This window comes from Hippopotamus amphibius, chromosome 17 (assembly GCF_030028045.1).
Source record: "Hippopotamus amphibius kiboko isolate mHipAmp2 chromosome 17, mHipAmp2.hap2, whole genome shotgun sequence".
In the NCBI taxonomy this organism is placed as follows: Eukaryota; Metazoa; Chordata; class Mammalia; order Artiodactyla; family Hippopotamidae; genus Hippopotamus; species Hippopotamus amphibius.
In genome coordinates, this window is record NC_080202.1 from 30908289 (window position 1) to 30980377 (window position 72089).

A 72089-nucleotide genomic window follows, 5' to 3' on the forward strand; every position below is an offset into this window, starting at 1 on the left:
CCAGCCTAACCCAGATTGGGAAGCATTCTGAAAAAGGCCTGGTGAGTATTCTTCAAAATTTTTAAAAACTGGGGAAACAACAACAACAACAAGAAAATACTGAGAAAACCTCACTGATTCAGGAAGACTAAGGAAACAGTGACCAAATGTGATTATCCTACATTAGATCCTGGAACAGAAAAATAATGTTAGTGGGAAAACTGGTGAATTTTGAATCAAGTTTGTAGTTCAGTTAATAGTACTGTAATATTATTAACTTCTTCACAATGTCAAATTAGGAGAGGCTGGGTGTGAAGAGTTCACAGAAACTCTCTACACTATCTTGGCAAACTTTCTGTAAATTTGAAATTATTTCAAACTAAAAAGTTTAAAAAATGTTAGTACATTTCTAGCCATTTTTTTTTCCTGCAAAAACTTTTTCAAACAAAAGAAATATTTATAATTTCTGTGATTTAATATCTATTTTACAACTTACAGTTTCATCACGTGTTTAAATGTCATTAAGAGTTCATAAAAATCTTTAATAGGAGCATAATTTTTATTTTATATATAATTTACTTAACTATTTGAATATCATTGAAAATATAGATTTTAGTAATTTTTAAATTATTACAAATAATTCTGTGATTAAAATATCTTTGTGGAGAAATCTTTATGTGCGATTTGGTTTATTTGTTTAGAAAAATATTTTAATAAATGAGAATGATAAACCAAAAAGAATATAAACTAAAATAAAGTTTTATGATATATATTGTCAAAGTCCTTTGCAGAGAGTTTAGTGACTCATTTTAAAGGAAGTAAGTGATATTTGAAAAATATTAGAAAATAGGAAACAAAATTACATCAAGAACAAAATAAATGAGACAGTTAAACCTTAAGAAGAAAGAAAGAGGAAGCTGTATTCCTATAGTAGGTAGTGAAGTATTCTAGCCCTGGCTGTTATTACACACATTTGGATGAAGATCAAATGCAGGGACTTCCTAGGCAGCACAGTGGTTAAAAATCTGCCTGCCAATGCAGGGGACACGGGTTCCATCCCTGCTCCTGGAAGATTCCACATGCTGCAGAGCAACTAAGCCCCTGCACCACAACTATTGATCCTGCACTTTAGAGCCCATGAGCTACAACTATTGAGCCCATGTGCTGCAACTACTGAAGCCCATGTGCCTAGAGCCTGTGCTCCACAACAAGAGAAGCCACAGCAATGAGGAGCCCATGCACCACAACGAAGAGTAGCCCCCACTCACTGCAACTAAAAGAAAGCCCGTGCACAGCAAAAAAGACCCAACACAGCCAATAAAATAAATAAATAAATAAATAAATAAATAAATAAATAATAAATTTATAAAAAGAAAGATCAAATGCAGGGGCCAAGATAAGCAAGAAATTAAAACAAGGAAAGACCAAAATTAAAAAAAAAATTGGAAAAAAATACTTTTCTTTCTTCTTTCTTCCTTTCTTGTCTTTTTTTTTCTTTCTTTCTTTCTTTTTCTTGCAAAGAGATTTACCAACAAGCACTCATTTAGTTTCATGTATATTGAAAACAGAAGGACTAGCATCTAACCCTGGTTCTACCAATTATGAGTTGTAACTCAGGTTGAGTCATTGCATCTCTCTCAGCCTCAGTTTCCTCACATAAAAGGAGATGATATTAAACTACATATTTTTGAAAATCATTCCTTTACATTTCCTGGCTAGTAATACTAGGGATTTATTCATGTTTTTAAAACTGTAGAGAAATATTTGATTACTTCCACTTATCTAATGGAGGGGTAGGTATATGGGATTTCTAATAACTATTTTTCTCATCTGTTTCCCTTTCAACTATGGAGTTTGAGGAGCTACATGCATTGCAGGCTTCTAGTTAATATAAGGGATTGTGGTCATCCTACCCATTTTTCCTGAGTATGTTTACCTGAAACATGCTATTCACTCATATACTCCAACTGTGGCTTCTCTACTGGATTAACTACCCATTCCCTAACTTAACAATCATTATGTTTTTTTCTTTTTTTTCTGATAGCTTTATGAGGGCCTGGGTCAAGCAATTATTTTTGAAAGTGAGCAAAGTTGAATTTGGTCATTGTGCTAAGACCTTTAAATTAAACATTTTATTGGCTCTTAAAGTTTAGAAAAATAAAAGCTCCATTTCTCTTATGGTGTACATGAAGTAACATTATTACCTACTATTTGACTTCTAGGGACTATTGTCACCATGTACACGTGCCCTTCTTTTCTCTGCATTTCCAACCCCAATCCTCTTTTTAATGCCCTGTTCAAATCTTTCTCTTGCCTTGAGTTTTCCTTAAATATTTTTCTTACCTCTTCTCCAAATTCACACAAATCTTGACCTGCTTCAATGTTTAATGGTTTTTAAAGTAAAGCTTAACTAGATATTTGCCACATACTGGTTTGTGTGTTCATTGGATAGAGGGATGGTTAATTAATAGAGCAGATTTAACATTTACTAGCTATGGGACTTTGGGCAAGTTACAGAGCCTCGAAGAGTTGCATTGTTCCTTCTGTAAAAGAGTGGAAAAAATTCCTTTGCAGGCTTCTTGTGTGGCTTAAGTAGGATATTCATCATGTAAAACACCTTGCTCTAAGTGTTCAGTTTTATTTCTAACTCTTCTTCTCCTGGTTGTTGTTTATTTTCTTGTAAAATAAAGTTTAGGTTAAATAAGGAATATTAGCAACATTGAAAGCATTTTGGAAAATTAAATGTCATAAATTTAGCAAATATCAAACACCTGGTCCAGAGAAAGTTGAGGCCCAGCTTTCAAAATACTGCTAAATAAATTTTGCCATGTTAAATGTGGTTTGTTCTCTTGTCTTAATTATTTTAGTAACTCTTTCCCCATTCTTACATATTTTAGTTAGTTTTTTTGTGGTCAATATTCAAATTTCATCTCAATAACTTTGGTTCTGTTAATAACTAAACTGGTTGTGAATAGATCATCACTGAATGGTCTAGGAAATCTGTAGAATGTAGAGTGCTCTGTATGTATTAGCCTAGGTCTGAATTTGCTGACCTTACAAGAAATGTGGCACATGTGAAGTAGAGTTGTAATCTTATTTTGATAGCTTCCAATGGTGAGTGATTAAATATTGCTCATCTAGTGTTCTGATGTTAATTACATTCCCATTTGCCAGAGGCTACAGGTTCCCACAAATGCCCAAAGACAGTACTGGGGGAAAAGCAGATAGATTAGAAGCAAGTAGTAGATATCTACATTTATCTACTTTAGGCAATTAATTTTGACATTATTCATAGGGGTTAATCAATACTGAAGTTTAACTATTGAAGAGCAATAACCTCCAAGCTGTCAAGTATGTGATAACCATGCTTTCATCTTTCATGCACACTCTATTTGTTCTAATTTTAGCTGCAATTATTATGTATTACATTGTTGAAGAAGACATTTCCTTGCTTACAGGAGCAGAGAGTGCTCTTTGGAAACTGTGTAACAGTGGCAAATGGCTAATTGTTGTTACCTGGCCAGAAAGTTTAGTCATTAAATCTTTTACTCCCTCAATCACAAAAGGCCATCACCCTTGTTAAGAGATTAGAAAACCACAAAAGATTCTGCTTTAGCAAATTATTGTATTTTCTCATGTTTGAGACAGATAGTTGAGTTGCTGATGAAGGCATGCATTCCTTAGCTTTATCATATTATCTTATCAAATTTGGTGTTGCTGCCTGTTCTTTATAACAACACAACATTAATTGAAAAACAATATTAATGGGGAAAATTGCAATAGAAATGACAGGTAAGGAAATATATTTTCTAAGAAAAGATTCTTAGAAAATGTCACCCCCCCAAAATGAGCAAAGAATGGAAATAGACAATTGACAGGAAAAGAAAGCTAAATGAATAGCATACAAATAAGATAGTCAAAATTAGTATTGATCAGGGACTTACCAATTAAAGTAACAATGAGATATCACTTTTATCCACCAGAGTGGCAGTTAAAAAAAATAAAGATAAGAATGGTTGCTGCAAGGGATATGAAGAAAAATTTCTTTTAGAAATATAAATATTAAGCCATTTTTACAAAAGTATGAAGCAACACTTACTAAATTTAAAAATAACTGTAACTCTAATAATCCTTCTCCTGGAAATCTGTCTTGAGATAAATGTCCTAGTTGAATACTTTAGCATATGCATGTTTATTACACAGTGTCCACAGTGAAAATAAACAACCATGAATAAATGAATAAACTATGCATACACATAATATTGAATATTATATAGTCATTCAAAAAATAGTTATATCAGTTGATATGGATAAATTTCTATTAGTTATTGAATAAGTAATACAAAAATAAATCATTTAAATTAAATTTAAAAATAAATATGCATATTTACACAGAAAATTGTGTATTTCCATTTTCATACACAAGTATAAATATTTGTAAAATGTACAACTTTTAACCATAATTGTAAATGAACTGACAACAAATTTTGGAAAAATACAAGAATGGACACCAGATTTTTAAAGGTTACCTGTGGAATGAGGTGGGGGAATAGTTGGAAGTAGGTAGAAAAGAGGAAAAGAGGGAAGTGTGAAGTAAGTAAAGAATAAAACACTGCAGTAAGATAAAAAGAATGTGCAATATGATACTCTATGTAAACAATGCATATGAGTACACATATGTTTATAAAAATTAGAAGAAAGTTATCTACCAACATGAGATGTATTATCATCAAGGTAATAAAAACAAGTTGTTCAAAATTAAAGACAGTGGTTCTCTATTGTAAGCAGTATGGCTTTGGGTGGGAATAAGAGATAGTAGATGCAATTGAAGAATGGTGCCTAAGATCTCCAAAGCAATTAACACTTGTTACAACATTATTAATTTTATATCTTATAGATACATGCTATATATTGGCTTGTAACATAATATTAAAATGCAATTTTACATGCACTATAAGAGCAAGTAGGCAAGTAATGTGGGAAGCATGAATATTTAAATACAAGTAATCAAAAACCTAAAACTTCTTAAAACACACATATAGTTTCAGAAGCTACATGCATCTAATGTTTCTATTTAATATGGATTCATGCACACAGAAAAGTTGTGGAAGAAACTTTGAAAGAAAAATCAAAATGGAGTTGCTAAAGAGAGCTCTCTAAAATGGAGCTGGGTGGCTGGCCAATAAGGAAGTGGGACTTAGCACATCTCAACCCTGATGGAATTTGAATTTTTGTGCACTTATTGTCTTAATGCAGGCATCCAGACATCTTCACAATGTTTCAGAAATTCAAGCTAATTATCACACCCTTACCCTAAATAACTGATGACTGCCTATCACTTAAGGGTAAATATTTATTTCTTGCATAAAAGCCAACCATAATCCTTGAAAGACAACTTTAACAACCTTGTGACATTTTCCTTTATAAACCCCTGACTCCTTCTCTTCCCTAGAACACTCTTTCAGTTTTATCCAAATCTGTAATCTCCAAAACTGTAATTTCCAAGACCCCAAGTAAAGCTGTTTGTTTTTTTGCAGCTTCCATCAACAGAGTCTAGCAAGGATTTTAACACTGAATGGAGTTTGGGGATGGAGTGGAGTGGGATTTAGTGATGGGAAAGAAATTTTATTGTTGTTTTGCCTTTGTTTACCTTTCTACTGTATTATCTCTTTTGTGTAACAAGCATTTTTCATACTACTGCTGCAATTTGGAAAAGGAAAAAAAAATCTTTGAGAGAACATTATCAAAAAAACTTATGTAACTGGGAAAATGAGATTGTTACACACTGCTAAAAATCTTTTTTCACCCTTTAAATTTAGCTCAGAATTTCCCTCTTTCCAGCAGTCTTTCTTGTATTTTTCCTCTTTGATCTCTTATGAGTATAGATTCTCCCTTATTGCTCATTGCCTTTGACAAGGATAATCAATGTAATTACTGGATTATAACAGTTTATTTAATTGTCCATTTCCTTCACTAGCATTGGGATTCCAGTGTTTTAAATCTCATTATTTCTGGTTTCTATCATAGTCCCATAGTCCCATAGTCCCATAGTCCCCTACAGGAATGCAATACATTACTGAGGGATTTCTTATCACTTTCACTATTTTATTGTAATGAGGTACCAAAATAAGTAGTATGGGCTTAATACATTTTATAAAATATCTAAAAACTTGAATAATCTCAAACCCAAGGGTAATATATATGAAAATGTGCCATTGTGAACAAGGAAATATGAACTAGGTGCTTAGTTCAGAGATAGTACTTCAATATTTATGGGAAGAAAGGCATCTTAGAAAAATAATTTAATACACGTGTGTTTTCAAAAGCTGTGGCTAAGGTATGGTAGGTTGTATTATTGTTTCAAGTATTTGCTGTGTGCCTTGTGAAAAGAATATACATCTCCATTCCATTGACATTAAGCTTGGATTCACATGTATTGCTGGTGGGCGTGTTAATTGGTACAACCATTTTGGAAGATTGTTTGGCAGTAATTACTAAAGCTGAATATGTGTGTTGTTAGAATAGTCAATAACCAATATAAAATAAGAATAGAAAATAATTCTATTTCAGCCAAACTGAGGACTATAGCCCAGGAGACACAAATTCAAGCTCTTAAATTGTGTTCTGCTGGACTACCAAATGCAGAAGGCTTATAAAGGCAAAACGTGAAAAACTACAGAAGTTGTTTAAGAATTATAATTGGAGCTGGCAAGAAGTAAGGGTGTTTGTTAAGCAAAAATTGGTTGGGGTCCAAAATGATTGCAGTTATAAAGGGAGAACCTGAGGCCATAAGTTTGCACCTGGCAAATGCTAACAAATATTGTTTCTGAGAATGGCTGGTGGTGCCCTTGAGTCTGATTCAATTCAGAAAATTCAGGTTCTCAGTGACATAGGAACCTGTCTGAAACCACATCCACGATGGCCACCTAGCTCCATTTTGGATGCTTAAACCACAATTACTCCATTTTTATTTTTTAAATTCATTCTTTTCTTTAATGGTTAAAGCCAATGTAGAATGTATGGTTGATAGGCTGCAAACAGGCTGTTTTAATTAGAATAAAGTTTAAGTTAAATTATGCATAAGCCAGAATGTTTTCCCTATGCCTCAATATGTGAAAATTTCTTCTATCTTATGTATATGCTATAACTGAGAATTTTTATTACTAGGAATATTGTCAACAGAAAATATATTAATAATCATGTATAAAAATAATTAAAGCAGGATTATTAAAAATAGCCCAAACTGAAAATAATCTAAATTTCCTTCAACATTGGAATGAATGTAGCAAAGTCATGCAATGGAATACCTACAGATATTTGAATCAATGAAGTACATAGGATGCAATGATATTGATGAATATAACAAACATAATCTTCAGTGAAAGCAGCTATTCACAAAATAGTTCATACAGAATTGTTTCATCTTTATATCTATAAACGTCAGAAACAGCCAGAATTAATCTATTGTGATATAAGTCAAAATAGTTGCTACTTTTGGAGAGGTAGTGATTGGGAAAGGTCATGGACAGGATTTATGGGGTATGTTGTAAAATGTAGGAGAAAATACTTTGGGGATATGTGTATATATTTGGAACTGTAATGATAGCCCTGACTAAAAAATTATAAATAAATCAGTGAATTTGCTATTTTCTGGACCATTCAATTAACTCTATTCTACCCATAAATAACATCCCTAAATCTGACCAGTAATGAATGGAATAATCTGGAAGATAAAAAGTCAGAGTGGTGAATCAGTCTTAAAACTAAAATCCTAGTTTTACAAAAAACATGAAAATTAAAAAGAAAAAAAATCTGCTGAATATTATAGTAAGTTATATATAGAGAGAGAATATATGAATGTACATCACAATATACATACATCAACTATATCAAATATACTTCTCAGATATGTAGGTATTTTATTTAAAATGAAAATTTCATCAAACCTTTATGTGCTTACCATATGACAGATTTTTTTTTCTAAATTTCTATGATCTCATTCAATTCAGTGTACAATTATTATCTTATTTGTCAGTCAAGGAAACTGAGGCAGAAACTAACTTGTTAAAGATCACATAGCTAGAAAATACTGTAACTCAGAATTTAATTCAGGTAGTCTCAGAGCCTGTGCTAGGTTTTTTCCAAATACAAGAAATGATTTTTAAAGTTAAAAAAAACTCTTTTGTTTTCCTCCACATATAAATAATTAACATGAGTATTCAAAATTGTTTTACTTAAACATTAATGTAATGCCATATTTCAAAAGGTTTCTGAGTATAGTTGTGATTTATATTAACCAGAAAAAAACTCTGTCATTTTTGTAAGTTGAGTAAAGGCAGAGAGTTTTTGAATTAGAAATGATCCTAGGAATTCCTTTTATACAAACATTCACTCACACTAGGACTTTCTTCTATGACCTCCTTACATTATTTGTTCCTACTCAAAATTCCAGTGCAAGAAACTGGACCGAGTTCCCCTTACCACCCCCTGCCCCTCCACTTTCAAAGACTTCTTTGTATTCCAATCATTTCTGGAAATTATTAGGTATTTTATAAAAGGTTTACTGGAAAAATAAATGCTTCTTTAGATATGCTTATGAGCACTTTAGCTTCTCTCTCCTACTTCTATGTATGTATTTGTCCTTACCCTATAAATGTGGTACATACCAATCTTTAAAGCACAGAAAAGTGGTAAAAACAATCCTCTGGCAATAATCCATGAGTCAGGTTATCCATTCATTTGCCTTTGATCCTTGTTCTTCTCTCTTCTCCTCTTTGAGTCACTAATTTGCTGACTCATATCTGCCTCATGCCTGGTCTGGAAAGAGGGTTGAACACCAGAACTTCAATCCATCAGATCTTGAGTTAATTACACTGTGCTGGTGTTATTTCTAGACTACATTTCCTCAGGCTGTATATTATAAAGTGTATGTTGTGGTTTTCATACACTTCACAATGAAGGTCATGCTTTTCTGAAAGTGCCCTGCTCTTCCAGTGACCTTCAAATTCAGAGCAGCTGAGAAGGGTCTTTGATGCAGAGCCTGACCAGCGGAGTGCAGTGGGGATGACTGCCTCCCTTCCTCACAGACAGAATTGACATTATAAGGAGTCCTGTTACACTGTTGCCTTACTAAGTGTGCTGTCAGTGTCATCTCCACATTTCATTTGTTTATTTACCTCATTCTATTGCCTGCTTTCAAGCCAGATCTGTTCCAGCCCCTTGCTAGACAGTTGACTATTTGTTAAGAACCATAAGAAAATATTTTATAATAAATTCTTTCAAATCTGTTCTTGAGTTATGTGAGATGATAAACATTTAGATTTCTGATTGTCATTATGTCTTAGGTATTCCTTGCACCTACACAACATTTGTGAATTTGATAAACTTGCCTTCTGTGTTCCTTCATGTCACTGATAATCAAGTTGTCTGGGATGCAAATAAAACTCATGCTAAGCATGATTGCTCAGCCTACTGACTTGTAATGTTATTTTTTTTCCTATTGTTAAAAAATAGACAACAGATCCAAATGGAATCATTTGTGCCAAGCTCATATCACCAAATCAAGACAATACCTAACTTAACTACAGTTTCAACCTCTCCCAGGAATGGAATCTTAACCAGTCAATCTGGAATTACCTGGTCAGCACTAATGAGGTAATCTGCTTGATAGATTAATTTAATTTTGTACAGCATTTTTGGAGATCCTTTCTAGTTGTTAGGTTGGACACTGCCTGATTCATGAATTGTTAATACAGCCAATAAGATTTTTAAAATTTACTCAGTTGTTTTGCTTTTTTAACATTTTTTATTTACTTACCCAACTCTTTTATTGCCAATATACATTTCTTGAAAGCCAATTATGTACCAGAGATTGTCTTATGTGCTAGGAACATAAAGAAGCCCCACATCCTTGAGAAATTCACAAATGAATGGGATATAAACAAATGACTGAAATATTGTGACATAATGAAGGATAACTAGGAGAGTATCAAGGAGACATTCCTAGAGAGCAGAGATTGCTCATGTTTTTCTCTTTCCAGCAACATAATGCCTGACACAGAGAAAACACTAAATGCATATCCTATGAATGAACATCTACTGTTCTTAATGGTAAAAGTGTTGTGTGACTAGGGTATTTTCTTCTTCAGTATCAACTTTATTTTTTTTTCAATTTTTTTTCCAAATTTTATGAAGACTATAAAACTTCCAATTGAAGTTCAATGAACCCCAAATAGAATAAACACAAAATTCAAAACCACATAAAACCAATCATTACATGCTTAAGAATAGATACATGTATGGTAAAAATAACAAAGAAAAGCAAAGACAAGATTAACCAAAATTCAATATAGTGATTACCTCTGCTGAGAGGAATGTGATCAGAGAGGGGAACTCAAAGTCCTCAAATGTATTTGTATGTTCTTCTCAAGTGTCATAAAAGGAAAATAACCATTTTTATTATTCTCTAAATTGTACATATACAAAATATTTTTTGCACACATTAGATATCACAATAAAAATAAATAAGTTAATGAATTTCATCTGGTTCTCCTTACTTATAACAAGCCAGAAACCTGGATGTCATTCTTGACCACTCCTTCACCAACCTAATCCAATTAATTACCACCAGGGTTAATCTTTTCTCCTAAATCTACTATCCTCCACCTCTACTTCCACAACCTGGTCCAAGCCACCTTCCACTCTTACCTGGAGTACCAAAACCCCTCCCTCTCCTGTAAACAAATCAAAGAAACTATCTTTGAATGTCATTAATCCTAATTTACCGAAGGCCACACAGTCAGGATATTGCAAAGGCAGGATTAAAATCTTCTAGTCTTACTTGAGAACCCACAATGTCTTACCCACCTATTATCCTGCATTGTGTTAAAACCAAGAGAACACTGGGGAGTGCTTAGCCATGCCTGCCATAGGATAATCACTGGATAAAGGATAGACTGGTTTTCTTTACCTCCTTTGTTTGCCTAACTCCTAGTTAATCCCTAACTGAACTCAAACTACACTTCCTAAGAAATGCCATCCTAACTCCTTTGGCCTAGTATCATAAACTCCAGAGACTTGTCCTCACAGCATGCTGTACATTTCCTATGTCCCCCTTCCACTAGTTTGTGACCTCCAAGTGTTGGGGGCCCATTTTGCCTGCCGTTGCAGCATACATGGTTCATCCTTGTCCACTCTGGTTCCTAGCCACTTCCAGTCCTTAGAATAAAATGATGGATCACCAACAGATCTCTCTTACATCCTAGGAAGCAACCTGGCCTGCTGACCCTACCAGCAGGGCTGCGTGTGAGCCAGATGGGTGGTGGACAGAGACCGGCCCTGGCCTATTGAGCCTTAGATGCCCCACTCCCTGGAAGGGATCTAGTGCTCAGGTGGGAACAAAAGAGACTTTGGGTACTTCAGTTCAGTATCAACTTTAAATCCCTCACATATTTTGAGCAATGGCATGCAAACATTCCTACCGGCTCTGGTGAGGAGTGTAGCATTTCTTTGCCAAATACTGCTGCTAAAATATCATAAACTATGGTCCAGTAAACCAAATTCAGTTTTTCAGCACCATCTGTGTGTTCAGGGTATCTGCATTCAATTCCCTCTGATCTTTTCCAAAGACACAACTTTTAATTGGAAAAAAACATAAAATACCACCTGTGCTCTGAGATCTTTACATTTCTATATCAAACTTCAAAATGACAAAGGATACACTCCAGGAAGTTCTTTTACTCATTTTTCCCTAGAATGATTTCTTCACACTTTGTATTAGTCAAGACTTTTTAAGTACAAGCGACACAAATCAACTTTGGCTGATTTAATAATAAAATGAATTTATTAAAATGATAGTGGGTACATTACCAAATTGAGAGGAAAGCTTCAGAACTAAGGTTTGAAAATGGACAGAGCAATGAAGGCCTGTTATAACCACAGCCAAAATCATGCCACAAAAGCGGTAGAATGATGGCAGGGCTGTCATCCCTGTCAAGTGGTAGATCATAATGCTTGCACCAACCACTTCCACTGGACAATTGACTCTGTTGTCATGTTCTGCCACTGCTGCCCCTCCAAGCTCAAAATGTTGCTGCTTCTACCTACCACCAAAATCTCTACTAGGATGGACACTTCTGACTGTCCAAACCTGGGTCACATGCCTATATCCTAGAGGCAGGAGGTTGGAATTAATACAAACTCTTCTACCCACAAAGTTTTATAAATAGGATTCCTCAAACATGGAGAGAAATTCAGCTGCTGGATGTTCCAAGGTGGGGGAGGCAAAAGAAAAATGTCTACCACCCATTTGTACTAAGTAAACTATATAATAGATAAAAAGGATATTATAATTCTTGGCAAGTAATCCCAGAACAAAACATGAAACAGAATACTCCAGAATGAAAGTGTACTCCCTGGTTAACCTAGGTATCAATATAACCAATATTATATGTAACTCTTGCTACCAAGGGCATTCCTACACATCATTAAAGGTATTTTCATACACAAAATACATTTCCATAAACCTCATAATCCTTACAGATTTTCCATAGAAAATCTATGGGATGAAGTACATGTTTATGTTACAAGTAAGTATTCCATTTTCATTGTAGAAAATAGAGAAAGCACACTTTTGCTAGTGAGGAGGGAAATGTCACACCCAAACAGTCATAGATAACAGTTAGTGGCTCTCCTTCTAAATATAAATGTCCATGTGTGTATTGTGTCTCTATATTCACAATACAATGTGTGTGTGCATCTGTGTTTATGCATATGGCTTATACCATCACACAATATATACTTTAATCCTGATTTTCTAAATTAGCAATTTATTGACTCAGAAAACATAGTTAATGTTAAAACTTCTGTATTACTTCTATAGGAATAGATTATTTCTACTTTTCTTTTTGTTCTTCTCTGTCATTTTTAAAAAATTGTCCACTCTTAAAATATTTTAATGTCCCTCTGCCTCCTCAAGAAAACTAAATTCTTTCCATATTTTCATCTTGTATGATTTTTGCATATTGACATTAGACATTTTTATTTTCTTGAAAAGTATTACTCAAAATCAGGTAAGGAGACCAATTGACATTTTCACATAATTGGTAAGTTCCTCAGGCAAGAAGAGAAATATAACACATCCCCTGTATGTTGCTGAAACATTTCCCTCAGAGTTCATACCTCCAAGGTATCAGGATGGTATTTCCACCTTCTTGTTAACCAGCAGCAATCCTTTCTATCACTGATGCAGGGAGTAGCTGGGTTTTGACACCTCCAACACATTTGAGTTACCAGTAGGCTGATCGCTCTAGAAAAATTCTGCTTTTTCTTCTCCAATCCACTCCTCTCTCACTAGCTTCTGTTAATAAGGGCCAGTTAATTTCCCTACATGAAAAGAGAATAAGTGCATTAAAGAACAACTGTTTATATTATAGTAGGATGAGATTTTTGAGATGGAATGGACAGAGTAGAATGAGAACAAGGGTCAGTGTCAGGCAGATCTAAGCTTTAATCTCAGTGCTTTTACACCACAGTTGTGTTGCAGTAAGCACTCAAATTAGCTGAGCTTCCTTTTTCTCAAACACAAAATGGGAATAGTAATACATACCTCATTGGGTTGTTGTATGTACCTGTGACTTCGTATCACTGATTCCTATGCCATAGTAATTAGTCCAAACGATGTTAACGTATACAGAATACACAGAATATCATCCTTGGATGTTTCTAAAATTCTCTTAGCTGTTGCTCAGTTTTTAGCTTATCATACTCACTGTGGATTCTCCTTAGATGGCTGATTTCAAAAATAAGGCAAACAGTAATTATTTCATCTTTGCCCTGTGTTAAGGATACATGAAATATCCTGAACTGAATGGTATTTGAACTAACAACCTCTCACCAAAATTTGCCTACACAAAAATCTTTCAAAATGTTAGCTATATCTATCCACATATAAGACATTGAGGATTTGGATTTTTCTTTATTTTTCAGTTTTTTAGCTTAAGCAGTATACTGTTTCATAACCACTCTAACTTAAGAATACGTATTGTTTGTATAATGATTTAAGTTTGAAGTTACTTCACAAGGCCTCTTTTGATCACCAAAATAATTCACTATTTATGCTTATTTACATAAATATGAATATTCCAAATATTTATATTTGAAAGATGATTTTACCACTATTATCTTGTTAAACATCATCATCCACATCTTATAAATAAATAGAATAAAACTCTGTCATTTAAAAGAATTATTTAAGATCACACAGAAGAGACTGAGGCCAAAAAGTATGTGCCTGTTAATACCAGTAGTCATGCTTTTCTCATGAGACTAAATGCCTCCAAAGAGGAGGATGAGATTAAACTAATATTAAATTTCTATGTTTGTGTTTTCCTTTTACTTTTGGAAAAATTGCTATAGATATAGATATATGGATAGATAACAAATAAATAGATGAGAGACACTTATGAATATGTGCTTGTTTTATGTATTCATGATTTTTTGTTCATTGTTTAAAATAACTTTAAAAAAATAGCATGAATTTGCATACCACAAGTGCTCATCTGTTATCTTCATTCACCTCATTTATTTTCAGAATCTACTGTCTTAAAATAACTCAAGCAAAGCCAACAGGAGTCATTATTGTTTTAGTAAGCGATTTTTAACTTACTATTCTGTGCTAAACTCTGTGCTAGGAACTTGAAATTCAAAGATAAATAAGACAAAATCCCTGACTCTGAGAACTCACAGCCCTGTGAACTACTAAGTCTGATTATGTTCTTATCTAGCACAATATGCATGTGCTTATTAAGTCAGGAGAGTGAATTTGGCCTGTGGTGGTTGGTTAAGTTTTCATTGTAAGCATGGCACTAGAGCTAAATCTGGATAAGTAGGCACACACTGGGGAAGAGGTCCATAAGATTTATCAGATTCTCAAAAGTGTCCATAAGCTAAAGGAATTTTAAGAAGTGCTTATTTAAAATGAAGAGAAATGATAGGACTGGGCTTAACTAGATAGAACAAGACTAGACAATAACTGGTTTATATCCCCCATGACAAAGTATAGACTTTATCCTGGAAGCAGTGGGAAGCAGTCAGTGTGTTTTTAAGCAAATGACATCATCATGTGTTTTAGAAATCTCACTTCTATTAGTAATATGTTTGAAAAAAATCTATTCTTTGAATTTGTATATATTTTGGACCATACTAATTTAGTTATCCCCCTTTCACCCAACAACATTTTGTATAGAGATGAATTTCTCTGTCATGGCACTGCACATCCACAATTAGATACTAATCAAGATGTAATGTTTGAATCATTACCTTAATTTCAAATCACTAATTGATTACATTTTGTTTCTCTCCTCTACAAAATTGAAAAGAACACAGGTAGACCTGAAAGATTGAATAAGTTCGTAGGAAAGTCTTCTTTGTCTCATTTAATACCAATAGGATATCTCTGCTTTCTGTGCTTGTATCAATAGATTTATTCTTGTTTACACAAGTTTAGTTAGTGAAAAATGACCTACTTATTCTTTTGTTAGTTCCATTTATTTTTTTTATTATTTTTAAAGTGTACAATTTGACATTTGTTTCTTATTAGAAATATATATATGGCAAAGCCAATCTCCCAATTCAATCCAACCCAACCCCCACCTCCCACACTTTCCCCACTTGGTCTATTTGTTTTTTCTCCACATCTGTGTCTCTGCTTCTGCCTTCCAAACTGGTTCATTTGTACCATTTTTCTATATTCCACATATGTGTGTTAGTATACAATATTTATTTTTCACTTTCTGACTCAGTTCACTCTGTATGAAAGTCTCTAGGTCCATCCATGTCTCTACAAATGTCCCAATTTCATACCTTTTCTATGGCTAACTAATATTCCATTGTATATATGGACCACATTTTCTTTATCCACTAATCTGCTGGGGGCATTTAGGGTGCTTCCATGTCCTGGCTATTGTAAATAGTGCAATGAAAATTGGGGTGCAAGTGTCTTTTTGAATTATGGTTTTCTCTGGGTGTATACCCAGTAGTGGGATTGCTGGGTCATATGGTAACTATTTTTTTATTTATCAAGGAATCTCCACAATGTTCTGCATAGAGGCTGTATCAATTTACATTCCCACCAACAGTGCAAGAGAATTTTTTCTCCATACACTCTCCAGCATTTACTGTTTGTAGATTTTCTGATGATGCCCATTCTAACTGGTATGCAGTGGTACCTCATTGTAGCTTTGATTCACATTTCTCCAATAATCAGTGATGTTGAGCAGCTCTTCATGTGCCTCTTGGGCATCTGTATGGCTTCTTTGGAGCAATGCCTATTTAGATCTTCTGCCTATTTTTTTAATTGGATTTTTTTTTTGACATTGAGCTGCATGAACTCTTTATATACTTTGGAGATTAATCCCTTGTCTGTTGATTCATTTGCAAATATCTTCTCCCATTCTGAGGGTTGTCTTTTCATCTCGCTTATAGTTTCCTTTGCTGTGCAGAAGCTTTTAAATTTCACTAGGTCCTGTTTATTTTTGTTTTTATTTCCATTACTCTAGGAGGTGGGTCAAAATGATCTTGCTGTCATTTATGTCATAGAGTGTTCTGCCTATGTTTTCCTCTAGGAGTTTTATAGTTGTCTGGCCTTACATTTAGGTCTTCAATCCATTTTGAGTTTCTTTTTGTGTATGGAGTTAGGGAGTGTTCTAATTTCATTCTTTAACATGTAGCTGTCCAGTTTTTCCAGTACCACTTACTGAAAGAGGCTGCCTTTTCTCCATTGTGTATCCTTGCCTCCTTTGTCATAGGTTAGTTGACCATAGTTTATCTCTGGGGTTTCTATCCTGTTCCATTGATCTATATTTCTGTTTTTGCGCCAGTACTGTATTGTCTTGGTTACTGTAGCTTTGTAACATGGTCTGAAGTCAGGGAGTCTGATTCCTCCAGCTCCATTTTTTCACCTCAAGATTGCTCTGGCTATTTGGGATCTTTTGTTTCTCCATACAAATTTTAGGATTTTTTTTCTAATTCTGTGAAAAAAGCCATTGGTAATTTGGTAGGGATTACATTGAATCTGTAGATTATTTTGGGTAGCATATTCATTTTTACAATGTTGATTCTTCCAATCCAAGAACATGGTATATCTCTCCATCTGTTTGTGTCATTTTTGATTTCTTTCACTAGTGTCTTATAGTAGTCTGAGTACAGGTCTTTTACCTCCTTACTTAGCTTTTTTCCTAGATATTTTACTCCTTTTGCTACAATGGGGAATGGGATTTTTTCCTTAATTACTCTTTCTGGTCTTTCATTGTTAGTGTCAAAATGCAAGAGATTTCTGTGTGTTAATTTTGTATCCTGCAACTTTACCAAATTCACTGATTAGCTCAAGTAGTTTTCTGGTGGCATTTTTAAGATTTTCTAGGTATAGTATCATGTCATCTGCGAACAGTGTCAGTTTTAATTCTTTTTCAATTTGGATTCTTTTTATTTGTTTTTCTTCTCTGATTGCTGTGACAAGGACTTCCAAAGCTACATTGAATAGTAGTGGAGAGAGTAGACTTCCTTATCTTGTTCCTGATCTTAGAGGTAATGCTTTCAATTTTTTCTGCTGACAATGATGTTTGCTTTATTATTGAGATAGTTGCCTCTATGCCCACCTTCCAGAGAGCTTTTATCATAAATGGGTGCTGATTTTGTCAAAAGATTTTTCTGCATCTATTGAGATGATCATATGGTCTTTATCCTTCAGTTGGTTAATATGGTGTATCACATTGATTGATTTGCATATATTGAAGAATCGTTGCATTCCAGGGATAAACCCCACTTGATCATGGTGTATGACCCCTTTAATGTGTGTTGGATTCTTTTTTTTTTTTAGAACTTTTATTAAGATACAGTTAACATACAATAAACTGCATATATTTAGAGCATACAATTTGGTATCCCAATCTCCCATTTCATTCCCCCCCAACCCTCCCCGCTTTCCCCACTTGGTGTCCATTTGTTTGTTCTCTACATCTGTGTCTCTTTTTCTGCCTTGCTTGTTGGATTCTCTTTGCTAGTATTTGGTTCAGGATTTTTGAATCCAAATTTATCAGTGATATTGGTCTGTAATTTTCTTTTTTTGTAGTATCTTTGTCTGGTTTTGGTATCAGGGTAATGGTGGCCTCATAGAAAGTGTTTGGGATTGTTCCTTCCTCTGCAATTTTTTTGAAGAGTTTGAAAAGAATGGGTATTAACTGTTCTCTAAATGTTTGATAGAATTCACCTGTGAAGCCATCTGGTCCTGGAAATTTGTTTGTTGGGAGAGTTTTTAATCACAGTTTCCATTTCAATACTTGTGATTGGTCTGTTAATATTTTCTATTTCTTCCTGATTCAGTCTTGGAAGATTATGTCTTCCTAAGAATCTGTCCATTTCATCCAAGTTGTCCATTTTATTGGCATAATGTTGCTTGTAGTAGTCTCTTATGGTGCTTTTTATTTCTGTGGTGTCCATTATAACTGCTCCTGTTTAATTTCTAATTTTATTGATTTGCGTCTTTTCCCTTTTTTTCATGATGAGTCTTTCTAAAGGATTATCAATTTTGTTTATCTTCTCAAAGAACCAGTTTTTAGTTTTATTGAACTATGCTATTGTTTTCTTTGTTTCTATTTCATTTATTTCTGCTCTGATCTTTATGCTTTCCCTCCTTCTACTAACTGTGAGTTTTGTTTGCTCTTCTCTCTAATTTCTTTAGGTGTAAGGTTAGATTGTTTATTTGGGATTTTTTTTGTTTCTTGAGGTAGAATTGTATTGCTATAAACTTCCCTCTTAGAACAGCTTTTGCTGCATCCCATAGATTTTGGATCATTGTGTTTTCATTGTCATTTGTCTCTAGGTATTTTTTGATTTCCTCTTTGATTTCTTCAGTGATCTCTTGGTTATTTAGAGGTGTACTGTTTAGCCTCTATGTGTTTGTGTTTTTTATACTTTTTTCCTGAAATTGATTTCTAATCTCATAGCATTTGTGGTCAGAAGATATGCTTGATATGATTTCAATTTTCTTAAATTTACCAAAGCTTGATTTGTGACCCAAAATGTGATCTAACCTGGAGAATGTTCCATGTGCACTTGAGAAGAACATGTAATCTGCTGTTTTTGGATGTAATGTCCTATAGATATTGATTAAATGTAGCTGATTTATTGTGTCATTTAAAGCTTGTGTTTCTTTATTCATTTTCTGTCAGGATGATCTGTCCATTGGTGTAAGTGAGGCTTTTAAGTCCCCTATTCTTATTGTGTTACTGTTGATTTCCTCTTTTGTAGTTGTTACAATTTACCCTATGTATTGAGGTGCTCCTATTTTGTCTGCATATATATATTTATAATTGTTGTCTCCTCTTCTTGGATTGATGCCTTGAGCATTATGTAGTGTCCTTTCTTGTCTCTTGTAATATTTTTTATTTTAAAGTCTATTTTATCTGACATGATTATCACTATTCCAGCTTTCTTTTTATTTCCAGTTGCATGGAATATCTTTTTCTATCCCCTCACTTTCAGCCTGGATGTGTCCCTAGATCTGAAGTGGATCTCTTGGAGACAGCATATATATGGGTCTTGTTTTTGTATCCATTCAGCCAGACTGTGTCTTTTGGTTGGAGCATTTTGTCCATTTACATTCAAGGTAATTATTGATATGTATGTTCCTATTACCATTTTCTTAATTGTTTTGGGTTTGTTTTTGTAAGTCCTTTTCTTCTCTTGTGTTTCCTGCTTAGAGAAGTTCCTTTAGCATTTGTTGTAGGACTGGCTTGGTGGTGCTAAATTCTCTCAGGTTTCACTTGGCTGTAAAGGTTTTGGTTTCTTTGTTGAATCTGAATGAGATCCTTTCTGGGTAGAGTATTCTTGGTTGTAGCTTCTTCCCTTTCATCACTTTAAATATATTGTGCCACTGCCTTCTGGCTTGCAGAGTGTCTGCTGAGAAGTCAGCTGTTAACCTTATAGGAGCTCCCTTGTATATTATTTGCCATTTTTCTCTTGTTGCTTTTAATAACTTTTCTCTGTCTTTAATTTTTGACAATTTGACTACTATGCATCTTGGCATAATTCTTCTTGAGTTTATCCTGCCTTGGACTCTCTGTGCTTCCTGGACTTGGGTGGCAATTTCCTTTCCCATGTTAGGGAATATTTCAACTATAATCTCTTCCAATATCTTCTTGGGTCCTTTCTCTCTCTCTTCTCCTTCTGGGACCCCTATAATGTGAATGTTGGTGTATTTAATGTGGTCCCAGGAGTCTAGACTGTCTTCATTTCTTTTCTTTTCTTTTCTTCTTTATTCTTTTCCATGTAAGTGATTTTCACCTTTCTGTCTTCCAGGTCAATTATTCACACTTCTTCCTCAGTTAATCTGCTATTTGTTCCTCCTAGTGTATTTTTCTTATCAGTTATTGTATTGCTTGTCTCTGTTTGTTTATACTTTAATTATTCTAGGTCTTTATTAAAATTTTCTTGCATCTTTATGATCTTTGCATCCAGTCTTTTTTCACCGTCCTGGATCATCTTCATTATCATTTTTCTGAATTTTTTTTTTTTTTTTGGAATGTTGCCTATCACCACTTCACTTAGTTGTTTTTCTGGGTTTTATCTTGTCCCTTCATCTGGTGCAATGTCCTCTGCCTTTTTATCTTCTCTATCTTTCTGTGGCTGTGGTTTTCATTTCCACAAAACAAAATACTGCTTATACTGCTTGATACTGCTATCTGCCCTCTTGTGGAGGAAGCTATCTAAGAGGCTTGTGCATGCTTTCTGATGGGAGGAACTAGTGGTAGGTAGGCCTAGGTGTTGCTTTGGTTGGCAGAGCTCAGTAAAACTTTAATCCTCTTGTCTGCCAATGTGTGTGGCTGTCTTCCCACCCTGTTGATTGTTTGGCCTGAGGTGACCCAGGGCTTGAGCTTACAGGCTCTTTGCTGGGACTAATGGCTGACTCTGGGAGGGCTCATGCCATTGAGCACTTCCCAGAACCCTTCTGCCAGTGTTCCCATTCCAGTGGTGAGCCACAGCTGCCCCCTCCTCTGCAGGCAACCCTCCAACACCAGCAGGTAGGTCTGATTCAGTCTCCTATGGGGTCACTGCTCCTTCCCCCATGTCCTGGTGCATATGTTACTTTTTATGTGCCCTATAAGAGTGGAGACTCTGTTTCCCCCAGTCCTGTGGAGGTCCTGCAATCAAACCCTGCTGGGCTTCAGTCTGATTCTCTGGGGATTCCTCCTCCAATTGCCAGACCCCCAGGTTGTGAAGCCTGACATGGGGCTCAGAACCCTCACTCTAGTAGGTCAACTTCTGTGGTATAATCATTCTTCAGTGAGGGAGTTGCCCACCCAGCCATTATGGGATTTGATTTTATCATGATTGTGCCCCTCCTACCATCTCATTGCTGCTTCTCCTCTGTCTTTGGATGTGGGGTGTCTTTTTTTGTGAGTTACAGTGTCTTTCTGTTGATGATTGTTCACTTAGTTCCATTCAGATGTCTTCATTGAACATAATCATATATGTAAAAGTAAGTGCAACTAAAATGTTTTCATCAAAGTTAATATTAAGAATATAAAATACTTCCAGGGGAAATGAACTAACACATTTATTAAATACTTACCATATGTATCAAGTGTGTTATATTATTGTAAGGGAAAATCAGAGGCAATAGATAGGATCTTTAGAATAATGATCAATGTATAAAATTAGAAAGTTAAGACACATAAGTCATAATCCTTGTATTCCCCCTTTGCATTATAAAAAATTCTGAAATCTGGTTTAGAAGAATATATATATTTAAAAATATGTCTTTTTATTTTTCATTTGGCACCTAACAGATGGTAAGTCAAGAGGATGAAAATAATATCAGAATGTACCTCTGAAGGACAGCAGGTATAATACTGAATTAACTCTTAGCCCTCAAATTCCACTGTTTCCCTGGAACACTCCTTATTGGGTCACAGTGGTAACTGACATAGTCATTCTTCATCTAGTTCACCATCTTTGGACCTCTATATGGTTTCCTTCATGTCATTTCCAAAGCTCAGGACTGAACATGATACATGTGTGATTGCATTCCTAGCTTAAAAATACTCTTCCCTGGTGATGCAGTGATTAAGAATCCACCTGCCAATGCAGGGAACATGGGTTCAATCCCTGGGCTGGGAAGATCCCACATGCCTTGGAGCTACTAAGCCTGTGCACCAAAACTTCTGAGCTTGTGCTCTAGAGCCTGTGAGCCACAGCTATTAAGCCAATGCACCACAAATACTGAAGGCCACATGCCTAGAGCCAGTGCTTCACAACAAGAGAAGCCACCACAATGAGAAGCCTGCACACTGCAATAAAGAGTAGCCCCCACTCGCGACAACTAGAGAAAGCCCATACGCAGCAATGAAGATCCTACACAGCCAAAAATAAATAAATAAATAAATAAATAAATAAATAAATAAATAAACAATAAAATAAATCTTTAAAAAACACTCTGAAATCATCGTTATTCTTGACATGGTCACTGTAATGGTACATCTATACTGATGACTCTGTTATTTCTCTTACTGATTCATAAGAGGTTCAAAATCACAAGTGGCAGGCTTCTAAGAGATAAACCTTTTCTTCTTAATTTCTGGTGGTACCATAATATTTATTTTATGGGACTTGCTATTTAATTTTCTCAGAACTTCTTTTCTTCTGGTGTTACCAGAATGAAAATCAAATACTCCAACAAGAAATGTACTAGTGTATTTGGACTGAGTCAAAGTATTTCTGATTCCTACTAAAATAGAATTGTCTCCAAAAGTGTCACCCAGGGGAGCAACCCAAGGGTCCCTAACCCATGCCTAAACTAACTCTATAAAACACAAGTACACCTGCCTTAGGCAAAGAAGCACACAAGCATCCCCCAACCCCCACACCTTTTTAATGAAAACCTCCCTCTGGGCAAACTTACAGAAAACAGAAACTGACTGTGTGTTCTAACTTGTTTACGGGACAAGAATCAGAGGGTTAAACCACAGGAAACTGGTGTAAACTGGCTGAGCATCAAAACCGGGACAAAGGTCTCTCTACAGCTCATTATCATCTAATTTTAATGTTAAAATCCCCATCTGACAGCACCATATTTCTTCCACTTGCTTTTGACCTAAAGCCCAAAGGAGCATAAAAGGGCATAAAAGAGGCATGGACACCATTTTAGGAAATCTCCACCTGTTTCTATGAATCAGGATGACAAAAGACCCCCATCTCCTATAATCTCCTCCAACCTTTGCTATAGAAAAAGCTTGCCCTACTTGTAATCAGAAAGAAGGCATTTTCAGTGCATGAGTTCCCCTTCTCCATTCCTTGACCAATGAATAAAATTTCTGTCTGCTGCAACAGAAATAATTTCACTTTATGTTACAGTAAATACCTAAGTAGGGAAGCAACCAAAGGAGGGATCAGTAACAAAAAGGAGAGTAGAATATTAATTCCCCAACCCTCATCCCTTCCCCCAAATGCCACCTCCAATTCAGGAAACTTATAACTAGGATTTCAGTTCTAATATGTGTGTGTTTTTTTTAAATTTTATTATTTTTTTAAATGAAAATCCCAATACCTGAATACAAAATAGGAACTGATTTTCAATTTTTTAAGTAAACACTAGACCAAAGCATATGCATGCTGCAATTAGAGTTTGTCTTTTTCATTAGTAATTATAATAGCTACAATTTAATGATATCTACTTTATGATGTACAGTGCACTGGCCATTTTACATTAACTCTCTTTTTAAAATCTTTTGAATATTGTTGGTTTGAACAAAGGGTTCACTTAGGGCACATTAAAAGTATTACATGTTAAATAAATAAATTAAAAAAGTATTAAGGTTTATGTTGGCTCTAGGTATTTAAAAGTTGTTTGTTTGATATGATTTGACTCACAAATGGCTCAGTCATTCATCTGCTCATTCATTGGTTTAACACATATTGACTGATTACCTATTGTTGCCTATGTACAAGGGGTAGAAAAATAAAAATGTATGTTTAACAACACATCATACTTTAAACCTGAAAGTTGATTTTAAATATTATATTGGAGGGTGAATAGAGTTTATTAGTGCTGTTACAAAGTACAAATTTACCCTTAAACTCCAGCTTTCTCCATTGATTCAAAAGCAAATCTTCAGTGATGCAGAATGCAGATGTATAGCATAGTGATATATCTGTTATTTTCCTTGGTAGTTAAGTTTGACAACTTTGTGAGTGATTATGGAATGGCTGTGTCTTTATATGTATGAGTTTTTTCTTTTGTTTTTCAAATAAAGTGAGTAATGTCAGCATTATTCCTGTTCTCTATCCACCCTACCCCTAGATGTTTAGATCATCTGGCAGTTTTATCTGGACAGTTTTCCACCCTTACATATGAATATATATTTTTAAAATCACTGAAGAATATCTATTGGTGAACATAAGATTAACTTAATAATGTTCTTATTATATGGTAGAAACTCAAATATAATTCACTGACTGCTTCCCATAGTCCAACCAACTGGACAGTAGAGGGAGAGGGAATAATTCTGTTATAATGAAGATTGAGCACAGATAGGCTAAATAATTCCTGCAATCATTAGAGTAAAAGCTTGCAGAATCAAAATTCAAACCCAAGATACTGTAATTTGAAAATCCATCCTTTCTCTAATAGATCATTTTAGTTGTTAATGAACACTAAATATCAACACAAACTGCCCTTCATAAACTAAAATAAGGCAAAACATCCTTATGTAATTCTCATACCAATTTAACATCAAAAATAACCACCTTAGAATTTGATATGTATTAAATGTCTTTCAAACATATATTCTCTTTGACCCGGCTACTGTCCCACTAAAAAAAAATAATTAAATATAACCACAAATATTTATCCACAGCAATCTCAGAGTTGTTCCTAATGCTCTCCTCAAACAGTTGTTTCACCCCTGGAACTCAGCAGTTTTATACTTCCCATTTCAGCACCTCAACATGCTTACCCTTTTTAAGTGGATCTTTATGTTCACATATTTAGTGTCTTTTACCTGACTTTTTGTGGGGGCTTGAGCTCCTCAATTAGTGCACCTGGAGCAAGAAGAGATGTGTACTAGAAGTGACATTGGAAAGGTTCCTGTGACTAAAATATAACCTGATGCTACTTTTCTGCCTAAAACTTTTCAGCAAATTCTAATCAATCAAGTATGGATCAATATCCTAGCTTATTATTTTGAGTTGCCTATCTTTTTTCCCTATAAAATACCATCTGTCTCTTGCTCTTTGAACTCCAGCTATACTGTACTGTCAGTTCTTAAAATGCACCAATGCTCTCCTTCCCTTAGGATCTCTTCTGCCTTAGAAAGGCTTTGTCATTCTGAAACCCTTTTATCTTGTCAATACTTATTGTTCAGTTTTCAACTCAATAGTTAATTCCTTCTGGAGAAATCTCTCCTAAACCTCAGATTAGGGTCACCAGATTTAGCAAATAAAATACAGGATTTGAATTAGAATTTCAAAGAAACAACTATTTCAGATAAACAAATGTTTCAGATTTTTTTTTAATATATGTCCCAAATATTGCATGAGATGTCCTGTATTTGAGGCTGTATCTGAGATTAGAATAGATCTTCCTCTTAAATACTCTCTTAGCACATGCATCAATTTTATGGCAATTAACACAATTTATAGTCATGTATTTACATAATTATTGTGTCATTCTCCTCACTTTGCAAGTTTAGTAGGGAAAGGACTGTATCTGTTTTGACAATCATTGTATGCCTAGTGCTACCACAATGCAGGAAAACTAGAAGGGCTCAATAAATCTTCTAAGAACAAATGAAAAAATAATAAAATAAAAACACACATCTAAAGGTGAAATTTCAAGCTGATAGTTGAATTATTTTCATGAGGTAAGAGAGTGTATTTTAATACCTTAGTTATATTTATTCATTTATATTTATTATGTTGAATATTTATTGAGCATTTATTCAATTTCAGATACTAATTACTTTGCATTGCACTAAGTACTTCACAAACATTATTTCTTTTAATCTTCATGACAGCTCTATCATGTTAGTACATTATTAGCCCTGTTTTACACATTAGAATACTAAGAATTAGAGAAAAAAATCATTTTTTGTAGTAACAAAGGTGCTATGCTGCAAGCTGAATTGAAACCTTTGAGTCTAACTCCAAAGCTGATATATTTTATAACTGTGCTATACATATGTCATACCCAAACATATTTTTGCAAGGGGTGATGCTTGCCTAAGCTTTTCTACTTAGGGCAGCAGAAATTTCATTCTTTAATACATATACAAATACTACCCAACCAAGCAAGAGTGTGTATGAGTGTATGTGTGTGCGTGCACACTCATGTGCACATACTTATGTGCACATATGTCTGCATGTAAAGAAAGTTTTGTTTTGATTACTTTAGAATGTTAGGGATGATATCCAAAGCACTTGTTGAGCATAATTGTAGTCATAATCTACAAAAAGTATTCTGTGCATGTATAAATACATAGATATATGTGTGTACATATACACACACACACACACTGGAATATGTGCAGCAGCAAAGGATAACTTTGTAAACTCAACATGTACCAATGAAGTTATGATGTTTGATTCTATGTAAGGAAAAGACATTCAAAACTAAAAAGTCTTTGGGTTTCACATATTTCTCTCTCATTTAGGTCAAGCCTGTGGCTTCTCATAAAACTTTTCTTAGTGCAAGATTACTTAAGGTTACCAACAACTCAAAATTATCATAGTTGTTTCTTCCTGATGTGTACCTTGGTTGGAAAAACATTATTCTAGATTATTTGCACTTTGGCTATTAAAATGAAGAGTTAACTCCAGTTACTCAGTGAGGAAGATCTAGAAGTGGCTGTCAGAGCTTACTGCATATACTTTACAGTTTGTTTCATGTCAGTTCAAGTTACGTGAATCAAAAGGTGTTTCTTAAGATGAATCATTAGTAATAGATTTGCACTTCCTGAGATATGAGACTTAGTCAAGTTTATAATCTGGAAATAAAGCATCCCATGACATGAAATCTTACAAATCCCCTTTAAGGCTATATTATATCTTGGAATTGATGTTGAATGTTATTTTCCTAAGTGTGCATATGGCATTTATTTAATGCAATAATGAATAATAGATTCAGAGTTCATCTGTGGAGAAAATGTCAATTTTTTTCTGTATTTAGTGCATTCTCATACTAAAAGTATTTAAACATGTTATTTTATTAAGATTTGATCTCTTTCCAAAAGAAAGTAATTACAGTTCAGTTTGAATGTCTTACCTCATCATTATTTAATTATGAAGAAGACACTAAAAAAAAAGAGATTATAAACCTCTTACTGAGTTGACAGAACTGAGCTAGCTAAAACTATATATCTAATAAAAAGAGAAGGTCTTGCAGGATTTCACAGAGAATAGCAATTCACAGGGAGCTCTATGCTATGTGCACTTCCTGTATTCAGGTGCCTTGTGGTTTTCATTATATGGAACAATGTGTTATGAATGCTTATGAGTGAGCACTGTGTGAGATACAGAATTAAAGATGTCCAATAAATATGAATTCTGCTATCTCAAGGTCTATAATAAAATGATTATTATTTATGTGAGCATCCACACAAGAATAAATTATTACAGCTTGTTACAGAGATGCTTGATTCTCAGAAGGGCCAAATGCACAAAGGTAAGTGTTATTCTATCCTCTCCCACTCTTTTCCCATCTCTGAAGGTATAGAGAAAACCTTTGATTTTGAAATACATCTTAAAAACAAGAATAGTTTGAATGCCTTTTGAACTTCCCTCAAAACTGATTAAAGTTAAGGAAGGAAATCCTACAATTTGGGAAGAAAAATGAAATGTAAACATCTTACTCTAGGAAGCAATAGTTTAGTTAAAAATAGTTGTCTGGTACCATTTATTTTGCAAAGTTTTATCCCCACAGCAAGCTAGAAACCTGATCCTTCCAGAGGAAAAGAGCCCTTAAAATTCCCATCAGCTGTGAACCAGGTTATAGGGGCAAAAATCTGAATAAATAGTAAGAAAGATTTTTGGTTAACATTAGCATTTCAACACACCAGCATTCCCCAGTTTGTCTGGGAAAGATCATTAGGTTCAGTGTAACCCAAAAGCTACCTTCAAATTAGGAAACCATAAAGCAGTTAAGAATTGAGCTTACATTGAGAAATGTTATCACTGGAAAGCATGCTAGAAGTGACATCAAATGCCCAAGTCAATATATTGGCAATTTTAGGCCCATGCAGCTAAATATTTACTGCACAACCAGCCAAATTACCTTTTTAGATATCTAGGTGAAAACACCTCTTAACTGGAGGATTTAATGAGTCAAGTCTGATATTGGTAGAGTAATGATCCATGAATGATATGTTTTAGGCAATATCTTGTTTTAAAGCTGAGAGCTAAATTTCTGTCCTGGTGGTTTATTAGCAAATCTGCCAGACTGAGAATTAGATAACATGATATGGCTTGGATTTTGTTGTTTAGAGAGCATTGCATTTTATTTATATATTTAATTTAGTTCATGCCTTTTAAGATGTGCATGAAATATAAAGAGGAAAAATGTATGAAGAGGATGAAGGATGTAAAACCTCCCACAAGAAATATTTTGCTTTGTTTTCATAATAGTTAACATTTTTAAAGTTAAACTTTTATTTAGGGCAACCTATCTTTGCTTATATAAACCAAAGGACCTCTGAAATATGTTCCACTGAGTTTTGGTGGGACACCATGATTAGCCTGTGCACTTATACTGAGCACTTACTGTTTAATTCATTTGTGTTTTGTCTTTCTTCTATTCTTTCTTCCTTCTTCATCTATTTATTTGAGAAGCCCTTAATATGTAGTAGGATCAAGGTGAATCCTGCCCTGATGGTAGCCATAGATAATTACTCATAGACAATTATATCTGTAGACAATTTGGAGAGGCAGGCAAATAAACTATCAACTGAAAATCAGTATGATTGGTGTCATCGAGTTTCTGAAGAGAATTCAGTGTGAGTTCATAGAAAGGAAATTAGAAAGAAATCTAATTCAAGATGATGACTCAAAATTGTATCAAGAGAAGTACATTTAATCATGGATTGATTTTTTTTTTAATATAGCTTTTAAGCAGGGTTTAACATGTTTCCAGGAAGAAAAACAGTACAGGCAAAGGCATAAAAATGCAAATATATGTAATGGAATGGTAATTGGTAGAGTATAGCTGACCCCAAACCCAATAACACCCATGCTATGGGCTAAATGTTTGTGTCCCCCCCCCCCAAATTCACATGTTGGAATCCTTCCCCCAATGCAATAGTATCAGGAGGTCAGGCCTTTAGAAGGTGATTAGAATTAGCTGAGGTCAAGAGAGTGGTAACCCTCATGAACATGATTATTGCCTTTACAAGAGTCCCAAGAGAGATTTTGCTTTTCTTTACTGTCATTTGAAGATACAATGAAACAGCCACCTGCAACCCAAAAGAAGGTTCTGACTAGAACTGAATTATGCTGGCACCCTGATCTTGAACCTCTAACCTCCAGAACTACGAGAAATATATTTCCATTGTTTTAAGACTCCCAGTCTATGATATTCTTTTATAGCCACCAGAACAGAGAAATACAGTCTATGAGTTCTTGATATTTATGAATAGTATTTTGTATATAGTAACTTTTTACATATTCTTTTGCTTCACTTTGTGGATTTTAGCATTTTGGCTAAATGATTATACTGACAAATTTTAAAAAGAAAAATAAAGCACTTATTGTGTAGCCAGTTCATTTGTCCATGAACTCCTGTTTTCTCCATTGATTCAAAAGCAAAACTTCATTAGTGATACTCATTGTAGTGTATAGCATAAGGATATGCTGTTCATAATTTTCTTTGAGATAGATAAGTTTGACCTTGTATGCTTATAATAGAATATACCTTTTTCTTTGGTCTTTCAACTAAAGTCAGATATGTATAACTATTTTCAGCATTACTCCTTTATCTTTCACACCGCAATATGTCTAGGTTTATCAGGACAGTTTTCTGCCCCTGTGTTCTGAATATATTTTTTAAAATACAAATGATTATCTATTGGAGCATATAAAAATAACTAACATAGTGTTTTTATTATACAGTAGAAACTCAAAATATTGTTCTCTAGCTGACTCAAATAATGCAGTAAGCTATACTTAGGGCAATAAGTTCTTTCTTAAAGGAAGTCACATCACAGTATCTTGTGCACGCGTGCATGTGTGTGTGTATGAATTCATATATGTTTTTTTCCTAGAAATCAATGTGGATAATATGCTCTTTGAATATTTACATTTATATATTCATTTTAGTCATGAAAGTACTTGGCAGATATTCGCTAGTATTAGTTTCACTACACATGAGGCACTGTATTAGGGTTAGAAATAAAAAGATGAATAAGCAAAAGTTGTTACCCTGAAGGAGCTACATGGAATTATTTGGCAGTTGACCTGATTCCAAGTTTTGAAACATTCTTGCACATTTCAAATGTTAGGATCTCAAGTAGTCCTGCTTTGTTAAAATAATTTCAGAGCACATTTTTCATAATTTCAGCATGTGTCAGTTTCCAACCCTATTGAAAACAGAAAGCTAAACACCTTACTCTGGGAAGAAAAAGAGTGATGATGTGGTAGATAGGGGAATAACAAAGAGCTAGAAGAAGATTTATATTGCTTTTTACTAAATTTGGATAAAGTTCAATAGGAATTAAACTCTTCCTGTAAGCACACCATGGGGAATTATGAAAGACAAGGCTAAGGTATGCCAAGTTTGGCAGCATATTTATTGTTTTATAGATTTCTATTCAGAGAAGGACAAAACCAGAAACACACTTGCCACTGTTTCTCAACTATTTTGTCTTATTTCTGAAATTGCAGATCCCACTTCATGTATCCTATTGAATTTAAGTTTTATGATCCACCAGATTTAGTGGGAGTTTGGAAAGCAAATTAAATTGTATGTTACAGCTTCAACCAACAAAGAAGGAAAATACTATGAGTTTAATGTAAGTGGCATACTCTATTCAAAATTACCTTTTACTATAGGTCAATAGTTCTCAACTAAAGTTGATTTTACCCCCAGGAGACAGTTGGAATTATCTGAAGACACAGTTGTTTGTTAACCCTGGAGGATATTGCTGGCATCTACTATGTAGAGGCCTGGGATGCTGCTAAATATCCTCCAGTGCACAGGCTTGCTGTTTCTCTGTCAAGAAATTATCTACTGACTCTCAATAATGCCCAGTGAAGAAACTGTTGTACATGAAGGACAAGACAGGCAAGGAAGTGAACAACCTGTTTTTGTTTGTTTTATTTTTGTTTTTGTTTTTTGACTCACTTTAAAAATTAAGGTTTTTTTTTTTCTTTTAAAATATTTTTATTAACTATGCCTTTTAAAGTGTGGACTATTTATTATAGACTACTTGAAAATGTAGTATAAATGTAGAGCAACTGGCAACACTAAATTATGGTGATAAAAGTTACAATAATAAGAGCTATACTTTTATTTTATTAATTTTTTATGTAGCACAATTAGTATATACTTTATTTATTTTTGTTTATTTTTTAAAGCTCCTTATTGGGATATAACTGCTTTACACTCTTGTACCAGGCTATGAGGTACATCAAAGTCAATCAGCTGTATTTATACACATTTCTCCATATCCCCTCCCTCCCGCAACTCCCCCCCACCCTCCCCGGCCCGGCCCTCCAAGGCATCACCCATCATCGAGTTGATCTCCATTCGTTATATAGCAACTTCCCACTGGCTAACTATTTTACAGTTGGTAGTATATATATATGTCTATGCTACCCTCTCACTTTGTCCCAGCTTCCCCTTCGCCACCACGGCCCCCAACGTCTTGTCCTCCAGCCCATTCTCTACATCTGCATCCTTATTCTTGTCTTGTCACTGGGTTCATCAGTACCATTTCTTTTTTTTTTTTTTTTTTTCTTTGAGCTTCTGTATATATGAGTTAGCATGCGGTATTTGTTTTTCTCTTTCTGGCTTACTTCACTCTGTATGACAGACTCAAGGTGTATACACAGCTTACTACATATAGGTCCATTTCATTCCTTTTATGGCTGAGTAATATTCCATTGCATATATGTGCCACACCTTCTTTATCCATTCATTTGTTGATGGGCATTATGTTGCTTCCATGTCCTGGCTATTGTAAATAGTGCTGCAATAAACATTATGGTACATGTTTCTTTGGGGATTATGGTTTTCTTTGGGTATATGCCCAGTAGTGGGATTACTGGGTCATATGGTAGTTTCATTTTTTGTTTTTTAAGGAATCTCCAAACTGTTTTCCATATAGGTTGTACCAAATTACATTTCCACCAACAGCACAGGAGAGAACCCTTTTCTCCACACCTTCTCCAACAATTGCGGCTTCTAGATTTTTTGATGATAGCCATTCTGACTGGTGTGAGATGATACCTCATTGTGACTTTGATATGCATCTCTCTAATGATTAGTGATGTTGAGCATCTTTTCATATGTTTGTTGGACATCTGTTTGTCTTCTTTGGAGAAATGTCTACTTAGGCCTTCTGTCCATTTGCAGATTGTGTTATTTGCTTTTTTGGTAATAAGCTGCATGAGCTACTTGTATATTTTGGAGATTAATCCTTTGTGCATTGCTCTATTGGCAAGTATTTTCTCCCATTCTGAGGGTTGCCTTCTTGTCTTGTTTATGGTTTCTTTCACTGAGCAAAAGCTTTTAAGTTTCATTAGGTCCTATCTGTTTCTTCTTGATTTTATTTCCATTATTTTAGGAGGTGGGTCAAAAGGATCTTGCTTTGATGGATGTCATAGAGTGTTCTGCCTATGTTTTCCTCTAAGAGTTCTATAGTGTCTGGCCTGAAATTTAGGTCTTTAATCCATTTTGAGTTTATTTTTGTAAATGGTGTTAGGGAGTGTTCTAATTTCATTCTTTTACATGTTGCTGCCCAATTTTCCCATCACCATTATTGAAGAGGCTGTCTTTTTTCCATTGTACATTCTTGCCTCCTTTGTCAAAGATAAGGGGCCCATATGTGCTTGGGCTTACCTCTGAGTTCTCTATTCTGCTACATTGATCTTCCTTTCTATTTTTGTGCCAGTACCATACTGTCTTGATCACTATGGCCTTGTAGTATAGTTTGAAGTCAGCAAGGCTAATTCCACCAACTCCATTTTTCCTTCTCAAGATTGCTTTGGCTATCTGGGGTCTTTTGCATTTCCATACAAATCATAAAATTTCTTGTCCTAGTTCTGTGAAAAATGCCATTGGTAATTTGATTGGGATTTCATTGAATCTGTAAATTGCTTTGGGTAGTACAGTCATTTTCACAATGTTGATTCTTCCAATCCAAGAACATGATATGTCCCTCTGTTTGTGTCATCTTTGATTTCTTTCATCAGTGTCTAAAAGTTTTCTGCATACAGGTATTTTGCCTTCTTAGGCAGGTTTATTCCGAGGTATTTTATTCTTTTTGTTGCAATGGTAAATGGGAGAGTTTTCTTAATTTCTCTTTCTGCTCTTTCATTGTTAGGGTATAGGAATGTAATAGATTTCTGTGCATTAATTTTGTATCCTGCTACTTTGCTAAATTCATCTATTAGTGCTAGCAGTTTTCTGGTAAAGTCTTTAGGGTTTTTTATGTATAATATAATGTCATCTGCAAAGAGCAACAATTTTACTTCCCCTTTTCCAATTTGGATTCCTTTTATTTCATTTTCTTCTCTGATTGTTGTGGCTAAAACTTCCAAAACTATATTGGGTAATAATGATGAGATTGGCACCCTTGCCTTGTTCCTGTTCTTAGAGGGAATTCTATCAATTTTTCACCATTTAGAATGATGTTGGCTTTTGTTTTCTCATATATGGCTTTTATTATCTTGAGGTAATTTCCTTCTATGCCCATTTTCTGGAGAGCTTTTATCATAAATGGATGTTCAATTTTGTCCAAAGCTTTGTCCACATCTATTGAGATTATCATATGGTTTTTAATCCTTCAATTTGTTGATATGTGTATCATGTTGATTGATTTGCATATATTGAAGAATCCTTGCATCCCAGGGATAAACCCCACTTGATCATGGTGTATGATCTTTTTTAATGTGCTGTTGGACTCTGATAGTAGTATTTTTTGAGGATTTTTGCATCTTTATTCATCTGTAATATTGGCTTGTAGTTTTCTTTTTTTGTGACATCTTTGCCTGGTTTTGGTATCAGGGTGATGGTGGCCTCATATAATGAGTTTGGGAGTGTTCCTCCTTCTTGTATATTTTGGAAGAGCTTGAGAAGGATAGCTCTTCTCAAAATGTTTGATACAATTCACCTCTGAATCCACCTGGGCCTGGGCTTTTGTTTGTTGGGAGATTTTTAATAACAGTCTCAATTTCAGTGCTTCTATGTGGTCTGTTCATATTGTCTATTTCTTCTTGGGTCAGTCTTGGAAGATTGTACTTTTCCAAGAATGTATCCATTTCTTCCAGGTTATCCAATTTATTGGCATATAGTTGCTTGTAGTCGTCTCTCATGATCTTTTTATTTCTGTGGTGTCCATTGTTACTTCTCCTTTTTCGTTTCTAATTCTGGAGATTCACATCTTCTCACTTTTTTTCCTGATGAGTCTGGCTAATGGTTTATCAATTTTGTTTATCTTCTTAAAGAACCAGCTTTTAGTTTCATTAATCGTTTTATTGCTTCCTTCCTTTCTTTTTCATTTATTTCTGCTCTGATATTTATGATTTATTTCCTTCTGCTCACTTTGGGGGTTCTTTGTTCTTCTTTTTCTAATTGTTTGAGGTGTAAGTTTAGGTTGTTTATTTGATATTTTTCATGTTTCTTAAGGTAGGACTGTATTGCTATAAATTTGCTTCTTAGAACTGCTTTTCCTGCATCCCATAGGTTTTGGGTTGTTGTGTTTCATTGTCCTTTGTTTCTAGGTATTTTTTGATTTCCTCTTTGATTTCTTTAATGACTTCTTGTTTGTTTAATAGTGTGTTCTTTAGCCTCCATGTGTTAGTATTTTTTGCAATGTTTTTCCTATAATTGACATTTAGTCTCATGATGTTGCAGTCAGAGAAGATGCTTGATATGATTTCAATTTGCTTGAATTTACCAAGGCTTGATTTGTGACCCAAGGTGTGATCTATCCTGGAAAATGTTCCATGTGCACTTGAGAAGAAAGTGTATTCAATCATTTTTGTTTGGAATATCCTATAAATATGAATTAATTCAAGATTGTCTAATGTGTCATTTAAAGCTTGTGTTTCCTTATTTATTTTCTGTTTGGATGATCTGTCCATTGATGTAAGTGGGGTGTTCAAGACTCCTACTATTATTGTGTTACTGTTGATTTCCCCTTCTATGGCTGTTAGCATTTGCCTTATGTATTGAGGTGCTCTTATGTTGGGTGCATAGATATTTACCATTGTGATATGTTTTTCTTGGATTGATCCCTTGATCATTATGTTGTGTCCTTCCTTGTCTCTTGTCATAGTCTTTACTTTCAAGTCTAATTTGTCTGATATGAGTATTGCTACTCCAGCTTTCTTTTGACTTCCATTTGCATGGAATATCTTTTTCCATCCCTTTACTTTCAGTCTATAGCTGTTCCTTGGTCTGAAGTGAGTTTCTTGTAGGCAGCATATAGAAGGGTCTTGTTTTTGTATCCATTCAGCCAGTCTATGTCTTTTGGTTGGAGCATTTAATCCATTTACATTTACGGTGATTATTGACATGTGTGTTTCTATTACCATTTTCTTAGTTCTTTTGGGTTTGTTTTTGTAGGTGTTTTCCTTCTCTTATGTTTCCTACTTAGAAAAGTTCCTTTAGCAATTGTTGTAAGGCTGCTTTGGTGGTGCTGAATTCTCTTAACTTTTGCTTGTCTGGAAAGCTTTTGATTTCTCCATTGAATCTGAATGAGAAGCTTGCTGGGTAGAATATTCTTGGCTGTAGGTTTTTCTCTTTCAGGACTTTCAGTATATCCTGCCATTCCCTTCTGGCCTGCAGAGTTTCTGCAGAAAGATCAAGCTGTTATCCTTATGGGTTTTCCCTTATATGTTATTTCTTGCTTTTCCCTTGCTGCTTTTTATATTTTTTCTTTGTGTTTAGTTTTCATTAGTTTGATTAGTATGTGCCTTGTTGTATTTCTCCTTGGGTTTATTCTGTATGGACTCTCTGTGCTTCTTGCTCTTGGTTAATTATTTTCTTTCCTATGTTGGGGAAGTTTTCCACTATAAACTCTTCAAATGTATTCTCAGACCCTTTCTTTTTTCCTGCTTCTGGGATGCCTATGATTTGAATTGTGTTGCACTTAATATTGTCACCAAGGTCTCTGAGATTGTCTTTCATTATTTTTATTCTTTTTTCTTTTTCCTGCTCTGTGGCAGTTATTTCCCCTATTCTATCTTCCAATTCACTTATTCTTTCTTCTCCCTCAGTTATTCTGCTGTTTATACCATCTAAAGTATTTTTAATTTCCATTATTTTGTTGTCCATTGCTGTTTGTTCTTTAGTTCTTCTGAGTCCTTATTTACTGTTTCTTGTATTTTCTGTATTTTGTCATTGAGATTTTAGATCATCTTTACTATCATTACTTTGAATTCTTTTTCAGGCAATATTCATATTTCCTCTTCATTTATTTGGTCTTGTGGAGTTTTTTCCTGCTCCTTTACCTGCATGGTGGTTCTTTGTCTTCTCATGGTTGTCCAAACTTCAGAGGTTGCTTGTCCTGGCAATAAAGGGGTTTAAAGAAGACTATCCAAGCCCCAGACTAATGGCAGAGTGTTGAGTCAAACATACAGTAAGTCTAGGAAACAAATGCATGTATACGACACACAAATACTGAATCCAATAGAACATAAGGCACTAGAAAGTACTGACTGAAAAACCCGGTATGCTATCAGACATTCAAAGAGAAAACCAACAGAAATTCAAAGCCAAAACAGAACAAAACTAAAACAAAAACAAACAAACAAAAAAATAACACCACACACACACAAACACAAATCCAGGGAGGTATTGAAAGCTAAGATCAAATATAATAAAGAACTAGAGTACCAGCAGACGAACTGAAGCTTCGCAGAATAAAATCAGACAATTATAATTAGAACTAAGATAAAGACAAAAACCTAATAATTAATATCAAAGCAGTGTGTCATCTGGAGAATAAAGCAAGGAAACAGCAGACTGATAATATCACTTATAATTGTATTAAGATAAAATAAACTAAAAAAGGATAGAAGGCAGGACAACAGAAGATCATTGTATAACTGGAAATATGAAAAGAAAAAGAAAGAAATAGAGATGTATAAAAGATAGAGATGAAAAGCAGGTGGGAGAGATATAGTCTGCACTACAAAAAGCTTAGCTAGAAATAGAAATATATAAAAAGGCTAAAAATAAAAATAGAATAAAAAATAAAATAAAAAAATGTTATAAAATGTGTAGATCCCTTAAGACTAAGATCACGGTTAATTAATAAAAAAAAAAAAAAAGAAAGAAAGAAACTAGAACTGACCCCAGAATTGACCAGATCAATAGAATTAATACTAATACTTCTGTTTCCTTGGGGTCTCTGCTATAAGTGTCCTTCTACCTGCCTTGGGCTTTTTGTATTATTCTGTGACCAGCAGAGCTTCTTTTATTGTTCATCTGTAAGCCCTAGTGTGTGGGGAGAGAGCAGATACAATAATGTCTCCTTCCCCTAGGAGTGAGAGAGCAGTGGCACCCTGCCTGGTTCATGGCAGCTTGGGCAGCTCAAGCCAAGAGCACTACTCCACCTGTGGCTCCTGCCCTCTGCTATGACTCCACTGGGCATCCTGCCTGGGTCACAGTGGCTTGGGCAGCTTGGGCCAAGAGTGAAACTCCAGCCACAGCTCCTGCCCCCTGCTATGACTCCACAGGGCACCATGCCTGGATCATGGTGGTTCAGTCAGCCTTGGTGGTGCCTGTTGCAGAGGGATGCCAGTGGCTCAGGTGTAAACAGAATGTCTCAAGAGCTGGGCCACTCTGCGGGTTTTTGGCTCTTGGCAGCAGGCACTCTAGGCCAGTCCCACCCAGGAACCTTTGTTATCCCTGAGTGCATTAGTCAGGCCCACAGGGGTCCTTCCTCTGTTTGTCTAAGGTGCTGAGAGAGAGGCTATGCCTGCGGCTCCTCCCCCCCGCTTGTGAGTCAGCAGCATCCAGCTGCCACTATGGTCTTGCAGCTTTCTGCAGTAGGCACTCTCCACTGCAGATTTCTTCACTCCTGTCCTCTCAGTCCATCTCCCCACTGCCAACAATGTTTCTCACCCTGAACCATTTCTCCACTTCCCATGCTCCTGCTCCCAGACCCCCTGCCTAGCTGTGAATCCACATCTCAGTCCAGGCACACTGAGCCGTGGTGTGGTCCCTCTGTGTGTTTCTCACTCTTTTCTTTCTGCCACAGCTTAGCTGCTTCACCCTCTTTGAACAGTCCTAAATGCCTCCCTTCTGAGCCAGGGTAAGTCCCCATTGGAGCAGGGGTTTCCCCATCAAATAAGGGACATTTCCCTAAATTTGGCAATCTCCCCTCTGTTTCAGATCCCCCTACCCTAGGATGTGGGACCTGTCCCTTTCCTTTCTTCTCCTCCTCTTTCTCCTTTTTTTCCCCTCTGTCCTACCCAGTTATGTCATGATCTTAGCAGTCCTTTCTGGTGTCTGAGGTCATTTGCTGGTGTTCAGCTGGTTCTCTATGGGAATTTTTGAGTCTTTTGGTGTATTCCTGAAGCATCTGTGGAGAGGGATGCATTCCACATCCTTCTACTTCATTGCCATCTTTTGCTCCCCCAACAGCTATTCTTTTAAAATCATACAGACCTGAATTTGAGACCCAAATCTGCTTTTCATTGATTTTGTGACCATGGTTATATTACATTACCATATCCAAGTTCACTTATCACTAAATGTCTGCAATAGAACTTACCCCATTTGGGTTTTGTAAAAGTTAATTGAAATAAGACTAAGATGGAATAAATCATAGCAGATCAATACTCTCACTAAGAATAACTAGAAAAAAAGAATAAAAATATATCTTTTAAAAGTTATTGGAAAGATGTTGAAGGAGTCAGGGATTGAGGAGCCAAGATCCCAGAGGAAAAGAAATTCATTGAGGAGAGCCCTGAATTCTGCATGCTGTTTTTCTTCTGGGAGCATTCACTGAATTACAGAGGGGCATAAGACTAAAAAGACAGGCAGAAAAGAGAACAGAACTTTTGAAAACTTTATAGGACTGGAAAGGTAAAAAATGGAATTTGGGACTTTCAAGGTGGATAAGATTTGAAGGAAGTGAGATTCAGAGAAGTGAGACAGGCACCTGAGTCTGTCTACTGAGGCATTTGCCATGGGATATGGTACAATGTGGGAGGTTAAGAAAAAGAATAAAAGCCTAAACAGAAGTTTTAATAGTTACTTGCTCCTATAGGAAAAAAAAAAGATCTTAGAATAGGTTAAGGTGTCTTTATCAAGACATAATTCAGAAACATGAAACCAAAATATGAAAAATTTAGCTACATTTATTTAAAAATTCATATTTATTAAAATAGAACATTTAAAGAATAAAAAGCCATAGGAAAAATATATATGTAAGTAGAAACATTTAAAGAATAGAAAGTCTCTCTCTCTCTATATATATACACACACACTATATATATATATAAACTGTTAATAACTCCAATAGGTGCATCTCAAAAAAAGGATAAAATTTTCAACTTTTGACATGAAAAGATAAACAGTACTAAAGGTTTGTGTCCCATCATTGGTGGATATGTAAATTGGTACAGCGACTTTTAAAATCCTTTGAGCAGTACTTACTAAATTTGAACATACATGAATGTTCGTAGCAATGCTATTTGTTTAAGCCAAAAATCTAGAGACACTCGAATGTTTAACGTTAGGAAGGTGGATAAATAACCTATGTTATATTTACCCAGTGAAATACTAGAAACAATAGGTATTGAAAGTTATGCCTAAGCACAAAAGTATGGATGACTTTCTTAAATATAACATTGAATGAAAAAAATTCAGTCACACAATTGCATGTTATATAAATCTATCTATGATGAGAGAAATCAGAAGGATAGTTACAAAAGCAGAGGATTTAATGACTGGGAGAGAACTTGAAGTTGCTTCAAGGGTGTTACTAATGTTCTATTTCTTTATATTGGTGATTGTTAGAGAGAGTATATTTTGTGAAAAATAATGAGATCTTCAATTATGATATGTTTTTTTCTGTATATACATTGTGCTTCAAAAACATTTATTTAAAATTAAGTGGAATAATTAACTTTTTAAAAAACTGTCAATGCAATAGCATAGACATTGCAGCATACTGAATGCTCAATAAGTGCTCATTGTTACTATGATTATTATATTTATTCAAGTAGTATCAAGTAAATCACAAGTGGGATACACTGCTAAATAAAGGAATAGGTTTTCTTAATTCTAAGATTTTAATAGAGATGTTTCTATTTTATTTTTATTTGCAAGACGAAGGCTTTGTGCTTTGCTATTAGATTCCAATATATTACTTTCTCCTTTTCAAATTCGCTTTGTGTTGGATCATTTACGGGCAATTTTTTTATGGTCTATGGCTATGATTATGGACCATAAATGATTTAATCAGAGAGGAGTAGCTGATTAAATAAGAGCACTCTGAGTTTGTTGTGGTGAAGCAAATTTGCAAAGCTCCTTTAAGTTTTCAAACAGAAGATTTAATAACAGTTGACTGCTAATGTTGGTGAGATATTTTCTGTAGAGAAATTTCAAAATTACATGATCTCTTCAAATTTTAACAGGAAAAAGCTCAATATAATCTCAAATAACTCAAAAATTATGAAAAGTTCAAATGAAGAGTAGCCTCAAGTGAAAAACAAATGTAATTTAAGTATTCCTTTGATTTGTCTATTTGGATGAGATGAAGTCTATGTATATGTTTGAAATTCTAACAAATAAGGAGAGGGTTGTATGTTTTTAATTTGCTGGGAGATCATTTACCAATGTACTTTAATAAGTTAACTACCAATAAGCCAGCTATTACATGTTCCCAAACAAAATTGTCAGCTAATTTGTTTCTAATTTAATTAAACTATAAAATCTATAACAGGATCAAATAGCTTACTTAAAAAGAAAAAGCAATGTAAGTAAAATTTAGCAGAAAATAATCTTGGGAAAACTACAACAGATAGTATTTGAACCCTAAATTGCCACATTCCCTTGATTCTTCTTAACTTTTCTTTTTAAATGAAGTTTATTTTATTTTTCATATATTAAAGTTGTGCACACTTTAAGATACTTTGAGAAATAGATAATAATAAAAATTAGGAAAAAACTTACATTCCATTGCCCAATATAAGTATTGTTAATAGTTCAGTGTAATTTCTCACAATTGATTCTTGATACACTTGTTAAGTCAAGATTATATTTCACAGTTAATTTTCAAACTATGTTTCACTTAACATTATCATATTAGTATTTTAATGTTAATTAAAATTTTCCTGTATGAATAATATTCCATTATATTGTTACATAATAAAGTAACTAATTCTTTGTTATTGAAGTTGAAGTTATTTCTAATTTTTGGTGCATTACATACAATTATGGATAAAACCTTTTCCTGTATGGCAAGTATGTCTTCATTAAAGATTATCAGAAATAAAATCATTAGGTCAAAGTGTAATAAAAATTGAATATTTTATTTTTGGTTAATCCATTTAAAGAACTGTTTGGCCAACTGATCATGAAAATATGATAGAATGTTGACTTTTGTTTTTATTTATGAAAGATTTTCAGATATTGCATTCAAGGTGTTAACTCTGATTCTTTCTGCATATACTGTGAGTAGCAATTTGATCACATAATTTAAAAAGTTGTTTACCTTAAACTGTCTTATACCATTTTCTCTTGGAGTCAAGAACCAAAATATTTTGTAGTTATATTTAAGATCCTTATCTATTTTGATAAAATAAGTAGGTCAGATAGATAGAACATAGATATGGATAAGCATGAAGGAGAGATGAGTGGAACTGCATGTCATTTGGCATTTAGTTCAGGTCTATGGAAACCCTGCCTGAGCATGCCAGACAAAGGGTTTTGTAAAGAGGAAGTCATGGAGTGGCTCAATGTTTGCAGATAAACTGCAAATAATCAATATTACTGCTCTTCAGATGGATATTAAAATTTTTATTAAGTAAGGACCAGCTTATGATATTTGTACACAATATTTGTATGTGGGGTATTCTATATATAGACCTTTCTATATAGAAAGAGAGAAAGGGAGAGGAGGCACTGGAGAACTTTAAACAGGTTAAATATGTGTCAACTATAAATTGTCATATGCAATAGGCACTTGCCATATACCTCTTCAAGGATTAAATTGCATGTGCTACTGCAGCTGCTGACCTTCAAAATCCCCTGAAGGGAATTTGGGGTAGATATCAGGAATGAGACACTCTGTGCTTTGGAAAAATTGCCAGAACAGGTCTTCAGATACTTAAATGTTTTCAGGAGCTGATTTTGTGGGCCAATCCTTACATCTCCTCATATTTAGAAAAGCACTAAATCCCTTCATGGTGGTGTCTGCTCCTCATGACTAGCAGGAACCTTCTACAAAATATGTGTTTGATTGCATGCACTCCTCCTTCACTATGATCACATATATATTGACCCTCCCCTTATCTCTTTGGAGCAGTTTCTCAGAGATATCTGAAATGCTGTCTCCCAGGCTGCATTCCTCATTTTGCCCCAAATAAAACTTAACTCACAACTCTCACATTTTGCATTTTTTTTAGGTCAACATATGCATTTAAAAAAACACACAGTAGTGTGGGGGGGGAGTGAGTGTAGAGAGTAAGGCAGAGGTCATCATCATGGGATTGTTTATTTCCTGGCAGTGTATTTAAATTAAAAAAAAATGTTCAAGAAGGAATATAGAGGTCTTTAAATGAGCTGGTGTATATGCAGCTGCCATTCACTGCTGGGAGATCACTAAGGCAAGAGAAGCGGACTTTTCACAATAATATTTGAGGCATTTATTCAATAAATACCTTGGTTTGAATTCAATAAAAAATTGTCTTACTTAAAGTCTATTATATGTATGTAATGTTTAGTTCTATCCAAAATCTTAGGTGGGCTTTGACTATTGGACACACAGTGTTGCTGCTCAGCCAGTGCTGGTGCTCCTTGTTGATCCTGGGGGTGAACTGGGAAGCATGTCACACTGATTGATATGTTTCTATTTTTAGTAATGTTTTGGCATATCTGCTGCTACAATGTGCCTACATGGGAAAAAGCTTCTGCCTTTTGTACCATCTTCCATTAGGGCTTTAGGAGGGAGAGTTAGCACCAATTATCCAAACAATTCATCCCTGCCTTTTTGTAATCTCTGCAGAATTCTTCATAGTAAGTAAGAAATGCAATCTTACTACTTATTTATAATGAGTGATTAAGTTAAAAATTGAAGCAATGCCATAATACTAAGAAAGTTTTGAACATGAAAGAAAACCTACTGGTAGAATAATAACATTATTTATTTAGTTAGTTAGTTACTTATTTGTTTCAGTCCAGCAAAGAGTATTTCCCATAATAAAGAGCAGAATGTTCTCAGAACGTGTGTGTGTGTGTGTGTATTCTTCTACACAGTATATTAAAGCATCAATGAATAGCAATCAACAACCCAGAAATTCTTCTATCTGCTTTAAGGTTAAATCGCCTATAAAGAGTTTATTCAGATGGAAAATATTAGATTCATCTTAAGTGATAAAATCTTTTATAAAGATAACAAACATCAACTACTTTCAATCAACACTTGCTAAATACATAATCTTTCAAATAACTTGCTGAATTTTTAATTTAGAAATTCTTTGAATTAAATAATTTAATTTTTTAATATTTAATATTTTTTCTTCAGATTTATTTTATTATTTATTTATTTATTTATTTATTTATTTATTTATTTATTTATTTATTTTTAAGCTCTTTATTGGAATATATTTGCCTTACACTGTTGTGTCAGTTTTTGCTGTACAACAAAGTGAATCAGCTGTATTTATACATATATCCCCATATCCCCTCCCTCCTGCAACTCCCTCATACTCTCCCAATCCCAGCCTTCTAAGTCACCACCCATCATTGAGTTGATCTCCCTATCTTATGCAGCAGCTTCCCACTAGCTATTTATTTTATATTTGGTAGTGTATATATGTCAATGCTACTGTCTGAATTCATCCCAGCTTCCTCTTCACCCCCTCCCACCCCATGTCTTCAAGTCCGTTCTCCACACGTGCATTTTTATTCTTGTCCTGTCACTCAGTCATCACTACCATTTTTTTAGATTCCATATATATGAGTTAGCATTCTGTATTTGTTTCTCTCTTTCTGGCCTTCTTCACTCTGTATGACAGACTCTAGGTCCATCCACCTCACTACTTATTATTTATTTATTTACTTATTTTCAGCTGCGTTGGGTCTTCATTGCTTCCCACAGGCTTTCTCTAGTTGCTGCGAGCAGGGTCTACTCTTCATTGTGGTGCATGGGTTTCTCATTGTGGTGGCTTCCTGTTGTGGAACACAGGCTCTAGGCACATGGGCTTCAGTAGTTGTGGCTCGCAGACTCTAGAGCACAGGCTCAGTATTTGTGGTGCATGGGCCTAGTTGCTCTGAGGCATGCAGGATCTTCCCAGCCCAGGGGTCAAACCTGTGTCCTCTGCCTTGGCAGGCAGATCCTTAACCACTGTGCCACCAGGGAAGCCCCTCAGTTTTGATAATCTTCTATAATCACTCACAGAACTCCAGAGAATTACTTTACCTACAGTTATCAGTTTATTATAAAGGATAAAAATAAACAGCCAGATGAAAATGTACATCAGGCAAATTCCAGAAAGTGTCCTTGGCACAGGAGCTACTCTCCCTGTGGATTTGGGGTGCACCATCCTCTCAGCATGGTGATGCATCCACCAACTCAAAAGCTCTCCAGACCCATCAGTCAGTGGTTCCTATGAAGATTTCATTATGTAGGCAAAAATGATTAAATCATTAGCCAGTGGTGGTTGAACTCAACTCCCAGCCCTTCTCCTGTCCTGTAGGTTGGGGTGGGCTTATAAGTTCTAATCATCTAATCACACCTTGGTCTTTCTGGTGACCAGCCCCCATCCTGAAGACACATAGGGGCCCTCAGCCACCAGTCATCTCATTAGCATGCAAAACACTCATCACTCTGGATATTCCCACTATTTTAGGAACTGTATGCCAGGAAGCAGAGACAAAGACATTTCTTATTTTATCACGTAAATTTTGCACTTGGTAATTTTAACAACATAGAGTTATATCATGAGGCTCTCTGAAAAGCAGTCCACCTGGCCTTCTACTTTCATGCCTCCATTCTCTTCCAAACCACTTACCTTACAAATACACAGAACAAAGACACTAAACCATGAATAAAGAGACCAAGATTTTAGTTCTGCCATTGCTACCAACTCATTGAATGGTATTGGGAAACTCCCATTAAGCCATGAGGTTTCAATCTCATCACTTGGAATGCACATGTAGAGAACTGTATAACCTTTATGATCCCTCAAAGTTCTAAGATGCTATGATGTTATGCTCCATTAGATAAGTCCCAAGAGTGTCACAGGGTCCACATAAACTAACAGAACTTAAAATTAACTATGAGCCTCTAATGTTTATTACTGAAATAATATGTTGTTCCTTTGTTTTACAATCACAATAAAATAGTAAAGTTAATAGGGAAGTTTAATTTTAAGGTTAACTGTAGCTTTTCCTTCTCTTTATTGGAATTTAATGCCTGTGTATTCAAGACCATATCATGATTTAGGCAAGTGGTGTCCCTCATAGCAAGTTTAATATATGAATATTAAAAAGGAATTAGTATCCAAAAAAGGGGACTGATTGAGTCAGGTGGGTTTGACCCATGTATTGTATGAACATGGAGGGTGGAGGTAGAGACAGGGATTTAAGTCACAATGTTAAGAGGTCATAAAAATTGTCAACCTAATTCAAAAGATCAACATTTAAAAAGTAATGGGAGGGCTTCCTAGGTGGCATAGTGGTTAAGAATCTGCCTGCCAATGCAGGGGACACGGGTTCGAGCCCTGCTCCAGGAAGATCCCACACGCCGCAGAGCAACTAAGCCCATGAGCCACAACTATTGAGCCTATGTGCTGCAACTACTGAAGCCCACATGCCTAGATCCCATGTTCCACAACAAGAGAAGCCATGGCAATGAGGAGCCCACACACCACAACGAAGAGTAGCCCCTACTCACTGCAACTAAAGAAAGCCTGCACCCAGCAAAAAAGACCCAACACAGCCAATAAAATAAATAAATAAATTTATAAAAAAAAAGTAATGGGAACTTGTCAGGTAGACAGAACACAAACAAGGCAATATGGAGCAAATGGAACTGCTCCAAACTGACCCTATCCTTTTACTAATAAGATACTTATTTCTTTTTCAAAAACAACAAACCAAAATCACAATTCATACAGCTGAAGCTTGTATAAAAGAGAAAATTTTATGGAATATTACTCAGCTGTAAAAAGCAATGAAACTGGGACATTTTTAGAGACATGGATGGACCTAGAGACTGTCATACAGAGTGAAGTGAGTCAGAAAGAAAAAAAAAACAAATAACATATATTAACACATATATGTGGGCTATAGAAAAATGGTACAAATCAACCAGTTTGCAAGGCAGAGAGAGAGACACAGATGTAGAGAACAAACATATGGACACCAAGTGGGGAAAGCGGGGAGGGTTGGGGGGGTGATGAATTGGGAGATTGGGATACCAAATTGTACACTCTAAATATATGCAGTTTATTGTAAACAATAAACAATAAAAAATTATGAGAAAAAAAAAGGAAGATTTTCACCTCAAACAACTCCTGGAACCAAAGTTTCTCCCCCAAACAGAACCAGAGAACTGGGACATGGCCAGAACTTGAACACCATCCCTTTCAGAAGCAAAGGGTGTTCAGGAAGATCTGGTGCTAAAGCCCCTTCACCATATCTTACCATTATTGGCCAAGCTCCAAAGTCCTCCAGTGGAAAACTGCCTTGTCACGTCTTCCATGTACTTCTTCTTCTAACTCATAACAGTTTGACCAAACCCCAGATCAGAGACAAAGATTTGAGCCATGCCTCCTTGTAGGTTGATCATGCAATAAGGCTTTTTATTTTCTCAAAATCTGTGCCATAGGACTGGCTTCTATACATGTCAGGCAGTGAGGTCTTTGCTTGGTAAAAATTTTTGGTTACAATGAAGGGACCGAGGTCCTGTGACCACCCTGAGACTCTGCAGGTCTGTGTATGTGCAGGCTCTTGTCACCAACCCTCAGTGCCTCCAGACTACTTTGTTTTACTCCGATGCCTTTGCAAAAATACTTCAGCTTCATGAAGATTCATAGAAAGGACTTTTTTACAAGTACAGGTTTCTGATAACTTTCATATCATACCACTGAACTGACAGTAAAGAATTCTAGTAGAAACCCTGATGGCTTCATGAAACTGTTGACAGAAAAGCAAGATCAAGGCTTAGTTACAAATTGAGAGATTGGGATTGCCATATATACATTACTAATAACAAATTGTACACTTTAAATATATGCAGTTTATTGTATGTCAATTATATCTCAATAAATGTCCTAAAAAATAATTAGTTATATAGGACTGAGTGGACTGATGAATGTGATTATAATTTTTATGGGTTTTTTTTTTGTCTGAAATATTACTGGCTTTTAATCTGTATTTATTTTAGATATATGAAAATCTTTCCCTTAAACTAATTATAACTTACAATCACTTTGTAAAGTGTATTTTTTGGAAGCAGAATTGAAACATTTATCTTTTCTTTCCACTTGATCCTTCCAGATTTTGGAAACTCTTAGTGAGTATTCTAACTTTTATAGCAATATATTTATTTGCATTAATTCTATAAGGATCTGTTCTCCTTGTAACAAAACATAATTGGAAACATTGATTATATTGCCATAGCTTTTACTGGCATAACATACTTGGGAATATTCATAGGATCAGATATGCTCAGACAGTTTTAAAATACTAAGGTAAGCTTTATGGAGTTATGAAGCCACTTGGAAAAACAACCTGGTACCTTGCTTGTAAGATTCTCAACAGCCTTATCAAAGGAATAAGAAAGGTCACCTCCTGACAGATGCAAGAATCTTGGGATATTTGGGGGACTTCAAAAAGACAGGAATTCACCCAAATCTATAGATACTGCATGCATAATCTGATAGAAAGCCCTTGATGTGGCTCCCCTGGCCTTGAGAGGCCTTTTAAAAGTTCAATCTGAGATTCATTATACATTCAGTATACCCACATAATTTATAACACCAATAGTAAACTCTAATATAAACTATAGACTGTGGGTGATAATGATGTGACAGTGTAGGTTGATTATAACAAATATACCAATCTGGTGCAGGATATTTAACAGGGAATGCTGTGTACATGTAAGCAGAGCAGGTATCTAATTGTAACAAAAGAGACTTAGAGAGCAACACAGGCCATGATTATAAGCAGATCATGGATTTCTGAGTTGTTAAATTCTAGAACTATGAATTGGGTCATGGATTTATTTTCTGAATTGAGATTAAGTTGAGAATGTGAGTGGATCTTGACATAAAGAGCCTATATTGAGTGGGAAAAGTTCAGTTGGCTAGGCCTTTAGCAAGAGTAAATGAGAAAAGGTCAAAAACCATTAACTCTACTCAGTAAGAGAACTCAGTGGGCACAAGTTAACTATCATCTAACAGCATATACCTTGGCATATAGCAAATAATACCAACTTTTTAAAATATAAAAATAATCAATAAAATAATAATCAATAAAATAGGCTAGGATATCAATATAATAATAATTGGAAAACCACAAGCGTGGGTTTTTTTGTTTGTTTTTTGTTTTGCTTTTCTGTTAGGTTTGGCTGAGGGACTTTTTAAAGTGCAGCTAGAAATATATAACATTTATACTTTATTGAAAATTTCTTTGCTTTTTGTTTTGTAAATTAGAACATGCATTTGTGTCTCTATTTGTGGCTGTTATAAAAATCATTACTAAATTCCTTGAAAGGTATTACTAGGATTAGAGCCTATAATTATGTCTTTAAAACTAATTATAAATTTCTAAAGTTTGAACCTCTCAAGTTTACATATGTTTAAGAGTGAAGGTACATTTAAGTAAATCTTTAAATTTTAATCAGGCTGTCAATAAATAACTGTTTTAAGGTTTGTGTTTATAGAGTAAAAACAAATCATCAAGTCACTAATGGAATAACTTGGAGATATTTTTACTTTTCAACAAATAGAATACTATCATTCACATTAACTTATTTTTTTCTTATTTTTTTGGGGGTACACCAAGTTCAATCATCTGTTTTTATACACATATCCCCATATTCCCTTCCTTCCTTGACTCGCCCCCCTCGAGTACCCCCCACCCTCCCCGCCCCAGTCCCCTAAGGCACGTTCCATCCTCGAGTTGGACTCCCTTTGTTATACAACAACTTCCCACTGACTATCTATTTTACAGTTGGTAGTATATATATGTCTGTGCTACTCTCTCGCTTTGTCTCAGTTTCCCCTTCACCCCTCCGCCCCCTCCCATACCTCGAGTTCTCCAGTCCATTCTCTGTATCTGAGTCCTTGTTCTTGTCACTGAGTTCATCAGTACCATTTTTAGATTCCGTATATGTGAGTTAGCATACAATATTTGTCTTTCTCTTTCTGACTTGCTTCAATCTGTATGACAGATTGTAGTTCTATCCACCTCATTACATATAGCTCCATCTCATCCCTTTTATAGCTGAGTAATATTCCATTGTGTATATATGCCACATCTTCTTTATCCATTCATTTGTTGATGGGCATTTAGGTTGCTTCCATGTCCTGGCTATTGTAAATAGTGCTGCAATAAACATTATGGTACAAGTTTCTTTTGGGATTATGGTTCTCTTTGGGTATATGTCCAGCAGTGGGATTACTGGATCATATGGAAGTTCTATTTGTAGTTTTTAAAGGAACCTCCAAATTGTTTTCCATAGTGGCTGTACCAACTTACAGTCCCACCAACAGTGCAGGAAAGTTCCCTTTTCTCCACACCCTCTCCAACATTTGTGGTTTCCAGATTTTGTGATGATGGCCATTCTGATCGGTGGGAGGTGATACCTCATTGTGGCTTTGACTTGCATTTCTCTGATGATGAGTGATGTTGAGCATCTTTTCATGTGTTTGTTGGCCATCTGTATGTCTTCTTTGGAGAAATGTCTATTTAGGTCTTCTGCCCATTTGTGGATTGGGTTATTTGCTTTTTTGGTATTAAGCTTCATGAGCTGCTTGTATATTTTGGAGGTTAATCCTTTGTCCGTTGTTTCATAGACATTATATTTTTCCCATTCTGAGGATTGCCTTTTAGTCTTGTTTATGGTTTCCTTCACTGTGCAAAAGCTTTTAAGTTTCATGAGGTCCCATTCATTTATTCTTGATTTTATTTCCATGATTCTAGGAGGTGGGTCAAAAAGGATCTTGCTCTGATGGATGTCATAGAGTGTTCTGCCCATGCTTTCCTCTAGGAGTTTTATAGTGTCTCGCCTTTCATGTAGATCTTTAATTCATTTGGAGTTTATATTTGTGTATGGTGTTAGGAAGTGTTCTAAGTTCATTCTTTTACATGTTGCTGTCCAATTTTCCCAGCACCACTTATTGAAGAGGCTGTCTTTTTTCCATTGTATATCCGTGCCTCCTTGGTCAAAGACAAGGTGCCCATATGTGTTTGGGCTTACTTCTGATTTCTCTATTCTATTCCATTGATCTTCCTTTCTATTTTTGTGCCAGTACCATACTGTCTTGATCACTATGGCCTTGTAGTGTAGTTTGAAGTCAGGAAGCTTGATTCCACCCACTCCATTTTTCCTTCTCAAGATTGCTTTGGCTATTCGGGGTCCTTTGCGTTTCCATACAAATCATAAGATTTCTTGCTCTAGTTCTCTGAAAAATGCCATTGGTAATTTGATTGGGATTGCATTGAATCTGTAAATTGCTTTGGGTAGTACAGTCATTTTCACAATGTTGATTCGTCCAATCCAGAAACATGGTATGTCCCTCCATCTGTCTGTGTCATCTTTGATTTCTTTCATCAATGTCTTAAAGTTTTCTGCATACAGATCTTTTGCCTCCTTAGGCAGGTTATTCCTAGGTATTTGATTCTTTTCGTTGCAATGGTGAATGGGAGAGTTTCCTTAATTTCTCTTTCTGCCCTTCCATTGTTAGAGTATAGGAATGCAAGTGATTTCTGTGCATTAATTTTGTATCCTGCTACTTTACTAAACTCATCAATTAGTGCTAGCAGTTTTCTGGTAGAGTCTTTAGGGTTTTCTATATATAATATCATGTCATCTGCAAAGAGTGACAATTTTACTTCTTCTTTTCCAATTTGGATTCCTTTGATTTCTTTTTCTTCTCTGATTGCTGTGGCTAAAACTTCCAAAACTATGTTGAATAATAGTGGTGAGAGTGTCTTGTTCCTGTTCTTAGAGGGAATTCTTCCAGTTTTTCCCCATTGAGAATGATGTTGGCTTTTGGTTTGTCATATATGGCTTTTATTATGTTGAGGTAATTTCCTTCTATGCCCATTTTCTGGAGAGCTTTTATCATAAATGGATGTTGAAATTTCTCAAACGCTTTTTCTGCATCTCTTGAGATTATCCTATGGTTTTTATCCCTCAATTTGTTGATATGATGTATCACGTTGATTGATTTGTGTATATTGAAGAATCCTTGCATCCCCGGGATAAACCCCACTTGATCATGGTGTATGATTTTTTTAATGTGCTGTTGCAGTCTGTTAGCTAGTATTTTGTTGAGGATTTTTGCATCTATATTTATCAGTGATATTTGTCTGTAGTTTTCTTTTTTTGTGACATCTTTGCCTGGTTTTGGTATCAGGGTGATGGTAGCCTCGTAGAATGAGTTTGGGACTGTTCCACCTTCTGCAATATTTTGGAAGAGTTTGAGAAGGATAGGTGTTAACTCTTCTCAAAATGTTTGATAGAATTTGCCCGTGAACCCATCTGGTCCTGGGCTTTTGTGTGTTGGGAGATTTTTAATCACTGCCTCAATTTCCGTACTTGTGATTGGTCTGTTCATGGTTTCTATTTCTTCCTGGTTCAGTCTTGGAAGATTGTATTTTTCTAAGAATGTATCCATTTCTTCCAGGTTATCCAATTGATTGGCATATAGTTGCTTGTAGTAGTCTCTCATGATGTTTTGTATTTCTGAGGTGTCCATTGTTGCTTCTCCTTTTGCATTTCTAATTCTGTTGATTTGCATCTTCTCCCTTTTTTTTCTTGATGAGTCTGGCTAATGGTTTATCAATTTTGTTAATCTTCTCAAAGAACCAGCTTTTAGTTCTATTTATTTCTGCTTTGGTTTCCTTCCTTTCTTTTTCATTTATTTCTGCTCTGAGCTTTAGGATTTCTTTCTTTCTGCTCCCTTTGGGGTTTCTTTGTTCTTCTTTCTCTAGTTGTTTGAGGTGTAAGGTTAGGTTGTTTATTCGATCATTTTCTTGTTTCTTAAGGTAGGACTGTATTGCTATAAACTTCCCCCTTAGAACTGCTTTTGCTGCGTCCCATAAGATGTGGGTTGTTGTGTTTCCATTGTCATTTGTTTCTAGATATTTTTTGATTTCCTCTCTGATTTCTTTAGTGATTCCTTGATTGTTTAGTAGTGAATTGTTTAGCCTCAATGTGTTTGTATTTTTTGCAGTTTTTTTCCTGTAATTGCTATCTAGTCTCATGGCATTGTGGTCTGAGAAGATGCTTGATATGATTTCAATTTTCTTGAATTTGCTGAGGTTTGATTTGTGACCCAAGATATGATCTATCCTGGAAAATGTTCCGTGTGCACTTGAGAAGAACGTGTATTCTGTTGTTTTTGGATGGAATGTCCTATAAATATCAATGAAGTCGAGATGGTCTAATGTGTCATTTAAAGTTTGTGTGTCTTTATTTTCTGTTTCGATGATCTGTCCATTGATGTAAGTGGGGTGTTCAAGTCTCCCACTATTATTGTGTTGCTGTCAATGTCCCCTTTTATAGCTGTTAGCACTTGCCTTATGTATTGAGGTGCTCCTATATAGGGGGCATAGATATTTACCATTGTGATAAGTTTTTCTTGGTTGGATCCCTTGATCATTATGTAGTGTCCTTCCTTGTCTCTTGTAATAGTCTTTACTTTCAAGTCTAATTTGTCTGATATGAGTATTGCTACTCCAGCTTTCTTTTGACTCCCATTTGAATGGAATATCTTTTTCCATCCCTTCACTTTCAGGCTGTCTGTATCCCTTGGTCTGAAGTGGGTTTCTTGTAGGCAGCATATAGAAGGGTCTTGTTTTTGTATCCATTCAGCCAGTCTGTGTCTTTTGGTTGGAGCATTTAATCCATTTACATTTAAAGTGATTATTGACATGTGTGTTCCAATGACCATTTTCTTAATTGTTTTGGGTTTGTATTTGTAGGTGTTTTCCTTTTCTTGTGTTTCCTACTTAGAGAAGTTCCTTTAGCACTTGTTGTAAGGCTGGTTTGGTGGTGCTGAATTCTCTTAACTTTTGCTTGTCTGGAAAGCTTTTGATTTCTCCCTCAAATCTGAATGAGATTCTTGCTGGGTAGAGTATTCTTGGCTGTAGGTTTCTCTCTCTCAGGACTTTCAGTATATCCTGCCATTCCCTTCTGGCATGCAGAGTTTCTGTAGAAAGCTCAGCTGTTATCCTGATGGGTTTTCCCTTATATGTTATTTGTTGCTTTTCTCTTGCTGCTTTTAATATTTTTTCTTTGTGTTTAATTGTCGTTAGTTTGATTAAGATGTGTCTTGGTGTATTTCTCCTTGGGTTTTATTTCTGTATGGGACTCTCTGTGCTTCTCGGACTTGGTGAATTATTTCCTTTCCCATGTTGGGGAAGTTTTCCACTATAACCTCTTCAAATATTTTCTCAGATGCTTTCTTGTTTTCTTCTTCTTCTGGGTTGCCTATAATTCGAATGTTGGTATGCTTAATGTTATCACTGAGGTCTCTGAGACTGTCTTCTAATCTTTTTATTCTTTTTTCTTTTTCCTGCTCTGTGGTATTTATTTCCCCTATTCTATCTTCCAACTCACTTATTCATTCTTTTGCCTCAGTCATTCTGCTGCTTGTAGCATCTAGAGTATTTTTAATTTCAGTTATTTTGTTATCCATTGCTGTTTGTTTTTCTGAATTCTTATGAACTGTTTCTTGTACTTTCTCTATTTTGTTATTGAGATTTTGTTTCATTTTTACTATCATTACTCTAAATTCTTTTTCTGGCATTTTTCCTATTTCCTCCTCATTTATTTGGTCTTGTGGGTTTTTTCCTGCTCCTTTGCCTGCATGGTGTTTCTTTGTTTCCTCATGGTTGTCCAAGCTTTTGGGGTTGCTTGTCCTGGCGATAGAGGTGTTTATAGAAGACTGTCCAAGCCTCAGACTAATGTCCAAGTATTGGATTAAACAAATATTAAGTCTAGGAAACACATACATGTATAAGACGCACAATTACTGAATCCATTAGGACATAAGGCTCTAGAAAGACCTGACAGAACCCCAGTGTGCTATCAGATATTCCAAGAGAAACCCAACAGAAATTGACAACTGAAACAGAACAAATCAGAGAGAAAAGCAAAAGCAAACAAACAAACAAATAACACCTTACACGTACAAAGATTAATCTAGGGAGATTTTGTAAGCTAGGATCAAATATAGAAAAGAGCCAGAATACCACCAGAGAGAATGGAGATTCTCAGAATGTAATTAGACAACTGTTCTAAGAACTAAGATAAAGAGAAAAACCTAATATTAAATACCAAGGTGGTGCATCATCTAGAGAATAGAGCAAGGAGTCTGAGCAAATCTATAGTGTTGTTTATAAGTATGTTAAGAATAAATAAACTTAAAATGGCTGGAAGAAAGGGGAACAGAAGAGCGTAGTGTGGTTGAAAATATGCAAATGTAAAAATGGAATATAAATGTATAAAAGATAGGGATGAAAGGAAAGTATGAGAAATATATTGTCCATACTACCGAAAACTTAGCTAGATATAGAAGTATATAAAAAGGCAAAAAAAAAAAAAAGAATAAAAAATATCATTAAAAAATTATGTTATAAAACTTGTAGATCCCTTAGGGCTAAGATCATATTTAATAAAGAAAAAAAAAAGAGAGAGAAAAAGGAAAAAAAAAATCCAGAACTAATCCCAGAATGGACCAGTTCAATAGGAATTGATAGTAATATTTCTGTTTCCTTAGCGTCTCAGCTGTAATTGTCCTTCTCCTTGCCTTGGGTTTTTTTTTTTTTTTTTTTTTTTTTTTTTTTTTTTGCATTATTCTGTGACCAGCAGAGGTTCCTTTATTGTTCTTCTGTAAGCATCAGTGTGTGGGGAGGGAGAGGGTACAATAGTGGCTCTTTCTCCTGGGAGTGAGTGAGCAGTGGCGCACTGTTGTTTCAGTCGGGTTTGTAGGTGCCTGTTGCAGAGGGACGCTGGTGGCTCAGGCGTGAACAGAAAGTCTTAGAGTTAGGCCTCTGTCGTGGTTTTTTTTTTTTTGTTGTTGTTGTTGTTGTTGTTTTTTCTCGGCAGCCTCCCTGCTGCTGGCATTGCAAGCGGTTTTAATCTAGCCCCGCTCGAGTGCCTGAGGGTGCTTGTTATCCCTGAGCACCTTAGGTGGCCCATGGGCTTCTCTCCACTGCCTGTTGCAGAGGCGCCGAAAGAGAGAGAAAGGCTATGCGCGTGGCTCCTCCCCCCCCTGCCCATGAGCCTGCAGCCTCCAGCCACCATCATGACCAGGCAGCTCTCAGGGGCAGGCACTCCTCTCCGTGGACCTCTTCCCTCCTGTCCTCTTGGTCCATCACCTTACTGGCAACAATGTTTCTCACTCTGAACCAGCTGTTTGGTTCCCACGCTCCTGCTCCCAGACCCTCTGTTTAGCTGTGAATCGATGTCTCGGTCTGGGAATGCTAAGCTGTGCTGCGGACCCTCCCTATGTTTCTCACTCCCTCCCATCTGCCACAGCTCTGCCGCTTCACCCTCTTTGAGCCCTCATAGATGCCTCCCTACTGGTTATGTCAGGCTCCTTGTGGTCCTTTCTGGTGTCCGAGGCTGTCTGCTGGTGTTCAGCTGGTTCTCTGTGGGAATTATTGTGTTCTTCAGTGCATTCCCAATGCATCTGTGGAGAGGGATGCATTCCACATCCCTCTACTTTGCCGCCATCTTTTTTCCTGTTTTTGTTTTTGTAGGTCCTTTTCTTGTCTTATGTTTCCCACTTAGAGAAATTCATTTAGCATATGTTGTAGGGCTGCTTTCATTTTGCTGAATTCTTTTATCTGTTGCTTGTTTGTAAAGCTTTTGATTTCTGCATCGAATCTAAATGGGATCCTTGCTGGTAGAGTATTCTTGGTTGTAGCTTCTTCCCTTTCATCACTTTAAATATATTGTACCACTCCCTTCTGGTTTACAGAGTTACTGCTGAGAAGTCCACTGTTAACCTTATGGGAGTTCCCTTGTATGTTATTTGTCATTTTTCCCTTGTTGCTTTGAATAACTTTTCTCTGTCTTTAATTTTTGTCAATTTGACTACTATATGTCTTGGCATGTTTCTCCTTGGGTTTATCCTGCCTTGGACTCTCTGTGCTTCCTAGACTTGGGTGGCTGTTTCCTTTCCCATGTTAGGGAAGTTTTCATCTATAATCTCTTCCAATATTTTCTCAGGTCCTTTCTCTCTCTCTTCTCCTTCTGGGACCCCTATAATGCAAATGTTGGAGTGTTTAACATTGTCCCAGAGGTCTCTTAGGCTGTCTTCAGTTCTCTTCATTCTTTTTTCTTTATTCTTTTCTGCATCAGTGATGATCACCATTCTGTCTTCCAGGTCACTTATTCACCCCTCTGCCTCAGTTAATCTGCTATTGGTTCCTGCTAGTGTATTTTTCATTTCAATTATGGTGTTGTATATCTGTTTGTTTGTTCTTTAGTTATTCTGGTCTTTGGTAAACTTTTCTTGAAACTTTTCAATTTTTGCATTCTGTCCTTTTTCAAAGTCCTGAATCATCTTTACCATCATTATTCTGAATTCTTTTTCTGAAAGGGTGCCTATCTCCTCTTCATTTTACTGTTTTCCTGGGGTTTTATCTCATCTCTTCATCTGGTACAAAGTCTTTTTCTTTTTCTTTTTTTCTCTCTTTCTGTGGCTGTGGTTTTCAGTTCCACAGAATGAAATATTGCTGATACTGCTTGTTACTGCTGTCTGCCCTCTTGTGGTGGAAGCTATGTAGGAGGCTCATGGGTGCTTCCTGATGGTAGGGACTGATGGTGGGTTGGGCTGGGTGGGCGGAGTTCAGTAAAACTTTAATCTGATTTGGTGGGTGGAGCTCATTGGCACTTTAATCTGCTTGTCTGCCAATGGGTGGTGCTGTGTTCACACTTTTTTGGTTGTTTGGCCTGAGGCTACCCAACACTGGAGTTTACAGGCTCTTTGGTGGAGCTAATTGCAGACTCTGGGAAGTGCTCATGCCAATGATCACTTCCCAGAACCCCTGCTGCCAGTGCCCCTGTCTCCTCAGTGAGCCACAGCTGCTCCCCACCTCCACCAGCAACCTCCCAACATCAGCAGGTAGGTCTGGCTCAGTCTCCTATGGGGTCAATGCTCCTTCCCCCTGGGTTCTGGTGAGCACATTTTTTTGTGTGCCCTCCAAGAGTGGATTCTCTGTTTCCCCCCATTCTGTGGAGGTCCTGCAGTCAAATCCTGCTGGTTTTCAAAGTTTGATTCTCTGGGGATTCCTTCTCCCATTGCCAGACCCCCAGGTTGGGAAGCCTGATGTGGGGCTCAGAACCCTCACTTTAGTGGGTGGACTTCTGTGGTATAACTGTTGTCCAGTTTGTAAATCACCAACTAGCATTTATGGGATTTTATTTTAATGTGATTGTACCCCTCCTACCATCTCATTGCAGGTTTTCCTTTGTCTCTGGATGTGGGATTTCTTTTTTGGTGAGTTTCTGTGTCTTTCTGTGGATGATTGTTCAGCAGTTAGTTGTAATTCCAGTGCTCTTGCAAGAGGGAGTGAGTGCACACCCTCCTATTCCACCATCTTCATTCCTCATCCTGCTTGTGTCTTTTTAATGTCCAGTCCCTCAACATTTCCTTTTTATTTAAAAATTACTATTGATTCCACTTTTAGTATTTATTCTATGGCACTGTTAATGAAAGTAAGACATTTATAGATAAGCAATCTAACTGCAGTATCCTCATAATAATTAACATTAGAAATAACTTAAGTGTGCATAAATATATATGAATTCTTAAGATGAAACTTGGAGTTATCTATATAAGGCATCTTCTGTGTGGATCTATTAAAAAAGAGAGGGATCTATACATAATTGACAATTCATGATCTTGAAAGCAAATTAAATTTGTAGTCAGGAAAAAAAATTATCAAAATACTACATAATAATATCTTTTTTCTCTTTTCAAACTTGTCTCAGGGGAATTTTAATGCTATCACTCTTAGCAAGACTGGGCCTTCCACTGAGGTTTGTAATATCATCCCATCCTAAGTACTTCAGAGCCTCACATCCTCACTTATCTCATAAATCCATTGTTAGAGTTTCACCAAGGCTAACAACATCCTTAGGCTTCACAAAATGACAGTTTGGCACAGTAAAACAGAAGAAACAACAAGTGAATAAGTAAGTAAAAAACAAAACCCAGTAAATATGTTAGTCCTTGCTGGAAAAACAGGCTCTGCCACAACTAAACTCTGCCATTGTAGCACAAAAGTAACCACAGACAATACATTAAAAATGAACAATATGTTTTATAATAAGTTTTTATTCATAAATACAGGTAATGCACTGGATTTGCTGTGTGAGCTATATTTGCAGGCTCCTTATGTAACCCAATAGCTAATTTTCAGTCATTATCATTTTTACTTTTCTGAAACATTTGACACTGACTTCTTCCTTCTTGAAATTCTGCTCTCTGGATAGAAACAATTTGGGCTTACCAAATATTCCATGGGTTCCTATACATTTCCCAAGCACCTTTGAAGTTAAATTGAGAACATGTGACTCATTGTGCCCAGAATATTTGAGTGGAAGTGATATGTATTCCTTCTTTTCTGACACAGTTAAGAAATAGGATATGGATTTTCTGTGTCCTGTCTCTTGTTTGCATTGAGGGAGGCAAAGAATACAAGTTGCCAGAGTTGCAGAATGCACAGACCCCAAGAATCCTTGGTGACAGTGGAGATAAGTTGCAGACGGTTGTAAGGTGAAAAATAAACCTTTGTTTAGTTAAATTGAGATATCAGGGTTTATAAGTTACACTGTGTGCAAACCTATACCCTCTTAGTCTTTTTAACTTCCTTAGATCATGCTACTCCTTTCCTAAAATGTGTCACGGTTTTCCTTTCTTTTCAAATTAACAAAAAATGTTCAGAATATTTACTGTGACATTCAAGATTATGACCTTACTTTTATTAGTTTTTGATTGCTGTGTAACAATTGCCACAAACTCAGCTACTGAAAACAGCACATGCTTAATTTTGTTGCCATTTTCATGGGTCAGAAGCCTGGGCACAGTTTAATGGGGTCTCACAAGGCTATAATCAAGATGCAGAATGGGGCTGGGGTCCTGCAAGAGGCTTGGCTTGGGAAAATTGGCTTCCAGACTCCCTCAGATTGTTGGTAGAATTCAGGTCGCTGTGACAATGGTATAAAGTCCCTGTTTTCTTGCTGGATATCAGCAAGGGGTCACTCTCAGCTCCTAAGGGCCAGCCGCAGGTCCTACACAGGTGAACCTCTCACAATTTGACAACTTATTTTTTTGACATCAGAAAGAGACTCTCTTTTCAGTAAGGGCCCATTTCCTTTTTTAAAGGCTTTCACCTGATTAAGTCAGCTCCACCCAGTATAATCTCCTCTTTCATTAACTTAAAGTCAATTGCTTTGAGACTTTATTGCTATCTGTAAAGTCCTTTAACTTTTGCTATATAAAGTACCCTAATCATGGAGTAATATCCTATTCTGTTCACAGTTTCTGCCCACACCCAAGGAAAGGTGCCCATGGAGGGCATGTACACCAGGAGAGGGGAATTTGGGGGACCGTGTTAGAATTCTGGCTGCCACATTGTCCTAACCTATTTTCCAAGCATTGATTACTTCCACACCTCTCTCAGCTCCATGTAATATAGCTAAAAGACACTACTGGGGTTCTTGCAGTTTATTCTTTATCTTTCTCCCTGTGGTTAAGCTAACAGTTATTGACAGTTATGTTATACATCAAATACTCTTATGTGTATTATCTTTTTAATCCTTAAAACAACTCAGAGATCTTAGTTTTAACTTCTCCATTTTTATATAAAGAAACAAATTTATATTCTTGAAACCCAAGCTCTAGACTATTTAATTATAGGACTCATAGATCTAATTACTAGCCCTCTATCTTTTCTATCTGCTAGGTTCTTTATCTATAATTCATCACATCATGCTCATATATGTAATACCTATCCATCTTTAAAATAATTCCCCCAACATTTTTTCATGAGATTTTTCAAATATATGCTAAACTGAAAATATTTTGTAATAAAATCAATATATATATCATCTAGTATTTACCATTAGCATTTTATTGTACTGGCTTTATCATATATGTATCTATCCATGCACCCAACACTCTATCCAGCCAACATTACATTGTAGTTTTTGATATGTTCCAAAGTAATTTGTAGGCATCAGTACACTGAATATCATAACATGTAAGCTATTAGCTAAACTTCAATATTTCTTTTCAGACTTTCTTCTTTTGGTGCAAAGTTTACATACAATGAAACACATATATATTAAGTGTACATTTGCTGTGTTTTAACAAGTGCTTACATCTGTGAAATACAGGTGCGTATCAAGATACACAATATTATACTGACTCCAGAAACTTTCTTTGTGCATTTTCCCAGACAAACCCTATACCCACCAACAATCTTTCAATTCTTCCTCACTGTTAATCAATTTTATAGTGGAATTATATAGCCAGCTCTCATGTAATTTTTCATACTACAGATGTTTTTGGTACTGATTCTTTTTGTGTATGAAACAAATAGTTTGTTTCTTTTTGTAACTGAGTAGTATTGAATTAAACAAAGATATCTCAGTTTGTATATTCATTATGTTGTTGATGAAAACTGTTTTCTTTCTGGGACAATTTTGACAGGAATTGTTATAAACATTTGTGTAAAAGTGTTTCTGTTAATATTTGTTTTCATTTTTCATGAATGAATATCTAGAAGTGAAATTTCTGTGACATATGCTAGGTGTATGTTTAGTTTTATAAGAAACTAAGATACTGACATAAGTTTTCCAAAGTGGTTGTGTTATTTTACATTTCCACCAATAATATACAAGAATTAAAGTTTCTCCTCATCCTAAAGTACACTTGTTATCAATTTTTTTTGTTTGTTTTAACCCATTTGGTGGGTGATAATTTTTTTTTCCATTTCTCTGGTGACATAACATGACACACCTTCTGAAAATGTCTATTAAATCTTGCTTCTTTTTATTAGGTCATTTTAATTTTTATTATTAATTTTTACTGCAATTACTGCTATTAATTTCTGTGATTTATGTAAGAAACATTTAGCTAATTGCAAGTCACAACTATATTCTTTTGCATTTCTTCTACAGTGCTTTATGGTTTTAGTGTTTCCATTTTGTCTGTTATGAATATTTAATTATCCTAGCAGCATTTCTTGAAGAAAAAAAAATCCCACTGTGTTGCTTTGGTGCTTTTGTTGAAAATTAAATGACTATATACCACTGTGTCCATTACTAGATTTTAAATTTCGTTATGTTGATCTGTCTCTCCAAGTTTAAAGAAAAGTCTTTTGGGGACTTTAGGATGACATTGAATCTACAGATCAAATTGGGTAGAACACACATCTTAATAATATTGGATTTTCCAATTAATTAAAATGGTATACTTTTTCACTTATTTATATTTTGTTACATTGATCTCAGCTATGTTTTAGAGTTTTCATTTTAGAGATCTTCCTCATCTTTTTCTTAAATTTATTCCTAAATATTTTGCCTTTTGATATTACTATGAACAAAATTATTTTTTCCAATTTATTTGTGTTTGATACTACTATATAAAAATGCAACTGGTTTTTTTCTTATATCTTATGAGCAACATGTGAGGGTTCCAATTTCTCTCTTTCTTTGCCAATATTTGTTATCCTGTCTTTTTTTTTATAGTCATACTAGTGGTTGTGAAGTGGTATCTCATTATAGTTTTGATTTGTATTTTCCTAGTGATTCATAATATTCAGCATTTTTTCTATGTTTATTAGCCACTTTTACACCTTCTTTGAAGAAACATCTATTCATACTCTTTCCCTGTTTTGTTTTGTTTTGTTTTTAATTGGGGTATATTTGCTTTACAATGTTGTGTTCGTTTCTGCCATATTTCCCCTTTTGTGGTTGCTAGTATTTGCCTTATGTATTGAGGTGCTCCTATGTTGGGTACATAAATATTTACAATTGTTATGTCTCCTTCTTGAATTCATCCCTTGATCATTATGTAGTTTCCTTCCTTGTCTCTTGTAAAATTCTTTATTTAAAAGTCTAGTTTGTCTGATATGAGTACTGATACTCCAGGTTTCTTTTGATTTCCATTTGCATGGAATATCTTTTTCCAACCCTGCACTTTCAGTCTTGTAGACAGCATATATATATATGGGTCTTATTTTTGTATCCATTCAGCCAGTTTTTGTTTTTTGGTTAGGGGATAAATCCATTTACATTTAAGGTAATTATCAATATATATATGTTCCTATTACCATTTTCTTAATTGTGTTGCATTTGTTTTTGTAGGTCTTTTTCTTCTCTTGTGTTTCACACTTAGAGAAGTCCCTTTAGCATTTGTTGTAAACCTTGTTTGGTGGTGCTGAATTCTCTTAGCTTTTGCTTGTCTATAAAGCTTTTGATTTCTCCAGTGAATCTGAATGAGATCCTTGCTGGGTAGAGTAATCTTGGTTGTGGGTTTTTCCCTTGGAACACTTTAAATATATCCTGTCACTCTCTTCTGGCCTGCAGAGTTTCTGCTAAAAAATCAGCTGATAACTTTATGAGATCCCTTGTCTGTTACTTTTTTGCTTTTGCCTTGCTTTTAATATTTTTCTTTGTATTTAATTTTTGTTAGTTAGATTAATATGTGTCTCACATTGTTTCTCCTTGGGATTATCCTGTATGGGACTTTCTGCACTTCCTGGACTTGGGTGGCTATTTCCTTTCCCACATTAAAGAAGTTTTCAACTATAACCTTTCCAAGTATTTTCTCTGACCCTTTCTCTTCTCCCTCTTCTTCTGGGACCTGTATAATGCAAATGTTGGAGCATTTAATTTTGTCCCAGAGGTTTCTTAGACTGTCCTCATTTCTTTTCGTTCTTTTTACTTTATTCTGTTCCACAGCCATGATTTCCACCACTCTGTCTTCCAGCTCACTTAATCTGTTCTTCTGTCTCAGTTATTCTGCTATTGATTCCTTCTAGTGTATTTTTTATTTCAAAAAAAAAAAAAGAAAAGTGGAGGCTGGATGGGACAAGAACCCCTGAGGTGGGTGGGGGAGGGCAGAGGTTCCCACTCTCAGAGGGGCACATCCATGGCAAGGGGATCAGCTGGAATGGAGAGGTAGCATTTGGGGGATCAGAGGGGAAAATGTCCAGAGTCTCCTCCTCCTGGTCAGGCCTTGGTGAAACTGCTGGTGTCCTGGGCCTGAAACCCCAACCCCTGGCACCCCTTCAGGCTGCATGGATCCCCAGGCCTGAGCCCTTCCTCCCTCCAAGGCCTCCTCCAGCTGTATTGGCCCCCAGGCATGCCTGTGGAGATCTGAACCCCAGATGACCTGGGCAGGCACATGTGCTCTGGGCCAGCTTTAGGACAAAGCACTGGTGAGAGGAAAACATGCAGAGGTGGGGCTGACAGAGTGGGTCCAGAGACCTACCTAGAGGTCTTGGGGGCTTACTGAGGAGGTGGGGGTAGGCTGTAGCTCACTGTGGGGGCAAGCACACTGATAGAGGAGGCAAAGGGAATTTTTTATTTTTTTAATTTTTAAAAATTTTTATCTTATTTTTATTCTTAATTTTAATTATTTTTTATTTTCTTTTTCCTTTTTTTTGGCTGCTGTGGTTTTGTTTTGTTTAGTTGTTTTTGTTTCATTTTTACTGTTAATTTTTCTAATATATATTTTATTTTTAAAATTTTATTATTTTTGTTTTCTTTGTTGGTGTTCTGCTCTTTTCTGTTTTTGTCTTGTTTTGTTTTGTTTTATGGTTTTTGGTTTTGTTTTCATTTTGTTTTTGTTTTTTGTTTGTTTGCTTTTTGTTTTTGCTTTTTCTTTGTTTTTTTGGGTTTTGTGTGTGTGTGTGTGTGTTTGTTTTTTTTTGTTTTTGCCATGCTGTGCAGCTTGCAAGGTCTTGGTTCTTTCTCTGTTTTTTTTAAATTTTATTACTTGACTTTTTTATTACTGAGTAATGTGTTTTTTATTTTCTGGATACAAATATCATTAAAAAATCATGACTTGCAAATATTTTCTCCTCTCGTCAGATTATTTTTCACTTTCTTAATGGTATAATTTTTAGGAGAATAATATTAACTTTGGTGAAGTTGCTTGTGGTATTAATGTTATATCTAAGAACCATTGCCAAGATTATGAAGACAGCCCATTAATATTTAATGTAATTATTTATATGGTCAGATTTATATCTACCATTTTACTGTTTTTTTTTTTTTTTTTTTTTTTTTTTTTTTTTTTACCAGTACCTTTTAGTTTCTCTTTTTCTGCTTTCCTTTGGATTATTTAAATATTGTGTTTGGAATTTTATTTTAAATTACCTACAATTACATACACACACACACACACACATATACACATACACATTTAGAAATCATCAGTTTCTCTCTTTATTCTATTTATTTCACATGCATATGCTAGTTCATTACAAAATTAACATATGCTCCTTGAACTTTCAAGCACACATAAAGAAAATCCTTCTTCCTGTATTAAACTACTTGTTGATTCTTAAGCTCATGGTTTTTTCTTTTTTCTTTTTTATCTTATATGTTTTAAGTGAGTGCTCTAGAGATTACAATAAGCATATTTAGACTTGCAAACTAGAGTTAATATTATTACACATCATTAAAATGTTGAAATCTCACCAACATATAGGTCTAATAAATCCTCCCTCTTCCTCCCCCAGCCCCACACCACATACACACACTTTATGCTAGAAGCATAAAATTTTTATGTAATGGAACAGGTAGTAAATATTCTAGGCTTTGCAGGCTACAAATATTTCTGCTCTATATTCTGTTTTGTTTTGGTTTTGTTTTGTTTTGACAACATTTTTAAAATGTATAAAATCATTCTTAGCTTGAAGGCTACAAATATAGAGACTGTAAGCTAGACTTTGCCAATGGGCCATATTTTGTTGTCCTTGCTTTATGCTATCATTATAGATATTGCATGCATATAGCTTATAAACTATAGAAGAAAATGTTACAATTATTTTTCTTTAGAAAGGTATAAAAATTTTAAAGAAAGAGAAAATAATGAGTATTTATATTTACCCAAATGTTTAACATTTCCCACAGACATTGTTCTTTTTTAAAGACACAGATTTCCAACTTGTAACATGTCATAGTGACTCTTGGTGAATTCTTTTTCTTTTATGTATGTGTGTATTTATTTATTTATTTATTTTTGCATTGAGCATATGACATCAAAAGAATTTTACATGTTTTCTTATATCTTAAATGTCTCATTTTGCCTTTTTTTCTTAAGGTTTACTTTGGCTGAATATAGAATTCTAGAATGATAATTTTATTTAATTAGATTGTATTCAATATGCTAAAGATGTTGTTTCACTATCTTTAGCATTTTTTTTCTTATGAAAATCAATAGTAATTAGAAGCATACTTTCTCCTTATCTAATATAGAATTTTATGTTGGTTACTTTCAGGATTGTTTCCTTAGTTTGTCTATAACTCTTTTAACAATGGTATACCTACAAATAGTTATCTTCATGTTAATTATTGCTTGGAGTTTCCTGAGTTTAATCAGATCACAAATAATACCCTTCAAATAAAGAAAAAATCTAGAATTCCTTCAGAAGGAAGAATTCAGTATTATGACAGTTGTATAATGTGACTTCCTCTCAGCTATCTCTAAAGAGACATACATCAACTCAGCTGGGTAACTGTGCCCATGGGGAGGAAAAACTATTAGATACTATCTCTGGCTAATAACAGTTATTGGGAAACCAGAACATCACAGGTCCAACATTTAAGGCCAAAGCATCAGATAATGAAAGAAGATATGAATTTCCCTCATGATAAGATTGTTAAAATAGTATGTATAGTCAGAACATGTGTGCTTAGTACCTGGTAGAACTACCACAATGGCTCACTGAAACACACCAAACAAGGCCTGTTATGGGTGAAAAAGACAATTAAAATCAAAAGCAAAACCAGATTCTGAGGGAATTGTAGATACTGGAGTCAACATCAAAACTTTAAAGAGTTAGGAATGGTGATTCTTATTGTATTCCCATTTAAGACTCTATCTTGGCTGATGCAAAAAATGCCTCTTAGAGGAACACAGTGGAATATATTAACTTAATCATATCATCACTCCAATGCATCTGTTCTTCCAGATAAGCTCTTATAATAGAACAAATCAATTTAATTGGCAAGCAGATTGATCCGACAAATACTTTTTCTCTATTATAACTAAGATAAAACAGCACAATAAGATTGCTTTTGCCCCACAAACCCATCAATAAAATGTAATCACGTGCATCAGGATTACCCACCCTCTATATTGGGCTACAACCACCCTTTATACTACAAATAATTTTTTTTTTCAATTAGAGGGAAAAAAATGCCTCTATATGTGGACAAATTAGAGCTGAGAGAGTGAGTGGAGACTCAGTTTCAGTTTACCTTTATTCCCTTAGATCAGTGACTTTGCGCAGTATACAAACTGTGAAACCACATGTGACAGACCAAATTATTTAATATAATTAAGATATTACAGAATTTCAGCATTTAGCTGGTCAATAAAAAAATTCAGTATATGTTATATTTTAAGAACTGGATTATAGAAAATAGTAAGTGTCCCAGATGCCTTGGTTTTATATATATATATATATATATATATATATGCAGATATATATTCCAAGATTGAGATATAAATTGATATATTGAGATATAAAGCTCACAAAAATACAGGTGGCAAGGAAATTTCTGAATAGCCAAGAATGTGAAACACACCAGGCACTTCTAAAGGGGTAAGTCAAGATGCTACAACCTTGTGGTCTCAATCACTAAGAAAGAGGCCACCTGATTGATTTTGCAGAGAATATATATCACAATTTAGAATGTTCCAACACATTTCCTGAGTCACTCCCCAAAGTAGCCAGCTCCTGTGGAGCCCCATGCCAGCAAAGGCTCTTCAGCTTGTTCAGGGTGTACCTCCTCCACTTTGTACTTATATTTCTAAAAACTCACCGTACCTCAAAGTCTCTGTGCTAATGGATGCTCAATTTAGAGTACATTCTTAATAATTAAGTTTATAGAATGTGTAATGCATATTTTTATATATTTTAATGAATGGTCCATGTGTTTGATCCCTCTCCTTCAATAGTTTCTATACTTTGATGGTTAATTTTATAATTAACTATACAATTTTCCTATAATCTTCAGCATATAAGAATGCCAGAACTTAAAGGGTAATATATATGACCTAGAAATTCTGGACCTAGACTGAATGCAGTAACTAATAAATTTTTTGTTTGTTTCCCTTGAGGAGAGTTTGAGCACATTTTGAATTGTAAAAGGGATAGTTGCATTATATAAAGCAGAAATATTTGTGTGTGGGGGGGGAGGTCCAAAGTATAAGAAAGAATCCATATAGATGTTAGACACCTAAAATATGTGTTCATTTTTTAATTTATGAAGCATCCCAAGATAGTTGAAAGTTAAGACACAGTATTCCATACTTATTTTTTATATCTTCTGGAAGGTACAGCCTTTGCAAATATCAAAACTGTGGCCAGCTAGATTTAAATACTACAAAAAAGTTGTAGATTGAAGAGATCCTTGACACGGTAGCAAGTGTCCAGGGTTATAGAGAATTGCAATACAGTACTCCTGCAATGGTAGAAGTCCAAATGACAGTATCCTCAGTAGGTGATCACTGCTATGGATATTGTACTTGGTCCCTTTGTTCCTGGAAAACATAGCCCCCTAATATAACATTACATGAAAAAAAAAAAAAAAGAAAAGAAAACTTACAGACCAAGTTTAGTCAAGAACACAGGGGCAAATAGAAATACACTTCCATCAACCTAAGAAGAAAAGAAATTCAATGGATGTAATCATTATACTCGCCTCCTGTTTTTAAAAAGTAGATTTTTTTTTCAATTTCAAGGTTAAACATTAAACATGTACAGCTTTTTCTTGTGTAAATCATAGCTCAAAAATAACTTTTAAAAAGACCTTTCTGAGGAAAAGCATGTGTATAACTGTTGCCAGTTTTCCACTAAATTGTTGTTCATTTGTTAGGATTCTATGATGAAAACCTATGGACTTGGAGTTTTAATTATAGAATGATTTTAATTACAGTTTCACTTTTTAGAAGAGTAATGAAGGGGACAGTCAAGATGGGAGAGGAGTAGGAGGACATGGAGTTTATATTTTCCCACAAACACATCAAGAATACATCTAAGAGGGTGAGTCAAAAATTATCCACACTCTGGTTGCAGAATTTATTTTAATTAACTTTTAGAAAACACAAATACATCATTTTTTGACATAATATCTTTGCTTTTCAAAACATTTTGTTCATCTGCCAAAAAGCTTTTATATTGCCTCATTAAAAAATGTTTTAGGCTTAGCTGTGAGCCACAAATGCACTGCTGTCTTCATGTCTTCATCAGAAGTGAACGGCTGCTTGCAGGGGATGAAACAGGTGCAAGTCCGATGCAGCAAGATCAGGACTATAGAGAGGATGCTTGAACACTTCAAAGCAAAGTTTTTGCAGAGTGTTCACAGTGTGGGCAGAAATGTGTGGACGTGAACTGTCATGCAATATCACAATGCCCTTTGATAGCAGTCTTCTGAGTTTAATCTGAAGTTTAGGTTGCAGCTCTTCAGTAAGCATCTCACTGTAATGAGCACTGTTGATTGTTGAATATTTTTCCTGATAATGTTCCAATACTGGCCCTTGAGAATCCCAGAAAACTGTAAGCATCAATTTTCCAGCTGATGGTTGACTTTTGAATTCTTTCTTGGTTGGAATTTAAGGATGTTTCCATTCCATACTCTGCTGTTTACTCTCAGGCTCGTAGTGATGAATTCATGTCTTATCACCGGTAATGATTCTCTTTAAGAAACTTTCACCTTCCTTAGAGTATTGGTCCAAATTTTGTTTGCAGATATCCAAACACTTCTGTTTATGCTCTTCCGTGAGTTGTTTAGGTAACCATCTCACACAAACTTTTCAAAACCTAAGCCTGTCATGGATTACTTCATTTTGAGGTGTTAAAGCAACCTCCCTATAGTCCTGAGTTGCTCCATTGGACTTCCACCTGTTTGGTACCTTGAAAGTAGCCCTATGAGGATGAAGATTCACTTCTGATGAAGAAGTGACAGCAGTGCATTCATGCCTCACAGCTCAGCCTAAAACAATTTTTAATGAGGGAATATGAAAGCTTGTTGACAGATGGATAAAGGGTATTGAAAAGTAAGGCAATTATGTCAAAAAATGATGTATTTGTCTTTTCTAAAAGTTAATTAAAATAAATTATACATTTGTAGTGAGGTGGTTGGACCTGGAGTCTGTCATACAGAGTGAAGTAAGCCAGAAAGAGATAAACAAATACGCTATGCTAACACATATACATGGAATCTAAAAAATGGTACTGATGAACCCAGTGACAGGGCAAGAATAAAGATGCAGATTCAGAGAAGGGACTTGACAATACGGGGCAGTGTGAGTGAAGGGGAAGCTGGGACAAAAATGAGAGTGTAGTAATGACATATATACATCACCAAATGTAAAATATATAGCTAGTGGAAAGCTGATGCATAACACAGGGAGATACACTCAATGATTGGTGATGACTTAGAGGGGTGAGATAGGGAGGATGGGAAGGAGTCATGGGAGGGAGGGGATGTGGGGATATATGTATAAATACAGCTTATTCTCTTTGTTGTACAGCAGAAACTGGCAGAACAGTGTAATGCAATTATACTCCAATAAATGGTTTAATACATAAATACATAAATAAATAAAGTAAATAAATAAATAATAAATAAATAAATAAATAAATAAATAAATAAATAAATAAATTCTATAGCCAGAAAGCAGATAAATTTTCATTCACCCTGGTACAAGTGGAACAATTTCACACAGCACCAGTTGAACATTAGCAGATGACCTCAGGCACCTAAAAGGACAAGAAAGACCCCCATGTAACTGGGTGGTATGAAAGAAAGAATAAGGGAAAAGGAAGAAGGGAGGAAATGGGAAAGGATCTGTGCCTCTGGGCAGGGGGACCTGAAGGTGAGAACAGGTTCGCACATCTGGGGAAGCCCCTCACTGACAGAGAGATTAACTGGGACAGAGTCGGGGCTTCAGGGACTCCAAGGAGAGTGCATCAACTGGTCTGTGTTAAGCAGGACAGAGTGAGGCCTACACACTTGGTCTGTGTGACAGCCCTGTGAGACATAGCCTGAGACAGTTGTCTGCCAGTGCACACGGGCTGAGTGCCAGAACATGGGGTTTGGAGGGCAGACTCAAGAAGGGGGCTTCTGCTTGAGGAGACAGCCTGAGGGGATGGGAATGAGGAGCTCTGCAACTGGGAATGTCATGGAGGAAGCCTGGACCACCATAGAAGTAAAGCATCATTGTCGAGTGATGGGCAAAGGGTGGGGCAGCCTCTCTCTGCATGTACTTGCCACTGACTCCAAGGGCACCAGGGAGGACTTCCACTGGAGTGGTTCCTGCCCCCCTGGTCATTGCCTCCTCTGTTCCCTCCCTGCCTGAGTGACCTGCTTACCCTGATCATAGCCTTAGCACTCTCCTGCCTGGGTGGCCTGTTCACCTGACCACCACCTCAACTCCCTCCTGGTGATGATCTTGCCCATCCCAACAACCATCCTGTCACCCTCCCATATGGGTAGCTCCAGTGCCTTGATCCCTGCCTCCACCTCTTCCTGCCTGATGGACTCATGTGCTCTGGCAGCCTTGGGAACAGATTCTGGTGGGTTGCTCACACACAGAGGTGGGGCTCAAAACACAGCTGAGCCCCAGGGGCCATGTGACTAAGGAAGAAGAGCTAAAATCTTTCCTTATGGCTGTGCTAACCATGGAGTTACACCTTCACTGACAGCATCCTAAATTCAGCACCTGTGGAATACCCCAACAGACAACAAGTACTCCTGCAGCTGAGACAGGACTGTCTTTAGCAGCTTGGGCTCTGTGGGTATGGGAGGATATATTTAAAGTGATGAAAAATAAAAACCTACAATGAAAAACACTCTACCCAGCAAGGCTCTCACTCAGATTCAATAGATAAATCAAAAGCTTTACAGACAAGTAAAAGCTAAGAGAATTTATCACCACCTAACCAGTTTTACAACAAATAGTAAAGGATCTTTTCTAAGCAGGGGACAAAAAGAGGCAACAAATAGCAACCAGAAAATCACAAATGGGAAACCTCATTGGTAAAAGCAAACATACAGTAAAAGACGGCAATTATCCATACACAAATACGATATTGAAACCAGCAACCATGAGTAGAGGAGTGTATGAATGCTGCAAAAGAGAACTGCACTTGAAATTAAGAAAATGGCAATTTAAAACAAACTTCTATATAGATAGAAAGATATATCAAAAGCTCATGG